Below are 72,089 nucleotides of genomic sequence, written 5' to 3'. Positions count from 1 at the left end.
GTGTCATGTGTGCCACATTATTCCTCTCCCATCTCTCCGGATGCTGCAGTGATCCTCATTTTAGGTATAGCTGTGCCAATAAAATTACACTACTGGTCTCTGGTCCTTAACTCCAGCACCCAGGTGCCATATCATGGTAGAGAGAAACTATTTGTCTTGATTGTTGTCCATATTGTTTCAATTCAGCAAAGAAAGGAAAAAAAACAATTTGATATCGGCAGCGCCTGTGGCTCAGTCAGTAGGGCGCCGGCCCCATATACCAAGGGTGGTGGGTTCAAACCCGGCCCCGGCCGAACTGCAATCAAAAAAATAGCTGGGTGTTGTGGCGGGCACCTGTAGTCCCAGCTACTCGGGAGGCTGAGGCAAGAGAATCGCTTAAGCCCAGGAGTTGGAGGTTGCTGTGAGCCGTGTGACGCCACAGCACTCTACCGAGGGCCATAGAGTGAGACTCTGTCTCTACAAAAAAAAAAACAATTTGATATGATATCTCAGAGGGTCAAAGGATATAATACTTGTCCTATTGACCACAGTTGGAGAAGTTAGCAAACAATTTATGACAAGTATTTTTTATTTCTCACTATTTTGGGTATGTGGTTGGGAGAGTGGAAGGATTGTTCTATGGGTTTTCCCTGGACTCCCTTGTGTGGCTGAATTTAACTAGGTGGTCAGCAAGGGGGTTAAGTTCATCTGGGATTGCTGGGATGACAGGACGTTGCTCTCCAAGTGGTATTTCCTTTTGAAGGAAACAAGACCAGGTGGGACTTCTCACATGGCTTAGTTGTATTATAAACAAGCACTTATCAAATGTAGCGTTTGCTAATGTCCCACTGGCCAAAAAAGTCACATGGCCAAGCCCAGAGTTAATCAATGTGGGAGGGGATTCCTAAGGGCCTGGTTACTGACAGGCATAATTAGCATGACAAGCAAGACTCAAAGGCCTAATGCCTTTCCTAGAATGCACCAAGCTCTTTTCTACTCTTTGGTTTTTGCCTAGTCTTCCCTTTATTCATTCAACAAATATTTAGGCACCCACAAATACTGGACAAAATGCTCTGAGTTCTCATGAATCTTTCCTTCTAAAGGGGAGAAGTACAAAATGAACAAGTGTAAAAATAAATAAGATAATTATAGATGGTTATTAAAGCTCTCAAAAAATAAATAAATCAGGGTAATGGGTGGAAAGTGACTGGCAAAAGTAAAGAGGTTGAATTTAGCGAGGTCAAGATGGCCTTCTGAGGGATGGTGAAAAGGCACAGTTGTGTGATATTATAGAGGAAGGGCATCGTGGACAGAGTAATAGCCGGGGTCGCTGCACCACTGTGTGGCTGGCCTCCCCCCAGTTTCCTCTTTGCAGTGGTCCATTCCTGACCTTGCCACTGGCCACCATCTTTATTCCTTTAGAAAATCCACAACATTTGGAGGTGTTTGCTATGATTCACTTGTTTAGTAGAAGTCCCCACTGAACTATACTACCAATAAAGATAGGGCTGTTTCTATGTGTTTCTTAAATATTTTCCTGAAACTATACTTACTCAACATTCAATAATAATTGCTAAATTAACAAATAAATAAATTCACATAGTTACTGCCACAGGTTGAAAACATGACCACTAATGGTTACAGTGCAAACAGGTGTCCATGTCAAATTCTCCATTATTTTCTCAGGTTGGTATTAAGACCAACCCACTGTGCAGGAATTTCTGCTCTCCAGGAATTTCATTTCAGAGGCTCTTTGGAACTTTCCTGACTCTGAACTCAAATCAGTGCTGCCCTATCTAACCCAATAGGCTTCAATAAGTTTAAGCCCCAGAAAGAAAACCTTGGGATCTTGGTCCTTTTTCCTTTCAAAAGTCTGCTGAGAGTCTTAGAAAATTCCTACCCCTTTCTCCTGCTCCTTTCAAATTTAAAATAATAAAAATTATATATTTTATTCTATTTTAGTAGACACTGCCTCTCGTGAACAATGCTAGCAGCTATCAGTCATATAGTGCTTACCAAGTACTAGCCACTTAGCGTGTATGATCCTTAACCTTCACACAATCCTGCAAGGTAGGATTCTTTTCCTCATTTTTTCAGATAAGAAAATAGAGGTTTATAGAGGTGAAGTAATATCCACAATATTATCTAAGGGGCAAAAGGTACATCAAGTGTGCAACCTACCTGAGTCCAGATCTGATGGTCTTCCTACCACCTACCATATTGCTTTTGTATTGTTCTGTTCAACACAACGGATGAGAATACAACTCCACTGTGTCTTATCTCCAGCCCTGAAATCCAAAAAAAATTTTCTGAAAACTGAAAGGTGTATTGGCAAACACCTGACCTAACTTTATCTGAACTCATCATCTGTGGGCACAATCTGACCTGACGTGACATAAAGCTATTTATAGTTCTATTATTTGTTCCACTTAGTTTGAGTATTCATACATTTTGCTACAAACATAGTAATGTGTTAAATTATAAGGCACTCCCCAGAACCTGCTAATGGCATTCTTATGTAATATTTGCATAGTATTGCTTTCATAAAATCTGGAAAATACTGAATTCTGAAACACATGTGGCCGGAGGGGTGTCTAATGAGAAACTGGGAATCTATTATAAGTTATTATCTGTGAATGGTTTTGTAGCTCATAAAATTTTTATGAGTTGAAGGAATTGGTTTTCCTCTAATGCACAAGGAGGATTTTAGGGGATTTGTATGTGCCTTTTTGTCTTACTTTTTCTATAAAGCAGATTGTTCCCTGGTTTCAGGCTCTTAATTATACTGGATCCCAGTGGAAGTTTTGAGTTATTTGTTCTTGCACAAAGATATTTAATTTTTAAATGAAGTAAAATGAAAAAGGGTTCCCACACTTTTAAGAAGTGTTGATATTTACTTTATTTAAATTAACTTTTAGATTTAAATTTCCTAAAATAATGGCTGAGAATAACAATAACACTAAAACAATGTACTAAAGGGATCCAGCTATTAAAATATATTCTAAAAATAGTGAATAAATATTGGAAAATATTAAAAAATTATGAGTACTTTGCATTTATATATCAATTCACAATTTACAAAATGTTTTTATCTACCTGATTTTACGTACAATAATAGTTATTATCATAGGAAAGTTACCATTTACTGAATGATACCTTTTCACTAGGCTCTTTATATAAACCATTACTGATCCTCACAACTCTATAAGGTTAATATTATTATTTCAGTTTTACAGATAAGGAAATTGAGGCTCAATGAAGCTAAAATATTTGCCTCCAATAGCACAGATAGGGGGTTCAGGTGAATACATAAGGGGATTTGTGAGTGGAAGGTATTTTCCTTCTGGTGTTTTATTCTCACTACCATTATAAGATTCAAAGTATTTTTAACTTTAAGTTCCTGCTTGTGCTGAAAAAAACTCAAGCTGGAGACACAAAAAGTTAGATCAAGTACCAACAGTGCCACTCTCAAGCGTGACTTCAGGCATGAGACAAAATATTATAACCTCAATCTCCTCACTTGTCAAATGATGTCATTATATCCTGTCCTCATGTTGTCATGGGAATTATGTCAAATACTGGAAAGATTAAATATTAGTAAAGGAAGCCAACCAAGTCATGACGTGCCACAGTTCTTGATCTTTCAATAACAGGAAAGAAAAAAAAAATTTCCCTGCAATTTGTTACTGATAAAGAGGGATTGATTCGGACACTAAGTTTAGCTTCAAGTTATATTAAAATAAAATAAAATTCATTTATTATTCTTTAAAATATATATGTATATATGTTTTTAAAAGTAAAAAATGTTAAACTATAAAGAAGTACATAAAGTATCTTAGGTTACTTTTTCACTGAGCTCTAAAGAGTCTTCCTTTACATATTCACCCTTACACTTAAGTTAGAAAAGAATAAACTGGGGAGATGTTTCTCACGTTCAGTGGATCAATCAATCCTTCCTTCACAGCTACAGTTTTCCTCTCTCCAAGTGCCCTGATTTGTTGTGTTCCTTGCTCGTTGAGACTATGCTTGGAGCACTTATTTTCTCTCTTCTTATCAAACAAAAAAAAATTTTTTTTAAGTGTTTTGGAGAGTTATTCATCAGTACTCTTCAGTTATTCATCAGACAGAGTGCTGTCACCCTAATCAGCCCCATAGCCCACAGATCAAAAGGTGATTCATTACCTTGAAAGATCTTTCTTTTCTATCAGAAGTTTTAGTGACTTCCACAGAGACTCTAAATTGCAGCTGCTCTCAATAATGCAAAAGTACTTCTTGTTCCACAAGCACTTTGTTTTCTTTTACTTTAATGTGTATGAGGAAGGAGATAGTCTTAAAAAGAGCCCTAAAAATGGAAAATTATGACAAGAATACTTTTGTCTTAGCACTTTTTCTGGGGGAAGAATGGACTTCTCTGCTAAAAATTCGTATCCTGGGATGTATCTGAAAGATGACTTCGTTTCTGCTCACCTTTCTCATTTAAAAAAACTGCCACCTTCACCTCTCCTTAGATTTGTTTTTCCTCTTGTAACAATGCATATATCATCTTTGCAGGCAGAATGGGGACTAAAGATACCATTCTTGGCAAGGGAAAACACCCCCACAAAAAGAGGAAAATAAAAAAGTAAGCTAAGTGAGGCAGAACAAAGGAAAGTCAGCTAGTTTGTCTTTAAACCAGCTGCTGCTAATTTCTTATCTGAGCAAGATTCCTGCTTTTCCTAGAAGCCTGGCCTGTTGGGGATACAGCTTAATAACACACCTGCTAGGTCTGTAAGCCCTCTGAAGGACTAATGGCCACAGAGGAAGCTGCATGCAAGGCCTAGAAGAAACATTAACTAGGCCACCTCCTGTGCAGTTAACAGTCAAAGCAAATACCCATTGTGGAGATTTGTATTTGGCTGGGGCAGAAATCAAGGGAACAGCTCGAGCCCTGAAATATGGGTAGGAGGGCTTATATCCCTTATCACAGAGAAAGACCCTCTGTGGTGATGATGAGAGGAAAAGTTCTCTTTCCCATGGATTCTTCAGAGGAGATTATTGCCAGTGGCATTTTACTCCATAGCAGAAATTAACACACACACACACACCCAGGAATCTGTGTGTGACCACAGACAGGAGGCTGACCCAAACAAGGCTCAGGTTCCAGATTTCTCAAGACTGCTCAGATCCTTAAAGTTAATGATTATAGAAACAATAGAAGCTTATATGCTTACTCAGAGAAACTGCTAACATCTTTGTTCCCTTCCTCATGTTACCCTCTGGACTAATGAGCAAATAGCCTTCAATAAAAGCTGAGTGGAACTGATACTCAGGGCCACCATCAGAATGCCACAAATGATCAGTGGTCCCCTGTGCTCTCACCTTTCAGAATTCTATTCTGTGTGTCTTGTCTCTTTCTCTCTCATCGTTTCTAACCTTACATTTCTTCAGTTGACCACAGCCAGATCCACAGATCTTAATGGACCCTGCCCCTGAGGCAGGACTCCAGCAACCTTTCCCTTCTTGTCAGGATCATTATTAGAATCTGAGTAAAATGCATGGGAGAGGACTTTGAGAAGACAAAATTGTATACGTTTATAAGATATGTTACCAGATTAATTGCTTTTTATACAGTAGCATTCCTCTCAGTGTCCAAGGAAAGTCATTCATTTCAACATTGTTCATAATGACTATAAATAATTTAAATGCCCATCAGTTGGGTGCTAAATAAACAATTGAAATCCAAGATAATTTGTCAAGAGAGAAAAGTAAGGAGCAAAAAAGTGTATGCAGTATAACGGTGCTTGTATTTTTTGAATAAGCAAAATAATACATGCAGCTATTCCCAAGTGTATGCATCAAATGTCTCTTAAAAGTATAAAATAAATTGATAACTTTGGTTCTCTCAAGACAAAAAAAAGAAGGATTTTTTTTTATTTCATACCCTTATACTTTTTCGAATTGAAAAATCACACCAACCTAGCACCAATTAAGAAAAAATTAAAATTTTAAATAAAAATATCCATGAACAATTTTCATAATGTGTGAGAAACTTAAGATGTAAATGACTCTACAAAAGTGAGCTGAGTTACAAGAACATAGGCTCATGTTAGTCATTAGAGTGGCACACTTGTTTAATAGCTTGTATGCATCTTGCTTTCACTTTTCTCCCATTTAGGCCAGATGTTTTTCTTCAAATTTTTGATCGCTGGAGAACACACAGTGCCCTTTGTTCCTGGCTCAAATCAGCCTGCCCTCTCCCCACTTGTAACTTGGGTCTCTAGATCTAAGCTCCCAGCCTCAGATCCAAGTAGTCACTTGAGCCCGAACCCAACTAGCAGTCAGTATCAGGTCATGGTATAAGATGGGATGAAAGTGTCCTGGGCTGGAAGCTGGGCTGAGATGGGCTGTCAGGAAGGGATGGGCAGTACATCAGCATGCTTCCTGAGACAGGCAGCATCAGAGACTATAATGTGAAACCAACCACAAGTCAAAGGCAAGGTCAACATTCAGATTGGAGACTGAGGCTAAGGGCCAGAGTGCCAAGTTGCTCTGCATGGCATAGGACAGAGCAGAGATCAGGTGTACATGTGTAAGTTTGATATTCAAACTAACCTAACTTCAGTTTCCAAAAAAGACAAGTTCACACATTTCCACTGCAGGATATAACTAAGATATGCCACCTATGCTGGTTTTAAACAATTTTTCTATTATGGACACAGAAGAGAAAGGGGCGGGATTCTGCAAGTAGTGGGAACAAATGTGATTCTCTCCCCTCTCACATTCATTGTCAACCCAAATTATACAACCAAGAAGCCATGGATAAATGAGTTGCGAACAAATTTTCTCCATCCTTTCCCTGGATTGGGTTGAACAGTATGGGTGTAGATCTGATGTTTAAGGACACAGGCCAGTGACTTTAGTGGCAGTGTGTGAGTAGCTATGACTTACAAAATCAAACCATAGATAATATCAACAACCAGAAGTTGTAATGCCAGAAGCAATGCTCAGTTGCCTCGGGACCATTTGTTTTGTTCTTTGTTCATAGTCTGATGAAGGGATTAAGTTGTGCTTGATTTAGCTTAATTTAGATGTCATCATTAAATGTCCTCAGTCAGTAGCTGCATTCTAATCCTACTGAATTTAATAATAGTACTAAAAATCTCTAAGATGCAGCATCATTTGATCACTGATCTTAGCATTGATTCAACAACAGAGATGTTGCTTACAGAGATGTTGCTCTTTGCTTACATGTAGCAAAGAATAAACCTTATCCTTGCCTCTAGGTTCTCTGCAGAGATAATGAAAAGAACTGGATTTTCATGCTCACTTTGGAAGAGGCAAGTAGGAAGGAGAATGAAAGCTAACCATAAACCAGTAAATCAGTTGCTGTAGGCAGGACACCTGCCCTGTCAGTCTTAGCTACATCCAAATGGAAAAGGGGGTGATCTAGGATTACTTTCCGGCAACGCCAATGGCCAAGGAACTAAAAGGTCACATCTATTATTGTTGGCATTTCTCTCCCCACTAAGCTTTTTTTGAGTGGATGTCATACTCATCTCATACAGAAGGCATGTCCATCATGCTAGAACATTGCTGTTAATATTTGATCTAATAAAAGATACCCTATTTTTCTTTTCTGCAAACCAATATATCTAGCTGCTGCTAAAGGATGATTCCTTTTTTCTGACCACTTCAACTTTATGTTTTAGGGACTTGAATCCTTAAGCAAAGTTTCATTTCCTGCCTCTAATTTTAAAGTTAAAATTATTCTTTTAAAAACATTATCTTAACCAAAATAAAATGGCATAGTCAGGCCTATACCCAAAAGTTGTTCTAGGCAAATAGTCAAATGTTCCTTTGGAAGAAGCCACTGGCCTTTACCAACAATATCATGTTCACCAGCAAACAATTTGGCACTACAAGCATAGTGTCAGAGTCAGGGGAAGAACTAGAAACACAGTCTTAACACACAAAAAGAAATTAGGATAGAAAAGTGTAGCAAAAGCTGGCGCCAGCTGCAGGCAACCACACAATAAAATTCTGTCCAGCTTGGCAGGAGACTTCTGAGAACTCTCGGAGCCTGAGACAGGAGCAACAGAAGACAATATTTAAGAACATCAGATGTGCACCCTGGCTAGCTAGTACCCCTAGGAATTACCAACAGGAGGAATTGAGAACACTGCCAGGAATTCATCTTCCCAGATCAAATCACTGCATAAAGTTAATCCTATTGTAAGTTCACACTCCTAAATTTCATTTTAACTGAAACTCGGTTTTAGCCTCAAGGTTCCTTAAGGACATCTTTGGGCTCTGTGGGTCTCCATTTTAAAGGCACTAATTGACATGAACCTGGGAGGTGTTTTTCCTGGAGTTCTTTCTCACCAGACTGGTTACAGCTTCCTCCTGGGTGACGATGGAAAACCAAGGCATTTGCCAGCATATCATCCCCTCATTTTGTAATCCTCAGGCAGTTGCACAAAGGTTATGCGGAACTTTACCAACTAGTTAAGGGCAGAGTCTGGGACAGTTTTAAAGGAATCAGGACTACTATTGCAATGTCCAAGTTTTGCATATTAAGGAACAGAGCCAGATAAACTAGGTACAAGGGGATGCAGCCAGGGGACCTTCACTCAACACCTTTTCACGCATAACCCTGGAGTTCTGAAACCCAGGGCCTTTCAAGTCATGGTTGAGAATTATTGCCTAAACAGTCTCTCCAGAGTTTTCTGATTCCAGAAACTAAAGGGGCCCTAAGAAACCACAGGAGAAACCCCCGTGTACTGTTTCTATGGAAGTTATTGCTGAAGGAAGAGTTACTCTACATCAGGTATCTTTAAGAGTCCTTAAAATTCTTCACTTGTAGCTACATTCATCTTAGAGAGAAGCTTATATTTAGGGCACCCTCGTTTGTCTGGAGCAACTTGAAAAACAATTTAGAGGAGGAGACAAGATGGCTGACTGAACCCAGCTTTCCACAGAGGCTCCCGTCCAGTAGGAGAGTTAAAGGACAAAAATTCAGCAAGTAACCTGGTGGATTTGAGCTGCACTGAGAGAGAAGGTTGAAGAATGCACATCAACCCCACTGAGGTGAGCTGCAACTACAAGGATACAAACAAAAGGTACAAAATCCATCACCAAGCAGATGGGAGTCCCCTCCCCCATAAGAACAGCTCAGAGTGACCCACAAACAACCAGGCAGAGTTCAAAGGTCCTCCCACTACACTCCACAGGAGAGACCCTGTAAAAACTGGACCTACCTCACCTACTAGGGAGGCATGGCGTCCTCCTGCCAGGCATAAAACTGTATAAACTGTATATAGTCTCTACCTGGAATTCTGAGCTCCCAGCACTCCCCTTCACTCACACTGAGGTCTGGAGGCCAGTCCCGGTCGGCGGAGAAGGGACCACACTGGAGGGGTAGTTCCCTGAGGCACAGTGCGACAGCTGTCTTTTGGTGACAATATGGCCAGGCATAAAACTGTGTAAAGCTGTGTGTGCTCTCTGCCCGCAACCCCAGGCTCCCAGCACTCCCCGCACTCCCCTCTGCTCTCGCTCCAAGGTCTGGAGGCCTGTCCCCCAAGGGTCCAAACTCTTGGGCAATTGCTCGAGGGGTGTAGACAGTGCAGACTCTGGGGTGTGGGAGCGGAGAGAGGATGGTTGGCCGGAAGGGAGCTACACCAGAGAGGTGGTTGCCAGAGCCATAAAACAGCAGCCCTCTTTTGCTACCAATGTGGATCACTACTGAATATTCTGAAGCCACACCCCCTGTCTCCTTGGGCAACCAGAGACTCTGAGTATAGGATTTGCCTGAAGTAACTCCAACTTGCAAACCAGGGAAACTCCCAGGGCCAGGATGACCCAGAGGTCTGCTTTACTAAACCTTTTTGAACTGAACCAATCGCCCGAGGACAAATCAGGTGGTGCCCTGGGTGCACGGTGGTAGGAAGGTTTGATTTTTCTTTTCCAATTGTTTGCCAGTGGGGGGTGGGGTGACTTAATTGCTGATATTTCTCCACAGCTGAGACTTCAATCCAGAGTATCTGTTTCACTAGGGTAGAACACAAAGCAGCTGAAAACAAGACAGAACCACTTATCCCCACCACACCAGACAGGGCCCAAGTTTCTCAGGCCACAACAATGTACAGGCCCTCGACAAAGCCCCAGGGGAAAAAAATCAAAGGGAGTAAAACAACCATGGGGAGGAATCAGCAGAAAAACTCTGGTAACATGAATAACCAGAATAGATCACCCGCCCAAGGAAAGATATGGCAGATGTAATTGAAGATACTATTCATAAACAACTGGCTGAGATGTCAGAAATCGAATTCAGAATTTGGATTGCAGACAAGATTAACAAAGTGGAATTAGGAATCCAAGGAGAAATTCAAAAGTTGTCTCAAGAATTTAACGAATTTAAAGACAAAACCACCAAAGACTTAAACACACTGAAGCAAGAATTTGCAGCCCTCAAAGATATGAAAAATACAGTAGAATCTCTCAGCAACAGAATGGAGCAAGCAGAAGAAAGGATTTCTGACATTGAAGATAAAGCCTTTGAACGCTCCCAAACTCTCAAAGAGGAAGAGAAATGGAGAGCAAAAATGGATCATTCCCTCTGAGAGCTCTGGGATAATTCAAAGAAGGCGAATATCCGAATCATTGGAGTTCCAGAAACAGATGAAGTGGCCTCGCTGGGCACAGAGGCCCTTCTGCATGAAATTATGAAAGAGAATTTTCCAGACATGCCTAGAGATTCTGAAATTCAGATAGCGGACAGCTTCAGAACCCCAGCATGACTCAACCCCAATAAGACATCAGCCAGGCATGTCATAATTAACTTCACTAAAGTTAATATGAAGGAGAAAATCCTCAAAGCTGCCAGGAGAAAGAAAACAATTACCTTCAAAGGGAAGAATATTAGAATGACTGTAGATCTCTCTGCTGAAAATTTTCAAGCCACAAGAGGGTAGTCACTGACTTTTAATCTCCTAAAGCAAAATAACTTTCAACCCCAGATCTTGTATCCAGCTAAACTGAGTTTCATTTATGATGGAGAAATTAAATACTTTAATGACATTCATATGTTGAAGAAATTTGCCATAAACAAACCACCTCTTCAGGATATTCTCAGACCTATCCTCCATAATGACCAATCCTATACCACAAAAGGAAACTCACTCAGAAACATTGGATCAAACTCCAATTTCCACACTGGCAAAAGAATTAAAAATGCCCACTGGACTTTTGAAAAACTCGATAACCAAAACTTCACCAGACTTATCAATATTCCTCATTAATGTGAATGGCTTAAACTGGGTCCTCTAAAGAGGCATAGGTTAGCTGACTGGATACAAAAATTCAGGCCAGATATTTGTTGCATACAAGAATCAGAGCTTAACGTAAAAGACAAATATAGACTCAGGGTGAAAGGATAGTCATCCATATTTCAGGCAAATGGTAATCAGAAAAAAGCAGGCGTTGCAATTTTATTTGCAGATACAATAGGATCTAAACCAACAAAAGTAAGGAAGGATAAGAATGGTCACTTCATATTTGTTAAGGGTAATACTCAATATGATGAGATTTCAATTATTAATATCTATGCACCCAACCAGAATGCGCCTCAGTTTATAAGAGAAACTGTAACAGACACGAGCCACTTGATTTCCTCCAGCTCCATAATAGTCGGAGATTTCAACACTCCTTTAGTAGTGTTGGATTGATCCTCCAATAAGAAGCTGAGCAAAGAAATTTTAGATTTAAACCTAACCATCCAACATTTGGATTTAGCAGACATCTACAGAACATTTCATGCCAACAAAACTGAATACACATACTTCTCATCAGCCCATGGAACTTACTCCAAAATCGATCACATCTTAGGTCACAAGTCTAACCTCAGTAAATTTAAAGGAATAGAAATTATTCCATGCATCTTCTCGGATGACCATGGAAGAAAACTTGAGCTGAGTAACAACAGGAATCTGCACACTCATACAAAAACATGGAAGTTAAATAACCTTATGCTGAATGATAGCTGGGTCAGAGATGAGATTAAGAAAGAAATCGCCAATTTTTTGGAACAAAACAACAATGAAGACACAAACTATCAGAACCTCTGGGACACCGCAAAGGCAGTTCTAAGAGGGAAATTTATAGGACTGCAAGCCTTCCTCAATAGAACGGAAAGTGAGGAAGTTAACAACTTAATAGGACATCTCAAGCAACTGGAAAAGGAAGAACATTCCAACCCCAAACCCAGTAGAAGAAAAGAAATACCCAAAATTAGAGCAGAATTAAATGAAATTGAAAACAAAAGAATAATACAACAGATCAGTAAATCAAAAAACTGGTTTTTCGAAAAGTTCAATAAAGTAGATAAACCTTTGGCCAACCTAATCAGGAAAAAAAGAGTAAAATCTCTAATCTCATCAATGAGAAACAACAAAGACAAAATAACAACAGACTCCTCAGAAATCCAAAAAATCCTTAATGAATATTACAAGAAACTGTATTCTCAGAAATATGAAAATCTAAAGGAAATTGGCCAATACTTGGAAGGACGTCACCTTCCAAGACTTAGCCAGAATCAAGTGGAAATGTTGAACAGGCCCATATCAAGTTCGGAAATAGCATCAACCATACAAAACCTCCCTAAAAAGAAAAGCCTGGGGCCAGATGGTTTCACGTCAGAATTCTACCAGACTTTTAAAGGGGAATTAGTACCTATATTACTCAACCTGTTCCAAAAGGTAGAAAAAGAAGGAAGACTACCTAACACGTTCTATGAAGCAAACATCACACTGATCCCAAACCAGGAAAAGACACAACAAGAAAAGAAAATTATACACCGATATCACTAATGAATATAGATGCAAAAATATTCCACAAGATCCTAACAAACAGAATCCAGCAACACATCAAACAAATTATACATCATGACCAAGTCGGTTTTATCCCAGGGTCTCAAGGCTGGTTCAATATACATAAATGTAATCCATCACATAAACAAATTAAAAAACAAAGACCAGATGATTCTCTCAATCGATGCAGAAAAAGCTTTTGATAATACCCAGCATCCCTTCATGATCAGAACACTTAAGAAAATCAGTATAGAAGGGACATTTCTTAAACTGATAGAGACCATGTACAGCAAACCCACAGCCAATATCATATTGAATGGAGTTAAATTGGAATCATTTCCACTCAGATCAGGAAATAGACAAGGCTGTCCATTGTCTCCATTGCTTTTTAACATTGTAATGGAAGTTTTTTAGCCACCGCAATTAGGGAAGGAAAGGTGATCGAGGGTATACATATAGGGTCAGAAGAGATCAAACTTTTGCTCTTCGCAGATGATGTGATTGTATATCTGGAAAACACTAGGGACTCTACTACAAAACTCTTAGAAGTGATCAAGGAATACAGCAGTGTCTCAGGTTACAAAATCAACATTCATAAATTGGTAGCCTTTATATATACCAACGACAGTCAAGTTGCAAAAATAGTTAAGGACTCTATCCCATTCACAGTAGTGCCAAAGAAGATGAAATATTTGGGAATTTATCTAACAAAGGACGTGAAAGATCTCTATAAAGAGAACTATGAAACTCTAAGAAAAGAAATAGCTGAAAATACTAACAAATGGAAAAACTTACCCTGCTCATGGTTGGGAAGAATCAACATTGTTAAAATGTCCATACTACCCAAAGCAATATATAATTTCAATGCAATCCCTATTAAAGCTCCACTGTCATACTTTAAAGATCTTGAAAAAACAATACTTCGTTTTATATGGAATCAGAAAAAACCTCAAACAGCCAAGACATTACTCAGGAATAAAAACAAAGCAGGAGGAATTACACTACCAGACCTCAGACTATACTACAAATCGATAGTGATCAAAACAGTATGGTATTGGCACAAAGAAAGAGAAGTAGATGTCTGGAACAGAATAGAGAACCAAGAGATGAATCCAGCTACTTACCATTATTTAATCTCTGACAAGCCAATTAAAAACATTCAGTGGGGAAAAGATTCCCTATTTAACAAATGGTGCTGTGTCAACTGGCTGGCAACCTGCAGAAGACTGAAACTGGACCCACACCTTTCACCATTAACTAAGATAGTCTCTCACTGTATTAAAGATTTAAACTTAAGACATGAAAATATAAAAATACTAGAGAAGAGTGGAGGGAAAATCCTTGAAGAAATTGGTCTGGGCGAGTATTTTATGAGGAGGACCCCCCGGGCAATTGAAGCAGCTTCAAAAATACACTACTGGGACTTGATCAAACTAAAAGCCTTCTGCACAGCCAAGAACACAGTAAGTAAAGCAAGCAAGCAGCCCTCAGAATGGGAGAAGATATTTACAGGTTATGTCTCCGACAAAGGTTTAATAACCAGAATCCACAGAGAACTCAAACACATTACCAAGAATAGAACAAGGGATCCCATCCAGGCTGGGCAGGGGATTTGAAGAGAAACTTCTCTGAAGAAAACAGGCATGCGGCCTTCAGACATATGAAAAACTGCTCATCATCTTTAATCATCAGAGAAATGCAAATCAAAACTACTTTGAGATACCATCTAACTCCAGTGAGACTAGCCTATATCACAAAATCCCAAGACCAGAGATGTTTGCGCGGATGTGGAGAAAAGGGAACACTTTTGCACTGCTGGTGGGAAAGCAAATTAATACATTCCTTTTGGAAAGAGATATGGAGAACACTTAGAGATCTAAAAATAGTTCTGCCATTCAATCCTGTAATCCCTCTACTGGACATATACCCAGAAGACCAAAAATCACATCATAACAAAGATATTTGACCAGAATGTTTATTGCAGCCCAATTCATAATTGCTAAATCATGGAAGAAGCCCAAGTGCTCATCGATCCACAAATGGATTAATAAATTGTGGTATATGTTCACCATGGAATATTATGCAGCCTTAAATAAAGATGGAAATTTTACCTCTTTCATGTTTACATGGATGGAACTGGAACATATTCTTCTTAGTAAAGTATCTCAAGAATGGAAGAAAAAGTACCCAATGTACTCAGACCTACTATGAAACTAATTTAGGGTTTTCACATGAAAGCTATAACCCAGTTACAACCTAAGAATAGGGGGAGGGGGAAAGGGAGGGGAGGGAGGGAGGAGGTGGGTAGAAGGGAGGGTATTGGTGGGATTACACCAGCGGTGCATCTTACAAGGGTATATGTGAAACTTGGTAAATGGTCTATGAAGCTAGTGAATGATGCCCCATGATTATATCAGTGTATACAGCTATGATTTAATAAAAAAAGAAACAAATAAAATAGTGATAAAAAATTTATTTTAATTATATGTATGGATTATTTAAAATAAAATTAGCTCTTAATTCCTCTGGAATTTTTTACTTTTATGAAGTAGGAAGCTAACTGCATTTTGTTTCCAAAAATATAAATGATTATTCCATATATTGATCAAGACCATATGTTGATTCTTTTAATCCACTGACGTGGAATGCCACTTACACCAATTCTATTATAATAAATTGCCATATATACTTGGAAAAAAAAAAGAAAGAAAAACAATTTATAAAGAAAAACAGAGGACCAACTAAATTAACTGCCCAAGTAATTTTTTCCAAAAAGGAGACAGGTTCAGAACGGATTTTCATTTAAATTGTGCTGTTTTGCCTGTAAGAGGACAGGGATTTTTCTGAAATTTTTTTGTGGAGCTCCTAATAGAAATTTTCTTTTCCACTTCCTATCCTGGAAATAGAAGAGAGGAGGACCTATTCTGTTTCCCTTACCCCAAGGACTGGAAGAAATAAAGTAGATGTTTGTGAACATGTAGAAATGTGCATTCATCAGCTACTGTGGAGCCAGGGGGTTAAATCATGTGTGGCTTGGTTTTTCCACGGATGTAGGAAAGGTAAGCACTGAAAGAGCTTCCACGGAGATGTATGTGCTCTGGGCCTGGGCAGGCTGGCTCTGGTGATATGGAAACCACAGCGTGCATGCCTCCCATTATGTGTCTTTATTCACACTTTTGAGCTTAGTAAAGAGGATCTCTATAATGTACTCTGTGCACTCTGCCCTGGAATAATGAGTCATTCTGCAAACTGCTGGTTCAAATAATGATCTTGCCACTTTTCTTTAATAGACCTACTAGGACAAAGATCAGGTGTAAATTAGAAAGACAATCTCCTGCATGCAACACTGGATTGGATATTTCCACTACTAGAAGGCATTTGATTATTCTATCTATCTTTACTTAGTCACGGTTCTGACTTGAGCATTTAATTCCCAAACCACTGCAGAGCAAGTTATCACCCTGTATTTAGCATGCTTTATTCAATGGTTAAAAGGGTATTGTACATGCAGAAGAAGAAGAAGAAGAGGAGGAGGAGGAGGAGAAGAGAGAGAGAGAGAAAGAACTTCAGAGTTGGATCCTAGTAGAAACATTAAAGAGTTTAAGAAATCTTATGAGGAAAAAAAGACTAATTTAGTAAAACTATTAGTATTATTTATTTATTTATTTAAGACAGAGTTTTAAGCTGTCACCCTGGGTACAGTGCTGTGGCAACACAGCTCACAGCAACCTCAAACTCTTGGGCTTAAGCAATCCTCTTGCCTCAGCCTCCCAGGTAGCTGGGACTACAGGCGCCTGCCACAATACCTGGCTTTTTTTTTTTTGGTTATAGTTGTCATTGTTGTTTGGTGAGCCTGAGCCAGATTCATTGAACCCACCAGCTCCAGTGTATGTGGCTGACACCTTAGCCACTTGAGCTACAGGCACCGAGTCCCATTAGTATCTTTTAAAGCGGTTGCTGAAGTGAATATTAATTTGGTCTGCTTTCTGAAGGAGGAAGCATGTCAGGAATATAGTATTCAGATTCTTTAAATAGTGTTTATAAAAGACATCAAATATGTTTTTAAAAAATATTACCTGGGAATGTTTGTTTAAAACACAGATTCCCAGGTCTTACCAGCCAAAATTTTTATTTAGTAGGTGTATAATTATACATTCTTTTGGTATAAATAACATACATGTATATATAATCTAATATCTGTATGAATGCTTAATAGCATCCTAATAGCTGTTTGTTGTTAAATCAACACCACAAGATTTGTTATTTACTATAAAATAAATTAGAAATAATTTTGTACTCACAAAATTAGTGCTATCGAGAATAGTGTCTGAATAGGAAAAATCTGCTAGACCGATAAGTCCTCTATGAACAGGACAAGCCCAGCACTTGAATGCCATTGATGTAGTTTGTGAGTCTGGCCTCAATGGACTCAGCTGCCAAATCCAACCCAAGTCCTGATGTCACCAGAGCCTTTTGGAGTAAGATTTTTATGCAAGGTGCTGGTGAATGAGCTTCCCTTGCAACCAACCCTCTCGAAACTACAGAAAATTCATGTGACTGTTCTGTGCCCGTTTGCTAATAACATGTGTACAACTGGGGAATTTAGTCAAAGACTTGTTTTCATTGAGCTCTTGGTAGTTATGTTGTGGGGGTGAATTTACATAACCTCCAGGTACCTCTAACAAGGCTACCGGTACTTACTAAAAGCCTTAATATTTGTTGACCATCCACATTGGCTAAGGCCATTTCAATAAAGTAAATAATCAGTTGAGACACATGCACTGCATTTTGATGCCACCTCTGAGGCAGGTGATTTACAAACTATACGTTAAGAAACACAGGATTTGGAAAGGATATATTCACTTGGAAATTCATTTTAGATATCCAGTCTTTGTTGAAAAGAATAAGAGCTAGCAAAGTTATTAGGGGAATCAGCAGAATTTTTTTTAGTCTTAAAATGATTTAGTTAAATAGACTCCCAGAAAAAGTGCATGGAAGGAGTTACACAACAAGGTGCCTGACATGACTGACTTTCACTTCCCCTAACATTTATACTTGAGAACTTATCTCCTTTAATATTTACATGTAGGATTTAGTTCAATCTGTGTCAAGCAGATATTTGTCATGCAATTGTTTGAATTTCAGACCACATGCAATTACTTGAAATATTTTGTTTATATCATCATCTATTTGCCTGAGAATTAAAATCCAAGTCTTTTTTTTAATGAGGCTTAGTGGTCCATTTACATTTGTGCAGTATTTTATGATTTACAATGCACTATGATGTTGTTTTTAGGTGAAAAATATGGCTTAATAATGTCATCTGTGATAGAAGGATTCATTATTTCCCCAACTAGTTATAGAAGATAAGATACAAATTGTATTTTCTCAGTTTTAAGAATAAATTTGAGCATGGTTAATTAAACTGCCCAAGCTACCTGTTCATGAATTAAAAGAGATTCCTAATGATTGGCACAAAATTTGACCATCCTATATTTTCAAAGTATAGACTATATCTTTTTAACTAGTAATTTTAGTAAGCATGATGGTCAACCAGATAAATTTAAAATTTAATGTTTTCAAAAACATGAAATTATAAGATGTCATGAATGCCTCCATGTTGTGGATTGAAATGATTATATATGTAGAGCTGACTTGGTTATTAATAATAAAACTCATTAGCAGATTTAAAATTGCCTTAATAAATAAAATATCCCAAGACAGTAAATGTAAGGTTGAAAATTGTCTTTAATTACATTAATAAAAGTTATTAGAGTTATGGATTTCTTTTAAAATTTGCATTTCAAAAGTTCAAACCATATTTGAAGAGTTAAATTTTGACACTTATGAAGTGTCAGAAAATTTGCCACTTATAAAGACCAGTGTTCTCACTCCCCCAGCAACGAATGACAGACACAGTCTGGCCACTTCATTCCTCCCATTAATAGAACTAAGAGTGAAAAGGCTCTGTTTCTTTAGTCCAAAAATGAATGTGAGTTTACCGTTAGCAAAGTTCATTCACATATCCAAATATACTGTGTCTTACATCCCTGAGTTTAGATCAGGGCATTTGGGAGGCATAATTCCTTGCTAAGCATTCCATCCTTCTAAATTTTCATGAAAATACAACAGTTGAAGTTTAAAACAACCATTTAATCACTCTCTCTACAAGCACTTAATGAGCACCACTATCTTCCAGTATACTATAGATGAGGAGAATGAAGTGGTGAAAAAATGGTCAAGGTTCATTATGTCATAGAGGGGCCTTTTTAGAGACTGTTATAGACATGAAACAAGTAAACAAATAAATTAATTTCAAAATTCAAGCAAAAATTTTTCAGGATGCAACGAATTCTATGAAAGATATAAGACCAAATGATATAATAGAAGGTATGAATGAAGCAAAGATATCCACTGGAAAAAATTAAGCTGGTAACACATCCTTGTTATACAAGTGAAGAGAAAGTGAGAAAGACTAATTTAGAGGAAATGACAGCTGATAAATCCACATAAAACTTCTTGCCACTTAAATTGATTAATTAGAATTTGTAGTATTGATTAATCAGAATTTCTAATGTCTTACTGCAGAAATATCCAGGCTAATTATCACCACTTCTCCATGACTCACTTCCCTCCTGGAAATAAGGCTTATCTTGCCAATAGAAACAGTTCTAAAGGAGCAGAGAATTTAGGGAATAATGCGGGTCAAGCCAAATCTAATAGTCACAGATGATTATTTCCAGAATGCATATTTCCTCATTTTAGGGAAAATATGGATCCCAGAAAAGCCATTTTTCATCACGGAACTCTGAACACTATAAAGCAAATACTATCTTTTGGAATTTGGTCCTACTAAGGTGTACATTTCTCTATTCAATGGCATTTAGCAGATTTCTTCCATAAGTAGGCATGGATGGCACTCTTTGACATTCTTTCGTTTTTCTATACCAAAGAATTATTTTTGAGAACAAATTTAAATTTGAAACTCATCAAAATTTATTTGCTTTTGTAAGTGTTCATGTTTTTAACTTTAAAATAGTGTTCATCTGGGAAAGACTTTACTTCTTCATTTATGAAACTTAGTTTAGCAGGATACAAAATTCTTGCTGGCAGTTCTGTTTAAGAAAACTAAAGATAGAACTCTTACAACCTTCTAGCTCAGTGGTTCTCAACATTCCTAATGCCATGGCCCTTTAATACAGTTCCTGTGGGTTGTGACCCATAAGTTGAGAACCGCTGTAATTCTAGCTGGTAAGTTTTCTGTTGAGAAATGTGCTGTGAGTCTGATGGGTTTTCCTTTGTAAGTTACTTGCTATTTTCAACTCATAACTCCGAAGGACCATTGCAAAATCCTTCCTGTTGACTTTTGCCAGTCTGGTGATGTCTTGGTGATTCCCTTGTTGCAATGAATCTGCCTCCCGAGTGTTCGTTGAGCTTCTTGTATCTGGATGTCTAATTCTCTAGCAAGACTAGGGAAGTTTTCTTCAATTATTCCCTCAAATAGGCTTTTCAAGCTTTGTGCTTTTTCTTCTTCACCCTCAGAGATGCCCCATGTAAGATTATTCTTACATTTGGCCATTTTACATAACCACCTATTTCTCAGTCTTTGTTCATTCCTTTTGATTCTTTTGTTTTTATTTTTGATTGTGTTAATGCAAAAAAGTTGTCTTCAAGCCCCGAAATTCCTTCTTCTGCTTACTCTAGTCTATTCTTAAAACTTTGCAGTTTGTTTTGTATTTCCCTAAATGAACTTTTCATTTCCAGAAATTCTATTTGATCTTTTAAATATATCTCTCTCTTCAGTACATTTTTCATTCATTTCCTGTTTTGTTTTTCTGTTTTCTTGGAGTTGCTTTTCCATTTTCTCTTTGATATCATTGAGCTTGCTTACAATTCATATTTATATTTCTTTATCTGTCATTTCAGTACTTTCATTTGGTTGGATCCATTGCTAGAGAACTATTATGCTCCTTTGGAGGTATCCTTTCACTCTGATTTTTTCATACTGTTGGAGTTCTCAAGGTGATTCCTTTTCATCTGGAGCAGCTGTTGCTTCTTTTTAAATTTTCTTTTGTTTAGATGGGGCTTCCCCCACATATACTCTCTTAAGGATGTATCTGTAGCATATATTGGATAAGGACCTTTGGCTTGGAGTACTACTTAGCCATAGAAAGGAATGAAAGAACATCATTTGCAGAAACATGGATGAACTAAGTGAAGTATTTCAGGAATAGAAAACCAAACACTAAATGTTCTCACCAGTAAGGGAGCTAATAGATGAGTCCAGGTGGGCACAAAGCAATATAAAGGACATGACAAACCAAGAAGGAGGGAGGGTAAATGTGGAATAAAAAATTACCTATTGGGTACAATGAACAATATTCTGGTGATGGGGTTACCAAAATTCCTGACTTAAGCATATACAAGATATCTATGTAACAAAAACACTTAAACCCCCTTAATTAGTATTTTGAAATTAAAAAAAAAAAAAAAAGAATCAGAGAAACAGACAGCCGAACACTATTAGCTCCGTCTGGCTCAGCGGCTCAGTCTGGAGCCCAAGACAATGGCAAAAGTTCTCCGCACTCCTGCTCAAGCTCTCCCCAAGGCAGTTCAACTGCGTGCCAAGTCCAAAAACAACAAAACAATTCACATAAACCAGCAAGTGCGGTCATAAAAAGAGTCACCACCTCTTCCTGAGACTCAGGTCTAAGCTGCAGAGATACTGTGCGCCTTCAGCCAACTCAGAGCTGCTGCCTCTGAAGCTCTGCTCTATAATCGGGTTAGTACAAAAGATGTGTAGTTGTACTGAAGCCAACTTTCCACAGAGGCTCCTGTCCAGAAGGAGAGTTAAAGGACAGAAATTTAGCAAGTAACCTGGTGGATTAGAGCTGAGCCAAGAGAGAAGGTTGAAGAAAGCACATCAACCCTGCTGAGGTGAGCTGCGATCCCAAGGATACAAACAAAAGGTACAAAATCCATCACCAAGTGGATGGGAGTACCCTCCCCCATAAGAATGGCTCGGAGTGCCCCACAAGCAAATGAGCAGAATTCAAAGGTCCTCCCACTACACTCCATGGCAGAGACCCTCTAAAAACTGGATCTACCTCCCTTAGTAGGGTGTCACCACGTTCTCCTGCCAGGCATAAAACTGTACAAAACAGTACATATTCTCTACCTGCAATTCTGAGCTCCCAGTACTCCCCTCTACTCTCACTCTGAGGTCTGGAAGCCTGTCTCCCAGGAGTCCAGATTCATGGATGATTTCCAAGGGGTGTGGACAGGGCCTAAACTGCAGCTGGTCAGTGCTGACTCTGCTGCATGGGAGTGAGGAGAGGATGGTCAACTGAGAGGGAACCACAACAGAGCGGCGGTGCCTGGAGGTGCAGAGCAACAGCCGTCTTTTGGCAACAATAGGGCTCACTCATGGATATTCCGAAGCCACATCCCCTGTCTCCATGGGCAACCAGAGGATGCCAGGCATCTGCTCAGGTGGCAACCACCATGAAACAGATCTGGGACGGAAACACAGGGCCCATGAGTAAAGGGTTTGCCTAAAGCGGTACCGGCCTGGGTGGAGTGCAGGGAGTAGAAATGCACTTGCAGAGCCTGAAAGTTCCCAGGGCGGGGCTGACCCAGAGGACCGCTTTACTAAGGCTAAGATGCACCCGGCCCTCAGGAGATCATCAGCCTATAGAAAAAGGAAGACTAGTGGCTAGAACTTTCAGCTAACTGAATAGAAACCTGCAGGAGCAAAGACAGGGCCTGAGGTGCAGACTCTGGGAACTCAAACAGCTTCTCTTCTGCAGGGTAATTAAGCAGGGACAGAAACAAATTCCCACAAAGTTGTTCTGTCAGTAACATCAATCAGGGGTGGGGCTGGAACTGAGTGAATACACCCCCGTCTCCATCAAGCACCCGAGGTTGTCAGGCCTCACCTCCCCCTGCTAGATAGAGGCATAGCTCAGTGGCCTGGCTGAGCAGAAATAGATTTCCTTGTGATTCAGGCAGGTGCAAACCCCTGGATTATCTGTTCACTACAGGCAACTGGGTCACAGCCCGGCCGGGCTATTAGTGACAGGGTGTGACAGAGGTGCAAGGTGGGGAAGGAGGCATCAACCTTCCCAGACTGATCTATTTGCTGGGTAGGTCCTCCTGACTCCATGGAACACCAGAGCAAGCCATATCTGAATAGTCACCAGACCCCTGCAATCAAGTTTCCAGAGACTTTTTAAACTCTCCCACCTGAGACAGCTGATTTGGACCTTTTCAATTGGACCACAATTGATTTGGACCTTTTCAACTGAGTCAATCACCCGAGGACTATTCAGGTGGTGCCCTGGGTGTGTAGTTGTAAGAATGTTTGATTTTCCTTATCTAATTGTTGCCTGTTGGGGGTGGGGTGACTTAATTGCTGGTATTTCTCCACAGCTGAGACTTCAATCCAGAGTAACTGTTTCACTAGGGTTGAACAGAGACGAGCTGAAAACAAGACAGAACCGCTTAGCCCCACCACACCAAACAGGTCCCCAGTTTCTCAGGCCAGGGGTCTGTACAGGTCCTCGACAAAGCTCCAGGGGAAAAATCAAATGGTGTAAAACAAACATGGGGCAGAATCAGCAGAAAAACTCTGGTAACATGAATAACCAGAATAGATCAAACCCCCCCCCCGCCAAGGAAAGATATGGCAAATGTAACTGAAGATCCCATTCATAAACAGCTGGCCAAGATGTCAGAAATCGAATTCAGATTTTGGATTGCAAACAAGATTAATAGAATGGAGGAAAATTTGAAATTAGAAATTCGAGGAGCAATTCAAAAGTTGGAATTAGAAATTCGAGGAGAGGGGGGGCGGACCAAGATGGCAGCCGAGTAACAGCTTCCTTGCATCTGGGCACCGTGAGTCTGGGGAGATAGGACTCCAGGCATCTCTGGCTGGTGGGAACTGCCTATCATCACTCCTATGAGGATACAGGGAGTCAGCGAGAGACTTCTGGACCCCAAGAGGAGGACTAAAACAGTGGAAAAACGGCAAGTGGTCGCGTGTGTTCAACCCTTCTAAACCCGCCCACAACTGTAAGTTCAGTAGCAGCGAGACTGCAAACCAGAAAGGCCTTACCTGTGAACTCTTTTGATGTCCTTGGACTTGGCACTGAGTTGAACTGCCTTGGGGAAGGCCTGAGTGGGAGTGCGGAGAACTTTGGCCGTTGTCTAGGGCCCCAGTCTGAGCCGCTGAGCCAGACGGAGCTAATAGTGTTTGGCGGTGGGTCACACGGATCCATTGTCAGTGATCTGCCCCGGCAAGCTCCGCCCTCAGGGTCGCAGAGCTAGAAACGGGTGGGAGCTGGTAACCCAGCAACCAAGTAGCCTAAGGGTGGGGTCTGAGCCGCCTTGCAGCCCTAACCCTCAGGGGCAGAGTGAGACCGGTTTTGGCACACTGAGTAAGTGGATAGCCACTTCAGCAGTGATTCCAGCGAGAAAGCTGGGAAAGCTTCTGCTCAGCAAGTTTACAAGTTCAAAGTGCCTTTTAAGTGGGCTGAAGAGAGATTTAGGGTGTCTACCTGCTGGGGTTTGAGAAATCAGCAGCCTCCAGTCGTATCAGAACTGTGACTAACATCTCATACCCCAAAAGACCACGTGTTGCCCAGACAATATTCAACAACATATACAAACTGCTTTGTTTTTGGTTGTGTATTTTTTTTTCTTTTTTTTTTGTTTGGTTGGGTTTTTTTGTTTGTTTATTTTGACGTTGTTGATGTTCTTTTGTTTCTTAATTTCAATCTTTTCCATACAGATCCCTTTTTCTTTCTCAATTTTTCTAGTTTAATTATAATTTCCCATTGCTGCCTTTTTTAATAACTACAACTTCATTTTTGCTAGTGTTTCTACCGCTATCACTTGGTTTTTCACCCAATTTTATCGCCATAAAGTTTTCTGTTTGCTTGTTTTAGTTTGATTTATAGCATTTTTGTCTTTCCTCTCTACTTGGTGGAGGTGGGGTACTGTGTCTGACCAGGTTAGCAAAGAGCTGCTGACCTCAAGGGAACCACCCAACTGGGCACCCAACCCCCAGAAGGTGGGGTTTTTTAAGGTTGTGTCAAAGTACCCTACTGTACACCTATATTGCCCTGTCTCCCTCTTTCTGTGCCTCTCTTCTTTTTGTCAATATTCCTTATCCCTACCCCCTCTCCTTTCTCTATCTTTCTTTTTTTTCTTATCACTCAGTCCTCCTTTCTTTCATCCCTTTTTTGCTCTTCAACCTTCTCACCTTTCTGGTCCTGTAACCCTTAGTCCACAGGCACAAGAACTTAAAGAGCAAGAGGAAGTGAAAGGAAAATTAGGGCAAGGAAACAGATAAAAGAAATCACTCATGAGGAAGAATCAGCAGAAAACTCCAGGCAACATGAAGAACCAGTGCAGAACAACCCCGCCAAGGGACCATGAGGTAGCTACTGCAGAGGATTCCACCTATACAGAAATGTTAGGAATGACAGAAAGGGAATTTAGAATACACATGTTGAAAACAATGAAAGAAATGATGGAAACAATGAAGGAAACTGCTAATAAAGTGGAAAATAACCAAAAGGAAATTCAAAAACAGAATCAAATCAGAGATGAACGATATGAAGAATATAAAAAGGATATAGCAGAGCTGAAGGAAATGAAACAGTCAATCAGGGAACTTAAAGATGCAATGGAAAGTATCAGCAACAGGTTAGAACATGCAGAAGAAAGAATTTCAGAGGTAGAAGACAAAGTTTTTGAGATAACTCAGATAGTAAAAGAGGCAGAAAAGAAGAGAGAGAAAGCAGAACGTTCACTGTCAGAATTATGGGACTTTATGAAACGTTCCAACATACGAGTTATAGGAATTCCAGAAGGGGAAGAAGAATGCCCCAGAGGAATGGAAGCCATACTAGAGAATATTATAAAAGAAAATTTCCCAAACATCACCAAAGATTCTGACACACTGCTTTCAGAGGGCTATCGGACCCCAGGTCGCCTCAACTCTAACCGAGCTTCTCCAAGACACATTGTGATGAACCTGTCCAAAGTCAAGACAAAAGAAAAGATTCTGCAAGCTGCCAGGAGTAAGCGCCAGTTGACCTACAGGGGCAAATCCATCAGAGTGACCTCAGACTTCTCTAATGAAACTTTCCAAGCAAGAAGACAATGGTCATCTACCTTTAATCTACTTAAACAGAACAATTTTCAGCCCAGAATTCTGTACCTGCTAAGCTAAGCTTCAAAATTGATGGAGAAATCAAATCATTTACGGATATACAAACATTGAGGAATTCACCACAACAAGACCAGCTCTACAGGGAATACTTCAACCTGTTCTGCACACTGACCACCACAATGGATCAGGCAGCAAAGTAAGAACTCAGAAATCAAAGGACAGAACCTAAACCTCCACACTGATGCAAAAGATAAAACTAAGCAATGGACTCTCACAAAATAAGACGAATAGAATACTACCACACTTATCAATTATCTCCATAAATGTTAATGGCTTGAATTCCCACTGAAGAGACATAGATGGCTTGACTGGATTAAAAAACACAAGCCATCCATTTGCTGTCTGCAAGAAACACACCTGGCTTCCAAAGACAAATTAAAGCTCCGAGTCAAGGGTTGGAAGACAATTTTTCAGGCAAATGGAATTCAGAAGATAAGAGGAGTTGCAATCTTATTTCAGATACATGTGGATTTAAAGCAACTAAAGTCAAAAAAGACAAAGATGGTCACTTTATATTGGTCAAGGGAAAACTACAACAAGAAGACATTTCAATTCTAAATATCTATGCACCAATTTAAATGCTCCCAGATTCTTGAAACAGACCTTACTCAGTCTGAGCAATATGATATCTGATAATACCATCATAACAGGGGACTTTAACACACCTCTTACAGAGCTGGACAGATCCTCTAAACAGAAATTAAACAAAGATATAAGAGATTTAATGAGACCCTAGAACAATTATGCTTGATAGACGCATATAGAACACTCCACCCCAAAGATAAAGAATATACATTCTTCTCATCACCCCATGGACATTCTCCAAAATTGATCATATCCTGGGACACAAAACAAATATCAACAGAATCAAAAGAATTGAAATTTTACCTTGTAACTTTTCAGACCATAAGGCACTAAAGGTGGAACTCAACTCTAACAAAAATGCTCGACCCCCATCCAAAGGCATGGAAATTAAACAATCTTCTGTTGATAACAGATGGGTGCAGGAAGAAATCAAACAGGAAATCACTAACTTCCTTAAGCATAACAACAATGAAGACACAAGCTACCAAAACCTGTGGGATACTGCAAAAGCAGTTTTGAGAGGAAAATTCATCGCTTTAGATGCCTACATTCGAAAAACAGACAGAGAGCACAATCAACAATCTCACAAGAGATCTTATGGAATTGGAAAAAGAAGAACAATCTAAGCCTAAACTCAGTAGAAGAAAAGAAATCTCCAAAATCAAATCAGAGATCAATGAAATTGAAAACAAAGAATCATTCAGAAAATTAATGAAACAAGGAGTTGGTTTTTTGAAAAATAAATAAAATAGATAAACCATTGGCCAGACTAACTAGAAATAGAAAAGTAAAATCTCTAGTAACCTCAATCAGAAATGATAAAGGGGAAATAACAACTGATCCACAGAGATACAAGAGATCATCTCTGAATACTACCAGAAACTGTATGCCCAGAAATTTGACAATGTGAAGGAAATGGATCAATATTTGGAATCACACCCCTCTCCTAGGACTTGGCCAGGAAGAAATAGACCTCCTGAACAGACCAATTTCAAGCACTGAGATCAAAGAAACAATAAAAAATCTTCCAACTAAAAAATGCCCTGGTCCAGATGGCTTCACTCCAGAATTCTATCAAACCTTCAAGGAAGAGCTTATTCCTGTACTGCAGAAATTATTCCAAAAAATTGAGGAGAAGGAATCTTCCCCAACACATTCTATGAAGCAAACATCACCCTGATACCAAAACCAGGAAAAGACCCAAACAAAAAGGAGAATTTCAGACCAATCTCACTCATGAATATAGATGGAAAAATTCTCAACAAAATCCTAGCCAATAGATTACAGCTTATCATCAAAAAAGTCATTCATCATGATCAAGCAGGCTTCATCCCAGGGATGCAAGGCTGGTTCAACATACGCAAGTCCATAAACGTTATCCACCATATTAACAGAGGCAAAAATAAGGATCACATGATCCTCTCAATAGATGCAGAAAAAGCATTTGATAAAATCCAGCATCCTTTTCTAATTAGAACACTGAAGAGTATAGGCATAGGTGGCACATTTCTAAAACTGATTGAAGCTATCTATGACAAACCCACAGCCAATATTTTACTGAATGGAGTAAAACTGAAAGCTTTTCCTCTTAGAACTGGAACCAGACAAGGTTGTCCTCTGTCACCTTTACTATTCAACATAGTGCTGGAAGTTCTAGCCAATACAATTAGGCAAGACAAGGAAATAAAGGGAATCCAAATGGGAGCAGAGGAGGTCAAACTCTCCCTCTTTGCTGACGACATGATCTTATACTTAGAGAACCCCAAAGACTCAACCACAAGACTCCTAGAAGTCATCAAAAAATACAGTAATGTTTCAGGATATAAAATCAATGTCCACAAGTCAGTAGCCTTTGTATACACCAATAACAGTCAAGATGAGAAGCTAATTAAGGACACAACTCCCTTCACCATAGTTTCAAAGAAAATGAAATACCTAGGAATATACCTAACGAAGGAGGTGAAGGACCTCTATAAAGAAAACTATGAACTCCTCAGAAAGGAAATAGCAGAGGATATTAACAAATGGAAGAACATACCATGCTCATGGATGGGAAGAATCAACATTGTTAAAATGTCTATACTTCCAAAAGCAATCTACCTATTCAATGCCATTCCTATCAAAGTACCTACATCGTACTTTCAAGATTTGGAAAAAATGATTCTGCGTTTTGTATGGAACCGGAAAAAACCCCGTATAGCTAAGGCAGTTCTTAGTAACAAAAATAAAGCTGGGGGCATCAGCATACCAGATTTTAGTCTGTACTACAAAGCCATAGTGCTCAAGACAGCATGGTACTGGCACAAAAACAGAGACATGGACACTTGGAATCGAATTGAACACCAAGAAATGAAACTAACATCTTACAACCACCTAATCTTCGATAAACCAAACAAGAACTTACCTTGGGGGAAAGACTCCCTATTCAATAAATGGTGTTGGGAGAATTGGATGTCTGCGTGTAAAAGACTGAAACTGGACACACACCTTTCCCCACTCACAAAAATTGATTCAAGATGGATAAAGGACTTAAATTTAAGGCACGAAACAATAAAAATCCTCAAAGAAAGCATAGGAAAAACACTGGAAGATATTGGCCTGGGGGAAGACTTCATGAAGAAGACTGCCATGGCAATTGCAACAACAACAAAAATAAACAAATGGGACTTCATTAAACTGAAAAGCTTCTGTACAGCTAAGGTGACGATAACCAAAGCAAAGAGACAACCCACACAATGGGAAAGGATATTTGCATATTTTCAATCAGACAAAAGCTTGATAACCAGGATCTATAGAGAACTCAAATTAATCCACATGAAAAAAGCCAACAATCCCTTATATCAATGGGCAAAAAACATGAATAGAACTTTCTCTAAAGACGACAGACGAATGGCTAACAAACACATGAAAAAATGTTCATCATCTCTATATATTAGAGAAATGCAAATCAAAACATCCCTGAGATATCATCTAACCCCAGAGAGAATGGCCCACATCACAAAATCTCAAAACTGCAGATGCTGGCGTGGATGTGGAGAGAAGGGAACACTTTTACACTGCTGGTGGGACTGCAAACTAATACAACCTTTCTGGAAGGAAGTATGGAGAAACCTCAAAGCACTCAACCTAGACCTCCCATTCGATCCTGCAATCCCATTACTGGGCATCTACCCAGAAGGAAAAAAATCCTTTTATCATAAGGACACTTGTACTAGACTGTTTATTGCAGCTCAATTTACAATCGCCAAAATGTGGAAACAGCCTAAATGCCCACCAACCCAGGAATGGATTAACAAGCTGTGGTATATGTATACCATGGAATACTATTCAGCCATTAAAAAAAATGGAGACTTTACATCCTTCGTATTAACCTGGATGGAAGTGGAAGACATTATTCTTAGTAAAGCATCACAAGAATGGAGAAGCATGAATCCTATGTACTCAATCTTGATATGAGGACAATTAATGACAATTAAGGTTATGGGGGGGGGGAAGCAGAAAGAGAGAGGGAGGCAGTGGGGTGGGGCCTTAGTGTGTGTCACACTTTATGGGGGCAAGACATGATTGCAAGAGGGACTTTACCTAACAATTGCAATCAGTGTAACTGGCTTATTGTACCCTCAATGAATCCCCAACAATAAAAAAAAAAAAAGAAAAAAAAAAGAAATTCGAGGAGAAATTCAAAAGTTATCTCAAGAATTTAATGAATTTAAACAAAAAACCACCAAAGATTTTGACGCCCTGAAGCAAGAATTTGCAGCCTTCAAAGATCGGAAAAATACAGTAGAATCCCTCAGTAACAGAGTGGAGAAAGCAGTAAAAAGGACTTCTGACATTGAAGACAAACCTTTGAATGCTCCCAAACTCTCAAAGAGGAAGCGAAATGGAGAGCAAAAACGGATCATTCTCTCAGAGAGCTCTGGGATAATTCAAAGAAGGCTAATATCTGCCTCATTGGAATCCCTGAAAGTGAAGAAGTTGCCTCACAAGGCACAGAGGCCCTTCAACATGAAATTATGAAAGAGAATTTTCCAGACATGCCAAGAGATTCTGAAATCCAGATAGCAGACAGTTTCAGAACCCCAGCATGACTCAATCTGAACAACACATCCCCCAGGCATATCATAATTAACTTCACTAAAGTTAATATGAAGGAGAAAATTCTGAAAGCAGCCAGGGGTAAGAAACTCATTACCTACAATGGGAAGAATATTAGAATGACTGCAGATCTCTCTTCTGAAACTTTTCAAGCCAGAAGAGGGTGGTCATCGACTTTTAATATCCTAAAGCAAAATAACTTTCAACCCCGGATCCTGTATCCAGCTCAACTGAGTTTCATTTATGATGGAGAAATTAAATACTTTAATGACATTCATATGTTGAAGAAATTTTCCATAATAAAACCAGCTCTTCAGGATATTCTCAGACCTATCCTCCATAACGACCAACCCAATCCTATACCACAAAAGAAAACTCACTCAGAAATTTTTTATCAAACTCCAACTTCCACAGTGGCGAAAGGATTAAAAATGTCCACTGGACTTTGAAAAACTCGATACCCAAAATTTTACCAGAATTATCAATATTCTTCATTACTGTGAGCAGCTTAAACTGTCCTCTAAAGAGGCACAGTTTAGCTGACTGGATACAAAAACTCAGGCCAGATATTTGCTGCATACAAGAGTCACATCTTACCTTAAAAGATAAATATAGACTCAGGGTGAAAGGATGGTCATCCATATTTCAGGCAAATGATAATCAGAAAAAAGCAGATGTTGCAATTCTATTTGCAGAAACAATAGACTTCAAACCAACAAAAGGAAGGAAGGATAAGAATGGTCACTTCATATTTGTTAAGGATAATACTCAATATGATGAGATTTCAATTATTAATATCTATGCATCCAACCAGAATGTGCCTCAATTTATAAGGGAAACTAACAGACATGAGCAACTTGATTTCCTCCAGCTCCATAATAGTTGGAGATTTCAACACTCCTTTGGCGGTGTTGGATCAATCCTCCAATAAGAAGGTGAGCAAAAAAATTTTAGATTTAAACCTAACCATCCAACATTTGGATTTAGCAGACATCTACAGAACATTTCATGCCAATAAAACTGAATACACATACTTCTCATCAGCCCATGGAACATACTCCAAAATTGATCACATCTTAGGTCACAAGTCTAACCTCAGTAAATTTAAAGGAATAGAAATTATTCTTTGCGTATTCTCAGACCACCAGGGAATAAAAGTTGAATTCAGTAACAACAGGAATCTGCATACTTATAAAAAAACATGGAAGTTAAATAACCTCATGATGAATGATAGCTGGGTCAGAGATGAGATTAAGAAGGAAATTGCCAAATTTTTGGAACAAAACGAAAATGAGGACATGAATTATCAGAACCTCTGGGATACCGCAAAGGCCGTCCTAAGAGGAAAATTTATAGCACTATAAGCCTTCCTCAAGAGAATGGAAAGAGAGTAAATTAATAACTTAATGGGACATCTCAATGGGAAAAGGAAAAACATTCCAATCCCAAACCCAGAAGAAGAAAAGAAATAACCAAAATTAGAGCAGAATTAAATGAAATTGAAAACAAAAAATTAGACAACAGATCAATAAATCAAGAAGTTGGTTTTTTGAAAAGGTCAATAAAATAGATAAAACTTGGGTAACCTAACCAGGAAAAAAAGAGTAAAATCTGTAATCTAATCAATCAGAAACGACAAAGACAAAATAACAACACAATCCTCAGAAATTCAAAAAATCCTTAATAACTATTACAAGAAACTTTATTCTCAGAAATATGAAAATCTGAAGGAAATTGACCAATACTTGGAAGCATGTCACCTTCCAAGACTTAGCCAGAATCAAGCGCAAATGTTGAACAGGCCAACATCAAGTTCTGAAATAGCATCAACCATACAAAATCCCCCTATAAAGAAAAGCCCAGTACTAGATGCCTTCACATCAGAATTCTACCAAACCTTTAAAGAGGAATTAGTACATATATAACTCAACTTGTTCCAAAATGTAGAATAAGAAGGAAGACTACCCAACACATTCTATGAAGCAAACATCACCCTGATCTCTAAAGCAGGGAAAGACCCAACAAGAAGATAAAATTATAGACCAATTTCACTAATGAATATAGATGCAAAAATATTCAACAAGATCCTAACAAACAGAATCCTGCAATGCATCAAACAAATTATACATCATGACCAAGTTGGTTTTATCCCAGGGTCTCAAGGCTGGTTCAATATACGTAAATCTATAAGAGTAATTCAGCACATAAACAAATTCAAAACCAAAGACCATATGATTCTCTCAATTGATGCAGAAAAAGCTTCTGATAATATCCAGCATCCCTTAATAATCAGAACACTAAAAAAATTGGTATAGAAGGGACATTTCTTAAACTGATATAGGCCACCTACAGCAAACCCACAGCCAATATTGTATTGAATGGAGTTAAATTGAAGTCATTTCCACTCAGATCAGGAACCAGATGAGGCTGCCCATTGTCTCCACTGCTCTTTAACATTGTAACAGAAGTTTTAGCCACCACAATTAGGGAAGAAAAGGCAATCAAGGGTATCCACATAGGGTCAGAAGAGATCAAACTTTCGCTCTTTGCAGATGATATGATTGTATACCTGAAAAACACTAGGGATTCTACTACAAAACTCTTAGAAGTGATCAAGGAATACAGCAGCGTCTCAGGTTACAAAATCAACATTCATAAATCAGTAGCCTTTATATATACCAACAATAGTCAAGCTGAAAAAACAGTTAAGGACTCTATTCCACTCACAGTAGTGCCAAATAAGATGAAATATTTGGGAGTTTTTCTAACAAAGGACATGAAAGATCTCTATAAAGAGAACTATGGAACTCTAAGAAAAGAAATAGCTGAAAATGTTAACAAATGGAAAAACATACCATGCTCATGACTGAGAAGAATCAACATTGTTAAAATGTCCATACTACCCAAAGCAATATACAATTTTAATGCAATCTCCATTAAAGTTCCACTGTCATACTTTAAAGATCTTGAAAAAATAATACTTCATTTTATATGGAATCAGAAAAAAACTTAAATAGCCAAGACATTACTCAGAAATAAAAACAAAGCAGGAGGAATCACGCTACCAGACCTGAGACTATATTATAAATTGATAGTGATCAAAACAGCATGGTACTGGCACAAAAATAGAGAAGTAGATGTCTGGAACAGAATAGAGAACCAAGAGATGAATCCAACTGCTTACCGTTATTTGATTTTTGACAAGCCAATTAAAACATTCAGTGGGGAAAAGATTCCCTATTTAACAAATGGTGCTGGGTTAATGGGCTGGCAAAGTGTAGAAGACTGAAACTGGACCCACACCTTTCACCATTAACTAAGATAGTCTCTCACTGGATTAAAGATTTAAACTTAAGACATGAAACTATAGAAATACTAGAAGAGAGTGCAGGGAAAACCCTTGAAGAAATCGGTCTGGGCGAGTATTTTATGAGGAGGACCCCCCCGGGCAATCGAAGTAGCTTCAAAAATACACTACTGGGACCTGATCAAACTAAAAAGCTTTTGCACAGCCAAGAACACAGTAAGTAAAGCAAGCAAACAGCCCTCAGAATGGGAGAAGATATTTACAGGTTATGCCTCCGACAAAGGTTTAATAACCAGAATTCAAATGTATAAGCAAGACCTCAAATGTATAAGCAAGAAAAGAACCAGTGATCCCATTGCAGGCTGGGCAAGGGACTTGAAGAGAAACTTCTCTGAAGAAGACAGGCACACGGCCTACACATATATGAAAAAATGCTCATCATCTTTAATCATCAGAGAAATGCAAATCAAAACTACTTTGAAATATCATCTAACTCCAGTAAGATTAGCCCTTATCACAAAATCCCAAGACCAGAGATGTTGGTGTGGATATGGAGAAAAGGGAACACTTCTGCACTTCTGGTGGGAATGCAAATTAATACATTCCTTTTGGAAAGATATTTGGAGAACACTTAGAGACCTAAAAATAGACCTGCCATTTGATCCTACAATTCCTCTCCTAGGTATATATCCAGAAGACCAAAAATCATGTTATAGCAAAGATATTTGTACCAGAATGTTTATTGCAGCCCAATTCGTAATTGCTAAGTCATGGAAAAAGCCCAAGTGCCCATCGATCCACGAATGGATTAATAAATTGTGGTATATGTACACCATGGAATATTATGCAGCCTTAAAGAAAGATGGAGACTTTACCTCTTTCATGTTTACGTGGATGGAGCTGGAACATATTCTCCTTAGTAAAGTATCTCAAGAATGGAAGAAAAAGTATCCAGTGTACTCAGCCCTACTATGAAACTAATTTATGGCTTTCACATGAAAGCTATAACCCAGTTATAACCTAAGAGTAGGGGGAATGGGAAAAGGGAGGGAAGGGACGGGGGAGGTAGGCGGAGGGAGGGTGATTGGTGGGATTATACCTGCAGTGCATCTTACAAGGGTATATGTGAAACTTAGTAAATGTAGAACATAAATGTCTTAACACAATAACTAAGATAATGCCAGGAAGGCTATGTTAACCAGTGTGATTAAAATGTGTCAAACAGTCTATAAAACCAGTGTATGGTGCCCCAGGATCGCATTTATGTACACAGCTATGATTTAATAATAAAAAAAAAAGAATCAGAGAAACATATTCACCTAAGCAACTAGAAGAAGCAAAGTTAAAATAAAAAATTCTACAGCTCTTAAATATAATTTAATATTGGCTTAAATGCATGATTTTTATATCCTATAAAACACTGAGGAAATGCTGCTCTTTGAGAAATAATTTAGGGCACTAAAAAAACTTCAATGGAAGTAGTTGGCATTGTTCAATAAATACATGTAATAAGTTATTAAGTAAATTTAAAACAATTGTTTTTCAGACAACCTGATAAATACAGTTGTGCAATATCATAGAAAAGAGGACACAATCATGGTCTTTGGAGTTAGCCAGAAATAGATTCAAATTCTGGTTGCTCTGTTCCTTAGATTTTCTGAGTCTCAGTTACTTATTCTTTGAAAGTGAGGTGATTTCAACTGAATCCCGAGATCTGCTGTGAAAACTGAATTCAATTCTTCTGTTAAAGAACCCAATAGATGGAAATCACTCAATAAGCAGTAATCTTTTCTAGCCTACCCCACCACCTTCTAGCATGAATACATGAAACCATTCTCCTTAATAATAACAGTAAATTTTAAAATGCTCTTGATACTTCTTTATGTTAACAATTAAGAAATTCTATATCAAATTTTTTTTTATAAACCTTTTACATTACTTTTCTTCAAATACGGATTTTCCATTAGCCGGTTTTAAGTACATACATATTTACTCATAATAGTGAAAATGAATAAGTCTTCTTTAACATACATTGACATATTTGATGGTCTCAGAAAATAAACTGTTCCTTTTGAAGGTCAGAAGTTGTATACATTGAACTCCTCCTGGTATGCAAGAGCAGTCCAAAGATTATCATCCTGGAAAAGTATGCTGGCAGGAGGCTGTAGGTGAAAGTGAAGTTAAGGTAAAATTAAACATCTTGGATTTGGCATAGATATTAACCAAACTTTGTGAGCAGAGAAGGGGGGATAAAGGTAAATGGGATGGGTTTTAGGACTTAAACCATAAGTGCTCGTTAAACTTTATATCCTTTCTCAATGTAATTTTCTGCTGTGGGAGTACACAAACACACCCTGGATACATAATAAAATAAAAGGTCATAATAGTTAGGGTTCAAAGTAATTTTGTGCCTAAAAATGAATTGAATTGTCATCCATATGAATGTTAAAGCATTCGTGTGATGAATCATCATGTAATGAAAAGGGCTTGTATATCTTCAAATATGTTGATTAATATAGTCATCAACTTAACAATTACCTTTACTAAAGTATCCAATATTGGGAGGTAAATTATCTGGCAAAGGAGAGCCTTCTACTATCTCCATGGGCTTCTGACCAATCTCAGACTGTGTCTGGAATGAAGTGAGTCCAAAGATTAAGCCTAACTATTGGTCTACTTGAGCCAGACCAGGCCATATCAACTAATCCAATCCTCCAGAAACCAGAATCAAGTAGATCTCAGTATGCATTTCTTGGCAGCTGAAGGTTAAAAAAGAGCATAAGCTTGGAGTTAAAAAGATCTGGGTTTAAACCCTAGGCTTATGCCATGTAAGCAGCCACTTACAAGCTTTATAACCCCCAAGAAATGTCTTTGCTTCTGCAAGTCTCAATATTTTTAAATACCCAATTTGAGTTTTAATACTCGATTTGGTTACTGTGAAAATTAAGTTAATTAATGCGTGTAAAGATTTTAACATAGCACTTGATACATATTGAGCCTTCAATAAATGGTCCCTTCACAAAAGAGTTCTTTGTTAAGCAATATGTCCTTACGCCTGCAGAAGCCATGGAATGGACGCTTGGGCCTCTCCCCACTGTGCAGGTGCTCGGGATCCAAGGACCACTCTGCACAAGGGGCAGTGTGCTATCCTTAGCCACAAAGCAACAAATGTGTCTCTAGTCAGCCTTGTTAAAAATTGCTCTTCATCCCCTTCTTCCTCTAGGAGTTTCAGGCAGCTAAGGCAGTTCTACAGTGTGAAAGGAGGTATGACTACCATGGCATGAAAAAAGCATTATTATAGAAGCTTATTATTTTTCTGGTTGTATTTCATTTGAGCACATTTAGAGCTTGAACATAAGGACCTAGCCAGTGTCTGATACATTCAAAGTTTTCTTTGCCTCCCTGAAAAGTCCTGTGGACCTTCTTATCACTCAACACTTGTCAATTCTCATCACAGTCCAGGTTTAAATTGGACTTAAGAGAATCGTGGTCATAAAAAGAAAATAAAGGGATTATCCACTTCATAGCTGGCCCAGAGAAGCATTTGACAGAAGTAAAGTGAAGAAAGCACTGGATTTGGAGGCTGATGCCTTGGCTTCTTGCCACTGGTGACAAACTACTTTAACATCTCTCAACTACAAAATACTTGTTCTATAGCATATATGTGTATGTATGTGTGATAGTGAAATAAAATAATATTAAAGTGATTTATAAATTGTATAGAACTATAAAAAAGGCTTTTATTTTGATGCGTAAAATATTTGGCTATATTTAATTTTCATATTAAAACCTTTTCCATTTATGAATTTTCATATTGTTTCAAGAAATATGTGCCTACAAAATGTACAGTATGAATAACATGTATTGGAAATAATTCATGATTTCATTACCTGACTTTAAGTTAACATTGTGATACAAGTTCAGATCAGCCTGTTAACACACAAATTATTCTCCTTATTAAATTATTGTTTCTAGCATTGCTTAAGGATCTACAACAGTAGAACTGGACATCTTAAGTACACAAAGTATTTTTCATTAGGGAATCTAAAGAATTACATATGAAAATATTCATCTATATCTTCTGCTAACATGGGTGAAACAGGACTTAGTTTTATAAAATCTAAGGTTTTAACAATTCTCTTTTACAATATATGAAAATGAAACAGTTGAAACTTACATAATCCTTGTATAATTTTTTTACAACACCTTTTTTTAGATACAGGTTACTTCCTGATAAGTAGAAATGATGAAATAGTGACCTATTAAGGGCAGAGCAGTTTCTATAAAAACACCCCAGTTATGGTTTGAGGTGTCTGCTGCATGCAGTTTCAGCCAGTTATTCAAGATGTTATTTTTGTTTTGAGAAAAAGAAAACTAAGAAGAAGATCATGGCAAGTTTAGACTGGGGATATGATGGCAAAAATGGTAAGAGTTATTCTGTTCACATTGATCAAAATAATTGCTTATTCCTTTCTCCAGTAGAAAAGGCATTAAACATTTAAAATAACCACTATATGTTACTTGAATTGCTGACTTTGAATAAGTACAATATATTTGCTTGCATTCTTAGCAGTTGCCTTGGGCCTTCATTGTCTACAAAATGTGTTTGATTTATAGAGAGAGTGCCAAAAAATTGTATATATATTTTGAGAGATGTTATCTGTATACATAGTATTACTTTTCAAAATTGAATTGATGGTACCATTACTGGTCAGGTGTAATCAAACATGTTCTATACATCCATTTTATCTGCAGTTCATATGCTTTTGACCAATGATTGATTTTACTTCCAACAAAATCTCTTAAAATGAGTATATATATATATATATATATATATATACCCTTCAGTATAGACAGGCATACCTCAGAGATATTGCAGGTTCAGTTCCAGATCACTGTAATAAAATGAATATCACTTAAAGTGAGTCACATAATTTGGGGGGTTTCCCAAATTGTTTATTCTATACTGTTGTCTATTAAGTGTGCAATATCATTATGCTCAAAAATGTGCATAGCTTAATTTATTTTATAATACTTTGCAGCTAAAAGATGCTAACAAGCATCTGAGCCTACAGTGAGTCATATCTTTTATCGGAAGAGAATCTTGCTTCAATATTGATTACTATTGACTGATTATGGTGGGTTCTGCTGAAAGGTGAGGTGACAGTGGCAATTTCTTAAATAAGACAACAAGGAAGTTTACTATATCAGTTAACTCTTCTCTACATGAGACTTCTCTATAGCCTGCAGTACTTGATAGCATCTTACTGAAGTCAATATTATCAAACTCTGTTGCTGCTTTATTAACTAAGTTTGTGTAATATTTTAACTACTTTGTGGTTATGTCAACAATATAACAGAATCTTCACTAGTAGATTCCTTTGCTCATCCATGAGAAGCAATTCCTCATCCCTTAAAGTTTTATCATGAGATTGCAGCAGTTCAGTCACATCTTCAGGTGCCACTTCTAATTCTAGTTCTCTTGCTATTTCCACCTTGTCTTCAGGTACTTCCTGCCCTGAAATTTTAGGTCCAGGAGGGCTGGAACTAGCTTCTTCCAAGCTCCTGATAATGTTGATCATTTGACCTCTTTTCATGAATCACCAGTGATGTTAATGGCATCCAGAAGGCTGAATCTTTTCCAGAAGTTTTTCAACTTACTTTGTCCAGATCTATGAGTGGGATCAATACAGATTTTATAGCAGCTATAAAATCTATTTCCCATGTAATAAGACTTGAAAGAAGAAATTACTCCTCAATCCATTGGCTGCAGAATAGGTGCTGTGTTAGCAGGCAAAGAAACCACATTCATCTCCCTATACATGTCCATCAGAACTCTTGCATGACCAGGTTCATTGTCAATTTATAGTAATATTTTAAAAGGAATCTGTTTTGTGAAAAGTAAGTCTCAACAGTGGAATTAAAATATTCAGGAAACCCTGCTATAAACAGATGTGATATCATCTAGGCTTTGCTGTTCCGTTTATAGAGTATAGGCATAGGAGATTTAGCATTATTTGTATGAGTTCAAAGATTTTAAGAATAGTAAAAATGAGCATCAGCTTCAATTTAAAGTCATCAGCTGTACTAGCCCCTAACAAGAGTGTCAACCTCATCTCTGAAACTTTGAAGCCAGGCATTGACTTCTCCCCCACTAGCTATGAAAGTCCTAACTGGCATCTTCTTCCAAGAGAAGGCTATTTCATCTACACTGAGAATCTGTTGTTTAATGTTTCTGCCTTAATCAGTTATCTAGGCTGTGTCTTCTGGTAACTTATTGCAGCTTCTGTGTCAGCATTTGCTGCTTCACCTTACACTGTTATGTCAAGGAGATGGCTTCTTTCCTTAAATCTCGTGAACTAACCTGTGATACCTTCTAACTTTTCTTCTGCAGCTTCTTTACCTATTTCAGCCTTCCTATAATTAAAGAGAGTTAGGACCTTACTCTAGATTAGGTTTCGGTTTAAGGGAATATTATGGCTAATTTTATCTTCTACATAGCCTCTAAAACTTTCTCCGTATCAGCGGTAAGTCTGTCTTGCTTTCATATAATTCTTATGTTCACTGGCATGTTCACTCTTAATTTCTTTTGAGAACTTTCCTTTGCCTTCATAACTTGGCTAACTGCCCCATGAGGCCTAGTTTGGAGGCTATCACAGCTTGTGACATGCCTTCCTTATTAAATTTAATCATTTCTAGCTTTGATATAAAGTAAGAGAGGTGTGAGTCTTCCTTCACTGGAATACTTGCAGGTTATTATTGGGTTATTAATTGTCCTAATTTCAAAATTTTTGTGTCTCAGGGAACGGGGAGGCCCAACAAGAGGGAAAAAAAATAGCTGTTTAGTGAAGCAGTCAGAACTCACAGAATATGGATTAGTTTGCCACCTTGTATGGGCACAGTTGGTGGTGTCCCAAAATGATTACCTAGCAACATCAAAGATCACCACACAGATATAATGGCAAATACAGTTTGAAATACTGTGGGAATTGCAAAAATGTGACACAGAGACCCAAAGTGAACATGTGCTATTGGAAAAATATTTCCAATAGACTTGCCCAACACAGGATTGTCACAAACCTTCAATTTGTAAAAACCACAGTATCTAGGAAATTAAAAAGTCAAGCAAAAGGGAAGGAGGTATACTTGTATTAGAAATATATTCTTAATAGTAAAACATGGATATTCTGATCCTATAGACAAAGAGTATGGCCTATGTTACTAGTGTTGGCCAAAATGATGTTGCATAGCATGTTACAGGAAGAGGACATTCTCAAACACAGAATTTCCCTTAATCTGAACAGAATGTCATTTAAGGCACCTAAATAAACCCTAGTCTAAAAAACAAACAAACAAAGAAAAAAAAAAAAAACAAGTAGATATTCTCCTAAAACTTGGAATCAACATTTGATAAAATTTCAATTTTATGCATATGTTTGTCCTCTCAGGCCCTGAACAATGGAGAACTCTATATCCCATTGCGGATGGAAATAACCAGTCTCCTATTGACATTAAAACCAGTGAAACCAAACATGACCTCTCTCTGAAGCCTATCAGTGTCTCCTACAAGCCAGCCACAGCCAAGGAGATTATCAATGTGGGACATTCCTTCCATGTAAATTTTGAGGACAATGACAACCAGTCAGGTGAGCCAAAGAATCTTCTGATATATTTTTCTTAGCAGCTACTAATTAAAACAATGAGGCTTAAGAAACACAATACCAATCTTAAGTCTTCTACGCATGTGTGTAACGTTGCTGTAATATGACGAGGCATCTTAGACTTCTAGAAAATGTCCAAGTGTTAAATATGATTTGGGGAACTCCTAGCTCTGTCTTTTTTTCAGTCTTTCTCAGTGCCACCATCCCATAACTTTTCTGGCCATTTCAATATATTTATGTGCATAACACTGTCTCCAGATAAACAGTATTTTTAAAAAAAAGTCTAATGAACCAGTCACTAGGAATATAAAAACTGAACAGGCAGGCCTGGCCCAATGACTCATACCTATAATCCTAGCACTTTAGGAGGCCAATGCAGGATCTCTTGAGGGCAAGAGTTTGTGGCCAGTGTAAGCAAGAGCAAGACCCTGTCTTGCTACGAAAACATTGTAAAAATGATCTAGCCCTGGTAACATTCACCTGTAGTCCTAGCTACTCTGGAGGCTGAGGCAGGTGGATCACTTGATTCCAGGACAAGCTATGATGACACTACGATGATAAGGGTGGATGAGCAGAGCAGACAAGAGAAATAAGGGAGGGACTAAATTATTCTCATATCCCAGAATGTGGGAAATTTATTGCTGCATAGTTAGCTTTTCATAAAGGTTTATTGAATAATTTGTTAAATGACCATCCTATAAATCAGTTTTGCTAACTTAAAAAGCCAAACTTGTTCTAGCACTTCCCTATAAGGTTTTTAGCCTAAATTTTAGGCACTTTGGAGCTATTTGGCATTATTAAAATCATATTAAATATGGTATTATATGTGTTTAATTACTCATAAGATTAGGTCAACTCTCCAAACCACATAATCATTCAATATTAAAATTTTAAAAGTGATCCCACTGCCCCACTGGCACTTTCTTTTGGTCCCTGGCCAGGGATTCTTAACGAATCTATCGAGAAAGAATGTTACGTCTACATCAATTACAAAGCAGGTGATGAGTAATTTGTGAGTCAAAATAAACTACTGAAGATTTTGATGCATACTGCCTATACAGTCTTTGCTGAAAGAATGAATGAATAAACATGCAAATTAAAGGAGAGTCAAAGAAAGTCCTACAATCTTATAATGCATTTACCTTGAAATATGCTTTCTAGGAGCTGGAAATAGATAAAATTACAGCTCATTTGCTTGGAATTGTATGCAAATCATAGACTATCTCATCAACACCATAGTCAATGGTACACCATATGTACGATTGCCAACATCATAGCTGTGAAAGAAAAAGCATGATGAATGTTTTGGCACTAGAGTTTGTGTTCATTTCTACTCAACACAATTTAGTGTTTGCTTACACTATAGGCAAAGATAAGCAGGAACTTATGATCATAAGGCTAACAGTAGGTTTCCTTTTCTTCCAGTGCTGCAAGGTGGTCCTCTCTCTCAAAACTATCGGCTCCATCGGTTCCATTTTCACTGGGGCAGTACAAATGACTATGGTTCTGAGCACACTGTGAATGGAGTCAAATATTCTGGAGAGGTAATGTAATTTAGTGCATGAAAAATAATTACAAGGAAGTGTGGTATCTCCTTTACATCATGACACCATCATATAACTTCAAAAAAGTGAACATTCTGATTTCCCCAGGCTCCATTAAAACCAGATACAGACACACTATGTTCAGCAATAGAAGGAAAATTTTCACATGGAAAGAGGCAGCTGCACTTTGAGCAGAACGCCTGAGGTCAAGTTTCACCCTTGCCTGAGAAAGCCTCAAAAATTGTTACCCTGACATCATGACAGCTTCAAGGAGTGGTACTGCTCTCCTTTATATTTCTCACTCTGAATGGAACATACCAACCTTTTCCTTTTAATTTGAATATTCAAGATTGGGCATACCAGCAACATGAGCATGGACTTGCAGAGAGCAGCATACAACTAGCTGAGGATCTGAGGTTCTGGCCACAGGCCACCTCTCAATCTGTCCTCACATGGAATTTGGTGATCTATGTAGTGTCTGTACGTCCATAGAAAAATTGAACTCATGTGCATCGAACTGTCAACAGAAACTCTGGGAGATTAACAAGGGGGAAATTTTGCTTTTTACTTCATATGTATGAATTATGTAATACACATGCACCCATATATATATATATATATATATATATATATATATATGTTGGCTTTTTAATTTTTACTTTCATAAAATTTTATAATACATATAGTTTTACAACTTGCCTTTTTTTTCACTTACCAATTTATCATGATCATTTTTCCTAGTCAGAAGATCTGATTCCACCTTATTCTTTTACTATCTGTATAATATTTCATTTGGATGAATACAAGACTTGGTGATTAAATTCACAAACTTGTCATAGAAAAAGTGATACTTCATTGCTCACTACCACTATGGTCACCTTCAAAGTGCTCTTCTTGGGAAGCTGTGTGCTGTCGCCAGTGCCTAGCCTACCCTTCAAAGCAATTTTAGAACTCCTTTTCTGGAATGGCCACCAGAGCTGTCACTGTTTGAGGTCAGACATCTAAATTCAAGAACCAATCCTAGAAAAAGTGCCACATACCTCATTGCTGAATATCACTATGGTCAGCTTCTAAGTACTCTCCTTGGTCCTCTGGTGACCACAGTGATATTCATGTGACTTAATTGTCCCACCTCATATATAAGAATTTATGTAACTGGCTCCTATTGATGAGTGATCACCATGTCTTCTGATTTTTGTCTATTGGGACTTTCATTTTTACCAAAAAATTGCTTCAAGGAATACATCTATACCTATACCTTATGCACTAATGAAAGCAGTTATGAAGGACAGATTTTTACAAGATACATTGCTAAGTCTGCACATCTTATTCTGATAGAGGATTTGGGAGTTGTATACAAATATGACTTGCTTTATATTATGTCATAAAGCATGGCTAATACCTTTCAGTTCTACAGAAATCTATTAAATGATTTTTCCCTATTTCTACTCCATAAATTAAAGGTAGACTAAAATCAAATGGGCTAGGAACCTAAATTAGTTTAGCTTTGTGAAAGGATAGTTGGTAGTATCCAAGAAATCTAAATCAGTTGTACTTTCATCCAAATAGAGAAAAATAAAAATAAGGCAGCACAGAGATGAGAGATATTTAGCCACAAAGTTCAACATGTGATTCAAGTCAAGTCAATAAACTTAGCTGGCACATCTGTGACACACTAGGTTTGAGAGGCAGTACAACCTACTGGTTAAAAATACAAGCTCCTCGACTGACTGCCAGCATTTGGATTAAAGCTCTTCCATTTGCTAGCTGTACAACTTTAGAAAAATCACCCTGTGCCCCAATATTTTTATCTGTAGAGTTCAGATAATACTAGTATCTAATACAATTGTTGAGAGAATAAAACGAGTAAACTCATATAAACTCATGCTCAGACTTACAGTAATGTTACTTATTTTTCTGTGAGTAAGACTCAAGCAATCACTCGTCAAACAGGGCAGTTTAGGTACAAGTGAATATGACTGAATAAATACAGTACTAAATGACTTCACAAAGCACCACGGAAATGCAGATGTAAGAATCATTAATTAAGGGACAGAATTTGGACTGGCATAGTCAGAGGAAATTACAATGAGAAGTTATCCCTCCTAATATGTTATTTTCATCATTCCTTTTTCCATTCAAAAATATTCACTGAACATCTACAATATGTCAGACAATGTTTTTAAAAAGTATTTGCTATTAGAACTTGCATTTGATAGGGGAAAGAAAAATTAAAAAAAGGAAGAGAGGAAGGAAGGGAAGGAGAGAGGAACAAAGGAAGGAAAGAAGGAGAGAAGGAAGAAGAGAGATTGGATAAATGATATGAAGAGAACAGATTAGTTGCTTTCTACTGGATAATCAGAAAAGGATTCTTTGAGGAGTGGCATTGAGTTCAGCCCTAATTAAAGGCAAATTCCCACAGTTCAATGGGGAATCAGATTCCAGAGAAAACCAGGAGCTGGCACACAGATTCAAAGGTGTGAACAAGTGAAGAGGTATAATCTATAAGATGAGGATGTTGATGGGTGGGGAAAGTAAGAAATTAATGATAACTGTTGTACTTTTTGATTAAGCAGTTATATGGAGGGTGCTACCTTTTTTTTCCTACGAAGGGAAAATTAAGCAGTTGGCAAGGAGGAAATCTAGGGTTCTATGTTATCCATGTTACATTTGAGACGTCTATTAGACATCCGGGTAGAGATATCAGAAAGATATCAAGAAGGCATGCATATATACTTGTATATACAAGTCTAGAGTTCCACAGAAAAGTTAGGCCTAAGATAATGGTTAGAGTGGTCCCTTGGTCATGACAACCAAGGCCCTAACCCCTCCTCATAAAGTTACTGTGAGTACCTCATATGAGAGAAAATGACCTCCATTTTTTCCCCTAAAATTAGTCAGATTTCCTGATCATTTTATACCAAAAAGAAGTATCTCAAGAATGGAAGAAAAAATATCCAATGTACTCAGTACTATTATGAAACTAAGTTACAATCACTCACACTTTCATATGAAGAATAGATCACAACTATGGCCTAAGATGAAGGAGGGAGGAGGGGGGATGGGAAAGGAAGGAGGAAGTCAGATTGAGGGAGGATAAATGGTGGGATTACACCTATAAGTTAGTGCATAATGCAAGGGTACGTGTCAGATCTATTAGTATAGAGTATAACTGTATTAACATAATAATTAAGTAAACGAGATGAGGTATATATTAACCAGCGTGATGTAAGCATTCCTAATTGTATATGAAATCAGCACATTGTACCCCATAAATGCATTAATGTATATATGATCTAGGTGTTTATGATTTAGTAAAAAAATTTAAAAATTTTAAAAAATAAAAAGGAGCAGTACTGCATACTTAACGCTATTGTAAGAAATGAAATTTTACTTACTACTTCCAGGATTTGCAAATCTACTTTACTCAGTACATAGATAATCCTTCTGAAGAGTGAGAACATAACCCTTCCCATTCAGTGGGTAAAGTTTCATATAAGTTTTATCTCTCTATGCTAAGATACATCTTCATATAGTAACAAGTTAAGTCATAGCTTAGTTTTGTATTTACACTATTATAAATAGGTAATTTCCCATATTCTCATCTTCAGCTTCACATAGTTCACTGGAATTCTGCAAAGTACCCCAGCTTTGCTGAAGCTGCCACCAAGGCTGATGGTTTGGCAATTATTGCTGCTTTGATGAAGGTGAGTTACAAATAGTTACACAACTCTGCTCATACTGTATCTTACCAATCAGACAGCAAAGTACGCTGAGACAAGGTAGCAGAAACGTGAGTCTTTCTTTCTGGGAAGTTTCCAGCCTACTGATGACTACAGGTGAACAAATAGTACCCTAGTACTTTGTTGCTTGGTTTTCTCTCTCTTTTTCCCTCTAAAGAGAGTTTCAGGTGAGAGTGGACTAGGACAGGGTTCATGGGTGGAAAGGGAGTTTTTAATTGTCCAACTCTTCCAAATTCCCTGTTCTCTAAACTTTCTATGACATACATTCAGAAATTTATCTATTTAATATCTCATCAGGAAAGAAATGTTAAAAGGATTTTTTCCCATAAAGAACATTCAGTTGATTTTTTCAAATGGGAGATATTGTTCAAATCATCTATAAAAGAATCCCTGAAAAGTTGTATAAGAAAGTTATTATTGTATTGAATACATTAGAGTAACTAACTTTCTGAATTATGGTTCTAGTTAACCATTATCGAATGCTCATAATACAGCAAAAATTATACTAATTATAACTAATAGAATGGACCAAAAGTAAGAGGTTTTTTTATTGTATCACAGTTTTGCTAAATTTCTAGATTTTGTGTATTATAATTTTACACATCTTGCTCAAATTTAAATCAAGCTTTTTGTTTGTTACTTTATCTGTAGTTACATGGACAATTTATACAGTACAAAGGCCCATAAAGATATACATCTTGCAAAATTTCCTCTTCTAAGGCAGAGAGAAAATACCTCAGCGCTCATCAGTTGTTGAAAAAAATTAAAAACTTACCTAAATAGTGTTTGATTGCAACCTTTATCTCATACTTTTTTTGTTTGTTTGTTTGTTTGTGATCTCCAGGTTGGTCAGGCCAACCCAAAGCTGCAGAAAGTACTTGATGCTCTAAGCGCAGTTAAAACTAAGGTAAGTAAACTAAGTACATTAGTTTAAATCAGAGAACAAAAATTCACTGAAGTATAGAAATCATGTAATGAATATATTTGAAGTAGATAATAGGGAGACTAAAACAGAAGCTACCAATCTAAGTATAAATTACATATTGCCTGCTTCTGAGAAAGTCCCTGACAGCAAGGATTTTTTTGTTTGTTTGTTTGTCATACTGACTGTTTATTTATTTCAGTAAAATACGGCCTGTAGAAAAATAGGTTAAATAGCCAACTGCTTGAAGAACTATATCCAAATGAAATGGGGATTATTTCCCATCTCATGAAGGGCGATGTCTATCTCTTTAGTAGTACAAAATTTCAGGAATTAAGGATAGTCTTTTAAAATATCATTAATGTGCAGTATTTGATAATTATAATTCCTATTTGTCAACTCAAAAAACAGGTGGGTTTTCGGATATATCCAATCCTAGCATTACTGTTATAAAAGAAAATAGTTAAGCCATAAGTCAGAGATTTATAATTTCTGTGCATGGTGTGAAGGACTGTCATATTTTTACATAGAATAAATATGATTGTGCTGATTGTAGAAAAGATTAAATTTCAAATATATATATTAATGACAGGTAAAAATAAGCATTCAACTCAAAAATATAAAAAAAATGTGAAGAGAAATAGAAGAAAATAAGTCAGGAAGATAAAAGCAGAAAATAATAAAATAAGAAAGAAAAGTGATATAAGTCAATGCCCTTTGCTGATGATAAAACAAAATAAAAGAAAATACTCTGAAAACTTTCATAATTTGACAAAGAATTAAAACTTGGATCAAACTTCATAATGAAACATTTGCAGTATTTCCATTTCAATTAGGAACAAAACAAAAGTGGCACTGTGACCATCACAATTAAAAATTATACTAAGAAGAATATGTTCCAGCTCCATTCATGTAAACATATACAATGTACTCAGCCCTACTATGAAACTAATTTATGGATTTCACATGAAAGATATAACCCAGGTATAACCTAAACATATGGGGAAGGGGGAGAGGGAGGATAGGGAGAGGGGAAGTGGGCAGAGGGAGGGTGATTGGTGGGATTACACCTGTGGTGCTACTTACAAGGGTATATGTGAAACTTAGTAAATGTAGAATTTAAATGTCTTAACATAATAACTAAGAAAATGCCAGGAAGGCTATGTTAACCAGTGTGATGAAAATGTGTCAAACAGTCTATAAAACCAGTGTATGGGTGCCCCATGATCACATTAATGTACACAGCTATGATTTAATAAAAAATAAATAAATAAATATAATAAAGATCCTAATTAACACAATAAAATAAAGGAAGAAATAAGAGAATTGGCATAGATACCAGAAAATCAGAAATAAAACTTTTTTTTTTGGCAGTTTTTGGCCAGGGCTGGGTTTGAACCCACCACCTCCGGCATATGGGGCCGGCACCCTACTCCTTTAAGCCACAGGCATTGCCCAATAAAACTATTATTATGTGCAGATGATGTGATTATTAACACCTACCTGAAGAATTTTAAATAATCATCTAAAAAACAGAATCAAGGCCAGGCACTGTGGCTCACACCTGTAATCCCAGCACTCTGGGAAGCCAAGGAGGGTGAACTGCCTGAGCTCATAGGTTCAAGACCAACCTGAGCAAGAAGGAGACCTTGTCTCTAAAAATAGCCAAGTGTTTTGGCGGGCACCTGTAGTCTCAGCTACTCAGGAGGCTAAGACAAGAGAATAGCTTAAACCCAAGAGTTTGAGGTTGCCATGAGCTATGACACCACAGCACTCTACAAAGGATGACAAAGTGAGACTCTGTCTCAAAAAACAATCATAGAGGAGAGATTAAAGATGGCGGCCAAGTAACAGCTTCCCTGCAACTGGTAACAGCGAGTCTGGGGAGACAAGACTCCAGGCATCTCTGGCCAGTGGGATCTGCCTATAATCATCCCTTTGAGGATACAGGGAGCCAGCAAGGGACTTCTGGACCCCAAGAAGAGGACAAAAACAGTGGAAAACTGGCAAGTGGTTGCGTGTGTTCAATCGACCTAATCACGCCGGCAACCGTAAGTACAAGCAGCAGTGAGACTGCAAACCAGAAAGGCCTTACCTGTGAACTGTTTCAGTGTTCTTGGACTTGGCACTCAGTTGAACTGCCTTGCAGAGAGCTTCAGCATGAGTGGGGAGAACTTTGGACATTGTCTGGGGCACCAGACTGAGCCACTGAGCTGGGCGCAGGAAGCCATTATGAAAGAACCGCCCTGGCAAGCTCTGCCCTCAGGGTCTCAGAGCAAGGATTGGGCAGGTCAAAGTAACCTACTGACTGAGCAGCCTAAAGGCAGGGACTGAGCTGCCTTACAGCCTTAATCCTTAGGGGCAGAGTGAGATGGTTTCATCACACTGGAACCTTGGGCTGTTGCCCTGGGTAGAGTGCCATGATGTCACAGCTCATAGCAACCTCAAACTCCTGGGCTTGGCTCTGCCCAGACCTCCATAAGAGCTGTCCAGCAACCCCCTACCGATGACCCACACCCACTGGGCCTCCACGTTCCCTGACCAGGAACTGAGGGAGCCAGACAACCCTGCGTCCTCCCTCCTGTGTCCTCCCAGCTTCCACATTAGCCCGTTCATCTGGACAGGGACTCTGGTAGCTGCGTGCCCTTTGGAGCCCTCCCTGCCTCTGCGAATTGCTCTTCTCCTGGCCAATGACAGCTGGAGCCTTGGGCTCTCTGTGCCAAAGTCACTGGGCGCCTGGCAATTCCAGAACCACATGCACCACCCCCAGCCCTGTTGCTGGATCCAGGTGTGTCACAAACCAGAGCTGCTTCCACAACCAGAACTGCCTAGCTAGAGCAGCCCCAGAGGAACTACACAGGGTCACTCCCTACAAAGATCCAGCAACAATAGAGTGATCCCACTGGGGTCTAATCTTGGAGAGACACCTCACCAACTCTGAGGACAGCCAGAGGCAATGGTAAAAAACAATCATGAGGCAAAATCAACAGAAAAACTCTGGCAATATGAATAATCAGAGTAGATCAACTCCCCCAAGGATCAATGGGGCAGAAACAGCACAAGACCCCATGCACAAACAAATAGCTGAGATGTCAGAAATTGAATTCAGGATCTGGATAGCAAATAAGATCAAATTAGAATTCCAAAAGTTATTTCAAGAATTCAACGGATTCAAAGACCAAATGACCAACGATTTCGACACATTGAGACAAGAAGTTGCATCCCTCAAAGATCTGAGAAACACAGTAGAATCCCTCAGTAACAGAATGGAGCAAGCAGAAGAAAGGATTTCAGACATTGAAGACAAAGCTTTCAAATGTTCCCAAACCCTCAAAGAAGAAGAGAAATGGAGAGCAAAAACAGATCACTCTCTCAGAGAGCTCTCGGATAATTTGAAGAAAACCAATATTCGTCTTATAGGGATCCCCGAAAGTGATGAAGTGGCTTCACAAGGCACAGAGTCTCTTCTCCATGAGACTATGAAGGAGAACTTTCCAGACATGCCAAGAGATTCCGAAATTCAGATAGCAGACAGTTTCAGAACTCCAGCACGACACAATCCAAATAAGACATCCCCCAGACACATCATAATCAATTTCACTAAAGTTAATATGAAGGAGAAAATTCTGAAAGCTGCCAGACGAAAGAAAACCATTACCTACAAGGGGAAGAATATCAGAATAACTGCAGATCTCTCTGCTGAAACCTTTCAAGCTAGAAGAGGATGGTTATCGACTTTTAATCTCCTAAAACAAAATAACTTTCAACTCAGGATCCTGTACCCAGCTAAACTGAGCTTCATTTATGGCGGAGAAATTAAATACTTCAACGACATTCACATGTTGAAGAAATTTGCCACAACTAAACCAGCTCTCCAGGACATTCTTAGACCTATCCTCCATAAAGACCAGTGTAATTCTCCATCACAAAAGTAAACCCACTCAAAAAATTCTTTGTTAAATTCCAACTTCCACAGTCACAAAAGGATTAAAAATGTCCACCAGTCTCTCGAAAGGCTTATCAATATTCTCAATTAATGTGAATGGTTGAAATTGTCCTCTAACGAGGAACAGGTTAGCCGACTGGATACAAAAACTCAAGCCAGATATCTGCTGAATCCAAGAATTGCATCTTACATTAAAAGACAGATATAGACTCAAGGTGAAGGGATGGTCATCTATATTCCAGGCAAATGCAAAGCAGAAAAAAGCAGGCATTGCAATCCTGTTTGCAGATGCAATAGGCTTTAAACCAACCAAAATAATTAAGGATAAGGATGGACACTTCATATTTGTTAAAGGTAATACTCAATATGATGAGATCTCAATTATAAACATTTATGCACCCAACCACAACGCACTTCAATTTAGAAGAGAAACACTAACAGACATGAGCAACTCGATTTCCTCCACTTCCATAGTAGTTGGAGATTTTAACACCCCTTTAGCAGTCCTGGATAGATCCTCCAAAAAGAAGCTAAACAAAGAAATTTTAGATTTAAACTCCACCATTCAACATATGGACTTAACAGACATCTACAGACCATTTCATCCCCAAAACACTGAATACACATTCTTCTCATCAGCCCACGGAACATACTCAAAAATCGATCACATCCTAGGCCACAAATCTAACCTTAGCAAATTTAAAAAAATAGAAATTATTCCTTGCATCTTCTCAGACCATCATGGAATAAAAGTTGAACTCATTAACAACAGGAACCTGCATACCCATACAAAAACATGGAAGCTAAACAACCTTATGCTGAAGGATACACGGGTTATAGATGAGATTAAGAAGGAAATCACCATATTTTTGGGACAAAACAACAATCAAGACATGAATTACCAGAACCTCTGGGATCCTGCAAAGGCAGTCCTAAGAGGGAAATTTATAGCACTGCAAGCCTTCCTCAAGAAAACAGAAAGAGAGGAAGTCAATAACTTAATGGAACATCTCAAGCAACTGGAGAAAGAAGAACACTTTAACCCCAAACGCAACAGAAGAAAAGAAATAACCAAAATCAGAGCAGAATTAAATGAAATTGAAAACAAAAGAATCATGCAACAGATCAATAAATCCAAAAGCTGGTTTTTTGAAAAGATCAACAAAACAGGGAGGCAGAGCAAGGTGGCAGCTGAGTAATAGCTTCCTTGCATCTGGGCACCGTGAGTCTGGGGAGATAGGACTCCAGGCATCTCTGGCTGGTGGGATCTGCCTATCATCACCCCTGTGAAGATACAGAGAGTCAGCGAGAGACTTCTGGACGCCAAGACGAGGACTAAAACAGTGGAAAACCGGCAAGTGGTCACGTGTGTTCAATCTGTCTAAACCCGCCCGCAACTGTAAGTTCAGTAGCAGCGAGACTGCAAACCAGAAAGGCCTTACCAGTGAACTGTTTTGGTGTCTTTGGACTTGGCACTCAGTTGAACTGCCATGGGGAGAGCCTGAGCGGGAGTGTGGAGAACTTTGGCCGTTGTCTAGGGCCCCAGTCTGAGCCGCTGAGCCAGACGGAGTTAATAGTGTTTGGCTCTGGGTCACAGGCAGCCATTGTGAGCGATCTGCCCCGGCAAGCTCCGCCCTCAGGGTCGCAGAGCTAGAATTGGGTGGGAGCTGGTAACCCAGTGACCAAGTAGCCTAAGGGCGGGGTCTGAGCCGCCTTGCAGCCCTAACCCTCGGGGGCAGAGGGAGACCAGTTTTGGCACACAGGGTAAGTGGATAGCCACTTCAGCAGTGATTCCAGCGACAAGCACTTCCCTGGGAAAGCTTCTGCTCAGCAAGTGAACAAGTTCAAAGTGCCTTTTAAGTGGGCTGAAGAGAGATTTAGGGTGTCTACCTGCTGGGGTTTGAGAAACTAGCAGCCTCCAGTTGTATCAGAACTGTGATTAACATCTCATACCCCAGAAGACCACGTGTTGCCCAGACAATATTCAATAACATATACATACTGCTTTGTTTTTGGTTGTGTTTTTGTTTTTGTTTTTGGTTTGGTTGTTTTTTTAGTTTATTTTGATGTTGTTGATTGTCGTTTTGTTTTTTAAGTTCAACCTTTTCCATACAGATCCTTTTTCTTTCTCAATTTTTCTAGTTTACTTATAATTTCCCATTACTGCCTATTTCAAAAATTAGAACTTCATTTTTGTTAGTGTTTCTACCGCTATTATTTGGTTTTTCCAGCCAATTTTATCCCGTAAAGTTTTCTGTTTCCTTGTTTTGGTTTGATTTACAGCATTTTTTGTCTTTCCTCTCTACTTGGTGGAGGTGGGGTACTGTGTCTGATCAGGTTAGCAAAGAGCTGCTGACCTCAAGGGAACCACCCAACTGGGCACACCCAGAAGGTGTTTTTTTTTTTTTTTAAGGTTGTATCAAAGTACCCTACTGGACACCTATATTGCTCTGTCTCCCTCTTTCTGGGCCTCTCTTCTTTTTGTCAATATTCCTTTTACCCACCCCCTCTCCTTTCTCTAATTTTCTTTTTTTTTTTTCTTATCACTTGGTCCTCCTTTCTTTCATCCCTTTTTTGCTCTTCAACCTTCTCACCCTTCTGGTCCTGTAACCCTTAGTCCGCAGGCACGAGAACTTAAAGAGCAAGAGGAAGTGAAAGGAAAAGTAGGGCAAGGAAACAGATAAAAGAAATCACTCATGCGGAAGAATCAGCAGAAAACTCCAGGAAACATGAAGAACCAGTCCAGAACAACCCGGCCAGGGGACCATGAGGTAACTACTGCAGAGGATTCCACCTATAAAGAAATGTTAGGAATGACAGAAAGGGAATTTAGAATACACATGTTGAAAACAATGAAAGAAATGATGGAAACAATGAAGGAAACTGCTAATAAAGTGGAAAATAACCAAAAGGAAATCCAAAAACAGAATCAAATAAGAGATGAACGATATGAAGAATATAAAAAAGATATAGCAGAGCTGAAGGAACTGAAACAGTCAATTAGGGAACTTAAAGATGCAATGGAAAGTATCAGCAACAGGTTAGACCATGAAGAAGAAAGAATTTCAGAGGTAGAAGACAAAATTTTTGAGATAACTCAGATAGTAAAAGAGGCAGAAAAGAAGAGAGAGAAAGCAGAACGTTCACTGTCAGAATTATGGGACTTTATGAAGCGTTCCAACATACGAGTTATAGGAATTCCAGAAGGGGAAGAAGAATGCCCCAGAGGAATGGAAGTCATACTAGAGAATATTATAAAAGAAAATTTCCCAAATATCAGCAAAGATTCTGACACACTGCTTTCAGAGGGATATCGGACCCCAGGTCGCCTCAATTCTAACCGAGCTTCTCCAAGACACATTGTGATGAACCTGTCCAAAGTCAAGACAAAAGAAAAGATTCTGCAAGTTGCCAGGAGTAAGCGCCAGTTGACCTACAGGGGCAAATCCATCAGAGTGACCGCAGACTTCTCTAATGAAACTTTCCAAGCAAGAAGACAATGGTCATCTACCTTTAATCTACTTAAACAAAACAATTTCCAGCGTAGAATTCTGTACCCTGATAAGCTAAGCTTCAAAATTGACGGAGAAAGCAAATCATTTATGGATATACAAACATTGAGGAAATTCGCCACAACAAGACCAGCTCTAAAAGAAATACTTCAACCTGTTCTGCACACTGACCACCACAATGGATCAGCAGCAAAGTAAGAACTCAGAAATTAAAGGACAGAACCTAACCTCCACACTGATGCAAAAGATAAAACTAAGCAATGGACTCTCACAAAATAAGACGAATAGAATACTACCACACTTATTAATTATCTCAATAAATGTTAATGGCTTGAATTCCCCACTGAAGAGACATAGATTGGTTGACTGGATTAAAAAACACAAGCAATCTATTTGCTGTCTGCAAGAAACACACCTGGCTTCAAAAGACAAATTAAAGCTCCGAGTCAAGGGTTGGAAGACAATTTTTCAGGCAAATGGAATTCAGAAGAAAAGAGGAGTTGCAATCTTATTTTCAGATACATGTGGATTTAAAGCAACTAAAGTCAAAAAAGACAAAGATGGTCACTTTATATTGGTCAAGGGAAAAATACAACAAGAAGACATTTCAATTCTAAATATCTATGCACCCAATTTAAATGCTCCCAGATTCTTGAAACAGACCTTACTCCGTCTGAGCAATATGATATCTGATAATACCATCATAACAGGGGACCTTAACACTCCTCTTACAGAGCTGGACAGATCTTCTAAACAGAAATTAAACAAGGATATAAGAGATTTAAATGAGACCCTAGAACAACTGTGCTTGATAGACGCATATAGAACACTCCATCCCAAAGATAAAGAATATACATTCTTCTCATCACCCCATGGAACATTCTCCAAAATTGATCATATCCTGGAACACAAAACAAATATCAACAGAATCAAAAGAATTGAAATTTTACCATGTATCTACTCAGACCATAAGGCACTAAAGGTGGAACTCAACTCTAACAAAAATGCTCGACCCCACCCAAAGGCATGGAAATTAAACAATCTTCTGTTGAATAACAGATGGGTGCAGGAAGAAATAAAACAGGAAATCATTAACTTCCTTGAGCATAACAAGAATGAAGACACAAGCTACCAAAACCTGTGGGATACTGCAAAAGCAGTTTTGAGAGGAAAATTCATCGCTTTAGATGCCTACATTCGAAAAACAGAAAGAGAGCACATCAACAATCGCACAAGAGATCTTACGAAATTGGAAAAAGAAGAACAATCTAAGCCTAAACTCAGTAGAAGAAAAGAAATATCCAAAATCAAATCAGAGATCAATGAAATTGAAAACAAAAGAATCATTCAGAAAATTAATGAAACAAGGAGTTGGTTTTTTGAAAAAATAAATAAAATAGATAAACCATTGGCCAGACTAACGAGGAATAGAAAAGTAAAATCTCTAGTAACCTCAATCAGAAATGATAAAGGGGAAATAACAACTGATCACACAGAGATACAAGAGATCATCTCTGAATACTACCAGAAACTCTATGCTCATAAATTTGACAATGTGAAAGAAATGGATCAATATTTGGAATCACACCCTCTTCCTAGACTCAGCCAGGAAGAAATAGAGCTCCTGAACAGACCAATTTCAAGCACTGAGATCAAAGAAACAATAAAAAAAACTCCCAACCAAAAAATGCCCTGGTGCAGATGGCTTCACTCCAGAATTCTATCAAACCTTCAAGGAAGAGCTTATTCCTGTACTGCAGAAATTATTCCAAAAAATTAAGGAAGGAATCTTCCCCAACACATTCTATGAAGCAAACATCACCTTGATACCAAAACCAGGAAAAGACCCAAACAAAGAGTAGAATTTCAGACCAATCTCACTCATGACTATAGACGCAAAAATTCTCAACAAAATCCTAGCCAATAGATTACAGCTTATCATCAAAAAAGTCATTCATCATGATCAAGTAGGCTTCCCAGGGATGCAAGGCTGGTTTAACATACGCAAGTCTATAAACATTATCCACCATATTAACAGAGGCAAAAATAAAGATCACATGATCCTCTTAATAGATGCAGAAAAAGAATTTGATAAAATCCAGCATCCTTTTCTAATTAGAACACTGAAGAGTATAGGCATAGGTGGCACATTTCTAAAACTGATTGAAGCTATCTATGACAAACCCACAGCCAATATTTTACTGAATGGAGTAAAACTGAAAGCTTTTCCTCTTAGAACTGGAACCAGACAAGGCTGTCCTTTGTCACCTTTACTATTCAATGTAGTGCTGGCAGTTCTAGCCAATACAATTAGGCAAGACAAGGAAATAAAGGGAATCCAAATGGGAGCAGAGGAGGTCAAACTCTCCCTCTTTGCTGATGACATGATCTTATACTTTGAGAACCCCAAAGACTCAACCACAAGACTCCTAGAAGTCATCAAAAAATACAGTAATGTTTCAGGATATAAAATCAATGTCCAACAAGTCAGTAGTCTTTGTGTGCACCAATAACAATCCTCCAAGAAAGCATAGGAAAAACACTGGAAGATACTGGCCTGGGGAAAGACTTCATGAAGAAGACTGCCATGGCAATGGCAACAACAACAAAAATAAACAAATGGGACTTCATTAAACTGAAAAGCTTCTGTACAGCTAAGGAGACAATAACCAAAGCAAATTGACAACCTACACAATGGGAAAGGATATTTGCATATTTTCAATCAGACAAAAGCTTGATAACTAGGATCTATAGAGAACTCAAATTAATCCACATGAAAAAAGCCAACAATCCCTTATATCAATGGGCAAGAGACATGAATAGAACTTTCTCTAAAGATGACAGACGAATGGCTAACAAACACATGAAAAAATGTTCATCATCTCTATATATTAGAGAAATGCAAATCAAAACAACCCTGAGATATCATCTAACCCCAGTGAGAATGGCCCACATCACAAAATCTCAAAACTGCAGATGCTGGCGTGGATGTGGAGAGAAGGGAACACTTTTACACTGCTGGTGGGACTGCAAACTAGTACAACCTTTCTGGAAGGAAGTATGGAGAAACCTCAAAGCACTCAAGCTAGACCTCCCATTTGATCCTGCAATCCCATTACTGGGCATCTACCCAGAAGGAAAGAAATCCTTTTATCATAAGGACACTTGTACTAGACTGTTTATTGCAGCTCAATTTACAATCGCCAAAATGTGGAAACAGCCTAATACCCACCAACCCAGGAATGGATTAACAAGCTGTGGTATATGTATACCATGGAATACTATTCAGCCATTAAAAAAAATGGAGACTTTACATCCTTCGTATTAACCTGGATGGATGTGGAAGACATTATTCTTAGTAAAGCATCACAATAATGGAGAAGCATGAATCCTATGTACTCAATTTTGATATGAGGACAATTAATGACAATTATGGTTATGGGGGGGGAACAGAAAGAGGGAAGGAGGGAGGGGGGTGGGGCCTTGGTGTGTGTCACCCTTTATGGGGGCAAGACATGATTGCAAGAGGGACTTTACCTAACAATTGCAATCAGTGTAACCTGGCTTATTGTACCCTCTATGAAACCCCAACAATAAAAAAAAAAAAAAAGATCAACAAAACAGATAAACCTTTGGCCAACCTAACCAGGAAAAAAAGAGTAAAATCTCTAATTTCATCAATCAGAAATGGTAATGATGAAATAACAACAGACCCCTCAGAAATTCAAAAAATCCTTAACAAATACTACAAAAAACTCTACTCTCACAAATATGAAAATCTGAAAGAAATCGACCAATACCTGGAAGCACACCACCTACCTAGACTTAGCCAGAACAAAGTGGAAATGTTGAACAGGCCTATATCAAGTTCTGAAATAGCATCAACTATACAAAATCGCCCTAAAAAGAAAAGTCCAGGACCAGATGGCTTTACGTCAGAATTCTACCAAACATTTAAAGAAGAACTAGTACCTATACTACTAAACCTCTTCCAAAATATAGAAAAAGAAGGAGTATTACCCAGCACATTCTACGATGCAAAAATCACCTTGATTCCCAAACCAGGGAAAGACCCAACAAGAAAAGAAAATTATAGACCAATATCACTAATGAATATAGATGCTAAAATACTCAATAAGATCCTAACAAACAGAATCCAATAACACATCAAAAAAACTATACACCATGACCAAGTCGGATTTATCCCAGGGTCTCAAGGCTGGTTCAATATACGTAAATCTATAAATGTAATTCAACACATAAACGAACTTAAAAATAAAGACCATATGATTCTTTCAATTGATGCAGAAAAAGCTTTTGATAATATCCAGCATCCCTTCATGATCAGAGCACTTAAGAAAACTGGTATAGAAGGGACATTTCTTAAACTAATAGAGGCCATCTTCAGCAAACCCACAGCCAATATCGTATTGAATGGAGTTAAATTGAAATCATTTCCACTTAGATCAGGAACCAGGCAAGGTTGCCCATTGTCTCCATTGCTCCTTAACATTGTAATGGAAGTTTTAGCCATTGCAATTAGGGAAGAAAAGGCGATCAAGGGTATCCACATAGGGTCAGAAGAGATCAAACTTTCACTCTTCACAGATGATATGATCGTATATCTGGAAAACACTAGGGATTCTACTACAAAACTTTTAGAAGTGATCAAGGAATATAGCAATGTCTCAGGCTACAAAATCAACACCCATAAATCTGTAGCCTTTATATATACCAACAATAACCAAGCCGAACAAACAGTCAAGGACTCTATTCCTTTCACAGTAGTGCCAAAGAAGATGAAATATTTGGGAGTATACCTAACAAAGGATGTGAAAGATCTCTACAAAGAGAACTATGAAACTCTAAGAAAAGAAATAGCCTAAGATGTAAACAGATGGAAAAACATATCATGCTCATAGCTGGGAAGAATCAACATTGTTAAAATGTCCATACTGCCCAAAGCAATATATAATTTTAATGCAATTCCTATTAAAGCTCCATTGTCATACTTTAAAGATCTTGAAAAAATAATACTTTGTTTTATATGGAATCAGAAAAAAACTCGAATAGCCAAAACATTACTCAGCAATAAAAACAAAGCAGGAGGAATCACGCTACCAGACCTGAGACTGTACTATAAAACATAGTGATCAAAACAGCATGGTACTGGCACAAAAGCAGAGAAGTAGATGTCTGGAACAGAATAGAGAACCAAGAGATGGATCCAGCTATTTACTGTTATTTGATCTTTGACAAGCCAATTAAAAACCTTCAGTGGTTAAAAGATTCCCTATTTAACAAATGGTGCTGGGTAAACTGGCTGGCAACCTGTAGAAGATTGAAACTGGACCCACACCTTTCACTAAGATAGACTCTCACTGGATAAAAGATTTAAACTTAAGACATGAAACTATAAAAATACTTGAAGAAAATGCAGGGAAAACTCTTGAAGGAATCGGCCTGAGTGAATATTTTATGAGGCGGACTCCCCGGGCAATTGAAGCAGTATCAAAAATACACTAGTGGGACATGATCAAACTAAAAAGCTTCTGCACAGCCAAGAACATTGTAAGTAAAACAAGCAGACAGCCCTCAGAATGGAAGAAAATATTTGCAGGTTATACCTCCGATTAATGTCTAATAACCAGAATCCACAGAGAACTCAAATTTATTAGCAAGAAAAGAACACGTGACCCCATTTCAGGGTGGGCAAGGGACTTAAAGAGAAACTTCTCTAAAGAAGACCAACGCAAAATCTACAAACACATGAAAAAAAGCTCATCATCCTTAATCATCAGAGAAATGCAAATCAAAACTACTCTGAGATATCATCTAACCCCAGTAAGAGTAGCCCACATAACAAAATTCCAAACCCAGAAATGTTGGCGTGGATGTGGAGGAAAGGGCACACTTCTACACTGCTGGTGGGAATGCCCACTAATACGTTCCTTCTGGAAGGATGTTTGGAGAATACTTAGAGACCTAAAAATAGACCTGCCATTCGATCCTATAATTCCTTTACTAGGTTTATACCCAGAAGACCAAAAGTCACAATATAACAAAGACATCTGTACCAGAATGTTTATTGCAGCCCAATTCATAATTGCTAAGTCATGGAAGAAGCCCAAGTGTCCATCAACCCACGAATGGACTAGCAAACTGTGGTACATGTATACCATGGAATACTATGCAGCCTTAAAGAAAGATGGAGACTTTACCTCTTTCATGTTTACATGGATGGAGCTGGAACATATTCTTCTCAGCAAAGTATCTCAGGAATGGAAGAAAAAGTATCCAATGTACTCAGCTCTACTATGAAGCTAAATTATAGCTTTCACATGAAGGCTATAACCCAACTATAGCACAAGACTATGGGGAAAGGGCCAACGAAGGGGAAGGGAAGGGGGAGGGTTTGGTGGGGGGAGAGTAATGGGTTGGGCCACATCTATGATGCATCTTAGAATGGGTACAGGCTATTGCACTAATGTACACAGCTATGATTTAACAATAAAAAAATTAAAAAATAAAAAAACAATCATAATAATAAAATTAAAAAAAGAAGTCATCATCTTCTTAAAAAATAAAACATAAAATAAAAACAGAATCAATACAAAAGTCTGGTAAAGTTGATTGCATAAAAGATGACCATACAAATATACAAATACCAGTACATTTTCTGTACAAATAATCATCCATCAGAATAGATAATGGGAATAAATAGTATAAAACCAAAATGTAGCCAATATCCTTGTTAATAAATATCTTTGCCATTAAAACAGAATCTGGCATCACTTCTAAAGAAACAATAAATGCTTTATATTGAAAATTAAATATTTTAAGGAACATAGATTATACAAATTTGTTTGAAGCTTTTCTTAACTTCAACCAAATGAAAAAGGAAGAAGGTTTCTTGGTCAAAACTTACATGTAGCACATTTTTCTTTCTTTTTTTTTTTATGAGTAAAAAAGCATTTTTATTTTTAACTTAGATACCCTTTTATATCAATTTTTTTCAAATCTGCATTTTTATTTTATTTTATTTTTTATTGTTAAATCATAGCTGTGTACATTAGTGCAATCAAGGGGTACAATGTGCTGGTTTCATATACAATCTGAAATATTCTCATCAAACTGTTCAATGTAATCTTCATGGAATTTTCTTAGTTATTGTATGTAGACATTTGTATTCTGCCTTTAGTAAGTTTCACCTGTACCCATTCTAAGATGCACCGTAGGTGTGGCCCCACCCATTACCTAACCTCCCCCCCACCTTCCCCTTCCTTGGCCCTGGTCATAGTCTTGTGTAGCACATTTTTCATCTTGTCTCTTTTGTTGCTTTTACTTTGTCCACAAACACACCAGTCATGTGATGCCAAATAGTTGTTTTTAAAAATAATAAAATTTTGGCTAAACTCTCTAGATAATATATAACAAGATAAAGTAACATTTATATCACATTAATAGAAGATGATATATTTTATGTCTTAATATAATAATAGATACTTTTTCTTCCAGGGCAAACGAGCCCCATTCACAAATTTTGACCCCTCTATACTCCTTCCTTCATCCCTGGATTACTGGACCTACCCTGGCTCTCTGACTCACCCTCCTCTTCATGAGAGTGTAACCTGGATCATCTGTAAAGAGCCCATCAGCGTAGGCTCAGAACAGGTAGAGTATCAAAGGCAAATGAGGGGAAACTGGAAATGCAAAGCAGGAATATCACTTCAACTGATAGTTATCAGTAAGGGAGATTATTATTTCAGTTATGTCTGTGAGAAGTTTATTTTCCCTTCCAATAAAAAATGATTAATTTCTGGCATAGTTCTATTGAATTATCCAAAAAGGTACATTACCATACTATATATTTTTTTTTACTTTATGGAGAAAAAAATATGAGATTTGGAATTCTCACCATTCTTTCCTCATCACTACATTAAAGTCCAACTTTGCCAAATATCTCATCTTATTCAGAAACAAAAGAAAAACTGACTGGAAGTTCTGCTAAGACTTTGCGGGACTGCAGCTCTCAACCAGCATAACTTGATAGTTGGCAAAATGTTTTGTTCTTTTTTTCAAGGTCAGGAGAGGGCTAAGCTTTTAAATATCCTACAAAGTATCTCATTAATTTCTATGTGTAACAATGATGGCAATAATTATCATTGACTAAGCAACTACTTTCACAGGTGTCTTGTGTTTGTCAGTCAACTGTCATAACAAACCTATATAGAACAGTAGCCTATTGCTACCTGAAATTTATCGAACAATGCCATACACATATCATTCCAAGTACTTTACATGCATTAACCCATTTCATCTTCACAACACAATAAAGAAGGTGCTATATGGAAACTGAGACATTAAGATGATAAGTCACTTGCCCATGGGACCCCAGCTGAAGGGAGAAAATTGGTATCCTAACTCAGTCAGTCCTCAATGATTTAAGCAAAATGCCTAGATCAAAGGAATGTGAAGGATCTGGGGCTTCCTCCCTTTCCATTGGTGAAACCTCAGTTTTCTAAATATCAGTGTGTCAATAATACTAGAAATAAATTACTTCCTATAACTTGAATAACTTTTGATTATTTAAATATTTCATCCTTCTAGCTGGCACAGTTCCGCAGCATTCTATCAAATGCTGAAGGTGACAATGCTGTCCCCATACAGTACAACAACAGATCGCCCCAGCCCCTGAAGGGCAGGACAGTGAAAGCTTCATTCTCATGAGCCCAAGAAGGAACTTACCTTCATGAACACATCCCTGCTTCTAACATAATCCAGTAAAATACTAATTTTTATGAAAAATTTATTTCAATGCTACCAAGATAACATACCTGAAAATTTAATCTGTAGAATGAAAAACTTTAATTTTAGTTATTAATGCTTATACTCAAATAATTTGTAAGCTTGCAAATTATCTGTAATCTGTAATCATAAGTTTATGCTTAAATTCAACTTTATTTTGTGGAATTCTTCTCAGTTACAAACTACTAAGTGATTTGAATCTTTTCCTATTGTAGATCTAAAAAACTGCAATTTTGGTTCTTAATTCTTATGCTCAAATAATAAATAATCTGCAAGCTTGCAAATAGTAATCTGTAAGCGTAAGTTTATACTTAAATTCAAGTAGAATTCTTCATAATTATGAACAACTAAGTGATTTGTATCTCTTCCTATTTTGTTCAGTTTAGTTGGATCAATAAAATAATTTTATTCCTTTCTTTTTTATCAATTGTGCACTTTATTTTTAAAAAGTAAGTTTCTACTCCATTTACGTTTAAAAATCTTAAATATCTTACTTACAAGAGAATTTTGTAATATACTGACCTAAGATCAACTTGAGACGAAATATTGAGAAATTCATTTGCTTACTCTTGAAGGCAAATATATAGCTAAGATGACAGTTGGATCTAATATCATTATGCTGGCCCAACATTTCTATCATTTATGTTCTCTCTGATAAAAGTGATATCTTTTGGCTGGGCACTGTAGCTCACACCTGTAATCCTAACACTCTGGGAGGCCAAGGCAGGTAGATTGCCTTAATTGACAGGTTCCAGACCAGCCTGAGCAAGACCGAGACCTCAGTCTTTAAAATGGCTGGGCGTTGTGAAAGGTGCCTGTAGTCCCAGTTCCTAGGGAGGCTGAGGCAAGAGAATGGCTTGAGCCCAAGAGTTTGAGGTTGCTATGAGCTATGAGCCACTGCACTATACAGAGGGCACCAAGTGAGATTCTATCAAAAAAAAAAAAAAGAAAGAAAGAAAGAAAAAATAATAACTCTAAATAATTAAACCAAAGTTTAAAAGACAAAGAAATTTCTTTATTCCTCTGAGGGAGACATAAAAAAGCTGTGTTTATTTTACACCTAATAACCATACTAAGGGATTTCTTTTGAAGTATTTGATTTGGGGCCCAGAACTTAAGTAAATCTTTATTAAAATGTAATGCAAGCGAGCAGGAGGAGGCACTGGGACATGGGTTTCTTTTCTACATAAAGTTAGAAAAGTAAAAAGAAATAAATTGCTTTAAAAAATACAATAGGCCCAAATAACTCATTAGCTCTGCTTCCATAAGCATTCTATAAATACGTTCTTTCCCAAGGTAAACTGACAATGTATTGTACTTTGTATTTGCAAAATATTGAAAACGCTAAAACAGTTACCCCTTTCCTATGATCCTATTATTTCAATGAGTCATATTGATAGTATTTTAATTCTAAAGTTATCAAAGGTCATCATTGTGACAGGGGAAGAAAGAAGGATTTGGGTTTAATTTTGGGAATACTTCTGGAAAACAGTGCTTGGGACCTCTAATACTTTTAAAAAAATTTTTTTCTGAAAAGAAATTAAACCACTTAGAAATAAATTTCACAGGAAGGACCTGAAAAATAATTGACCTAAAGACCTATATATTTTTAAAGCAGGTTAAAATGGACTCCAGGATTCATATTTAAGTCTGTAACTTTTATGAAAGGGCAAAGATACAACAGGAAAAATAGTTTGGTCATCAATGGTTATCAAACTTTATCCCTAAGTCAAATGCCAAGTGGGAGCATGTTCCCCCTCACTGCCTCTGGCAGAGTTGGCAGAATTCATGAGGTGCATTACAGATTTCTTGGAGGCAGCTGATAGAAGCAGCTGTTGAGAGAAGATGTGTGGACTGGGCAGTGGGTCATCTTGGAAATCAACTCCTACATTCCACTGACTTGCCTCCTGCTGTATGCCCACTGCTCTCGCATCATGGGTAAAGGACTTGAATGTTCTGCAAGGGGTCTCTGGTTTTTTTCATGATGTTTGGCAGCTTATCCATCTTATCCCAAATCTATTGGGCATCTAAGTGCACAGAATGACAATGTGGCTGAAGGGGCCCTGGGTAAGCTCAAGAGTAGAGGGTGTTTCTACAACCTGCTGTCCTCTGCCTTCACACTGGCCACTCAGAAATGCCATTCTGAACACTCGTGGTGGCCATCTACTGATTTTATGAATCCAAGTAGCTCAAAACATTTTCTACATTAATTTAGATTTAATTTATCTAAACAAATTAAATCTGTTAATTTCTGGAAGTTTTAGTAAAATAACTCTAAAAACATTAAATTCATCATAGAGGGAATTAGGACAAAGAAAAGAAAGGAAAAATATCTTTTTTAAATTTCCTTACATGACTCAAAAAAGCATATGTCTATTTATTATTATATAACTCTAGGAACTCCATATCTGTGCTTCTTTGCCATTTTGTGGTCACAGATGCCTACAAATATGTAACTGAAGCTATGAAACCTCTCCCCCCACCACCACCCAAATTTACAAAATCAGATACAGACAGTATTTTGCATTGAGTTTTAGAGTGTTTAGAAACTCTGCCTTTTCTTCCCTTCCTTTTCTATCACAAAATCATTCCTGGACCTCAGGGAAAGACCCTTGCTCTCAACTATAAAAAATGGGCTACAATGAACTCCATGTCTCTCTTGAGCTAACATTAATTTTTGCTTTTGTCCTTCAGCCTTTATACTAAGTGCCTGGGGAGGGAATGACTATGTATTTCTTGTATAGTTCATAGGCTGTCTTCTTGTTATTTTTCCCCTTTCCAAAGATTATTTTAAATTGATATAAGTTTGTATTGTAAAAGAGAGATAAAATGCTTTTAAAAAGAAAGAGAATTCAAACCTTAGTGAACTATTTATTAGTAGGTAAATTAATAAAGGATTATACATGAAAGTAAAAAGGGGCATACAAAAATTTTGATTGGGGAAAATATCGTCAGATTAATAATAGGCTAAAATCACTTCTAAAGCCATCAGCATTCTCTGTATCCAAGATCATGAAAGCATAAGGAAATACTTATTTTACGAACATTATCCTCATGATTATCTATAATCCCCAAATGTTTATTTACACACTGTTCCTGTGAGACACTGTATGGGGATTTCCTTATCTCTCTTACGAGATTTGGTTATTTTAACTCTCAGTAGATTAACAAAAACAGGTAGACAGTCATAGGTACTGCATAAATGAATAAATAATTGCATTTATTCCAGACTGCTCTATTTTGGCAAAAAAAAAAAAAAAAAAAAGAACAAAAACAACCTATGGCTATGGTATTTTGATATTTCACCTATTACAAAAAGATAGCTCATTTGTGTTTCTGCACTTAAAGCTAAGGAAAACTTGCATAAATAAAATATTTTAATAGAAACATAACATGCTTGAAATAAATTAGAAGTGGCCATATGTGTTCTTGTTTACAAATCTTGCTTTTAGTAGAAAACCACTCATAAAGAGCAACTTAGGATCCTAAACATATGTGCATGCTCTCGTCTTGTACCAAAAGAGTGAATTAGTCAACAAAAGAGTCTCATTTGAAGATGTTAAAATACTCAGATCACAAGTGTACTTACTAGAGATTTTTCAATGAAATCCAGCATGCTAATCACCTTACTTTGAGAAGCCACTATGTCAGAAAGGAATCCAGTTTGAGTGGCTATATTTTTCCCCTCAAAAGACTATAGAGGATACCTTTACCAACTCATCAATAAATATTTTAATCCCCTTTAGAAGCAGATGTATATTAAGCTATTTAGATATATCATTTTCTGTTTTAGATTATTTAAATTGACAACAGGAATAAATATATGTAATAGAATCATACTGTGCTAGAATAATGTTTTTTGTTTTTTGGTTTTTTTGCAGTTTTTGGTGGCTGGGTTTGAAGCTGCCACCTCCAGCATATGGGGTCAGTGCCCTACTCCTTTGAGCCATAGGTGCTGCTCTAGAATAATGTTTAACCACTTTAAAAAATAGTTAGAGCCTCATCTCATCAGCATACCACAATAAAGCCACGATGGTTTAAATTTCCAATGAAATCATTAATATATTAGAAAATAGGTAAAGATTTAAATAACATCTAATTGAAGAGAACTTTACCCAAAATCACCAAAGGAAAAAACCAGGAAAAAACAAAATAATTGAAACATGAAAAATTTAAATATATAGATAAAAGAAACACCACTAATAATGAAAAAAATCACAACTGGGGAAATTTTTTCAATAGAAGTGGCACACACAAAGACCCATGTTCTCACTATATAAGATGCTTTCACAAACTATTAACATAAAAATTGAATTTCCAAGAGAAAATAGACAATTCAATAAGGAAGAAATTCAAATAAGTAATAAGTCCCTTTTAAAGTACTTGAGGAACCACAGATCAAAACAATGTTTCATCATTCTGTACATATAAAATTAGCAAAGATCTTTTAGATAATATATGACACTGTCAATGATGCAAAGAAGTAACAATGGTCATACATTTCTGGGAAAAGCATTAAACTGTTCATCAGCAATGCAAAAGTTGTGTTCCAGAAGAAATCTTATCAAAAATCATGAAGTAAAAATACTGTAGGTTCACTGTAAGGAGAATTAAAGATAGAATTTTGTAACAAGGTCAGCTTATCCATTACCCTGGCTGCAAAGGCTATGTAACCTCTATTTGTGCTTAGGATCCCCAAATTTATATTTTCATTCAAGATCAAGCTTCAAATGCCTATAGCCAATGCCTATTGGGCGTCTCCGCTTAGATTTCACAAGGACATCCGGAACTATTAAAAACACAAATTGTGATGCCCACCCAAAGCTGGTTCCTGCCAGTCCCAGGATGCACAGAGATGGCAGGGTGAGAGGCGTTGTAGCTCTGGGGATGCTTGGCAGGATGGAAACTGATAAAACATGACCCTAACTGATGCCAACATCATCAGTTATTGAAGTGATTCTTTTCTTCTAATTTATCAAACATAACTTTTTCCTTATCACTCTATTCCTCTTTTTTCTGTTATCAAGAGCAAAATGTTCTCAGACTAGACTTCCAGTAATAACATGTTACTTATCTCATTTTCCTTTACAGAAATGATGATACATGCCACAAGTTGTGGTCCCAGTTTCACATTAGTAGGGAAAGGACCCCAGCTGGCTTGCATGGAGCCCAGCCCTGGTCCTATCTGCTATAAGTGGGGATCTTCTTACATTCACTGGTTTCCAGGAACACTGGCTATAGGCTCCAGGAGCAGGTACAGTTTAGAAAGTCATTGTGAGACAAATGAAAATATCAAAATGTGTTAACACTTCCTCGAACATAAGAATAATAAAAAAAAAGAAATGTTTAGAGTAGCAATAAAGTCAGGGATTCAGGAGAAGTTTAAAACTTGCCACATTTTAGAAAAACATTTCCAATTCTGAAATCCAAATTTTCCCTAAAATTTGTAATGATAGAACCCTAACATATCAATTGGGTATAAAAAGCAGCAGTTTTCTTCTACCCAACATGTAAACTGAATAACAGGTCAGGTAATCATTTTTATTTTGTAAATGGTAGCTCTAATCATTAAGCTATGTGCAGGAAAATAAGTCCCTATATAAATCAGACAAGAAACTCAAAGGGAAATCTAAGCTTTCAGGTGGAACATAAACAGGGGCAATTGTTAGTTCCAGAGAAATTAGGATTCTAGCTCTCAGTGTGTCTTCACATGAAAAAGAAAGAGAAAGAGACAGAGAGGAAGGGAGGGAGGGAGAAAGGAAGGAAGCAAGGAAGGAAGGAAGGAGGGAGGGAGGGAGAGAGGGAGGGAGGGAGGGAGGAAGGGAGGAAGGGAAAGGAAGGAATTAGATGAATTAGAAGAAGCCCCAGGATAATATGCTGCAGCTTAAATAACAAGGAAAATAATTTGAAGTCCCTGGTAATATCTATTGCTTTCTTAGATAGCTAAGACTCATGAACCATAAGAGAGAAGTTGTCTCTAGAGAGATATTTCAGAACCTAGTGTTAGTTCAGGCATTGTTTTTCTTTGGTAAATTGGGGAGTTGTTTTTTGTTTTTTGTATTCTTATACATCAGCAAAGTACAGAGTGGTTTGTAAACTTTTAATTCCTCATTCCAGCAAGAACACTGTTTTCTGTTCTATCAAAGGAGAGGTTAATGAGGACTCAATTTCAGAGACCACAGTCCCAAGCCAAGCTTGAACAATGGCATCAATTTTCATTAAAAACTGGGCAGACCCACGGTTCTGTTAAAAGGACACTTTTCTTCTTGTTTATGCATTTTTTGCTTTACTTTCTAACCCTTTTCTTGCAGTATTCTTTCTTTACCAAGCAAACAGAAACAGAAGTATGTCCATCTCTTCCTTGACTCTGGTCCCTATTTCAAGTTGTCATTACTTTATCCTAAATTACTTTCAAACCTTTAACTTATCTGAGTCCCTGAGGACTTAGCTAAAATTTTACTTCCTCAGTGTGTTCTCCCCTAACCTGAGGTGTTAGGCCCCTCATTATATGTTCTCATTGCACCCTGTACTCCTCCTTGACCTACTTAGCACAGTTATAAAATTTATGTAATTACTCATTTAGCATTTGCTAACCTTGCTAGGCTGTAAACTCTGAGACCGGTCAGAGTGCCTATTGGTTACTTTCTATATTTCCAGAGATTCACACAATGTCTGATATATAGTAAGTACTTGATAGATTTTTTTTTTTCATGACAGAGTCTACCTCTTTTGCCCAGGCTAAAATGCTGTGGCATCAAGCCTAGTTCTTAGCAGCCTCAAATTCATGGATTCAGGCAATCCTCTTACCTCAGCTCCCTGAGTACTTGGGACTACAGGGCCCAGCTAATTTTTCTATTTTTAGCAGAGATGAGGTATCATGCTTGCTCAGGCTGGTCTTGGAATCAATAGACTTTTGATGAATGGATAAATTTTCTGTCCAGTAGCCAATAACCCACAAGTGATCTGCAAACATAAGAAATAAAAATTATATGACAAATTATATGATAAATTTGGGGATTTTCTTAAGTATAGTTTTTCAAGTCACTTTGATGTTCTTATTTTACAAATCTAAGCTGATTTGACATCTTTTTCAAAGTTCCTCAAGCTATTATAATGACTCACTAAGGTTGGGAGTCTCTGTCTATCTCTTTCTGTATATGTATGTATATGTTTACACACATGTATATATATGTGTGTGTGTGTATGTATATGTATGCATATATATGTATGTATATATATGTATATACACACACACATATAAACACACATGCACACATACCAGAGGTCTGACAGTTAAGTCTGGAAGTTCATCCTAGAAAAAGTGCTACATATCTCATTGCTGAATGTCACTAAAATCACCTTCAAAGTATTCCCTTTGGGAAGCTATGCACCAATGCCAGAGCCTACTCCACCCTTCAAAGCAATTTGGGAACTCTTTTTTTTGGAATTGCCATCAGAGCTGTCATGGTATTTACCCTTAATGTCCTGAATATCATCAACATGTCTTCCTTTCAGTATTTCCTTTATGTTCAGGTAAAGAGTGATTGGGGGCCAGGTCAGGTGAGCAGAGAGGGTGCTCTAATACAGCTATTTGTTTGTTGGCTAAAAGCTCCCTCATAGACAGTGCTGTGGGAGCTGGTGCATTGTTGTGATGCAAGAGCCATGAGTTGTTGACCGTTAAGATTTTCCTGTTTTGGATTCTGGGAAGATGGCTGACTGGTAGCAACCCTCATCAGAGGCTCCTTAGTAGAGGAAGAAAAACTGGATAGAATCAGACTCTAGGAAGCCAAAGATAGGGATCTGAGCCAAGAAAGAAGTTCAGCAAGCTGTAACTCCAAGGAAGGGCATTCAAGAAAACAAATTACAGGTACAAAGCCTACTGACTATAGGACAGGAGAC

At 37.8% G+C, this 72,089-nt stretch overlaps 1 protein-coding gene across 1 annotated transcript; it reads left to right on the top strand.

The window, feature by feature from the left end:
* The first annotated feature begins 38,442 nt into the window (after window positions 1-38,442).
* Window positions 38,443-64,112, top strand: CA1 (carbonic anhydrase 1). Its single transcript, XM_053558664.1, has 7 exons — window positions 38,443-38,479; window positions 41,503-41,700; window positions 43,141-43,259; window positions 46,871-46,966; window positions 47,847-47,909; window positions 62,901-63,056; window positions 63,993-64,112. Exons 1-7 carry the CDS (start codon window positions 38,443-38,445, stop codon window positions 64,110-64,112), a joined length of 789 nt encoding a protein of 262 aa, XP_053414639.1.
* The last annotated feature ends 7,977 nt before the right edge of the window (window positions 64,113-72,089 follow it).

This window comes from Nycticebus coucang, chromosome 13, assembly GCF_027406575.1.
Source record: "Nycticebus coucang isolate mNycCou1 chromosome 13, mNycCou1.pri, whole genome shotgun sequence".
Lineage (NCBI taxonomy): Eukaryota > Metazoa > Chordata > Mammalia > Primates > Lorisidae > Nycticebus > Nycticebus coucang.
Note: the sequence above shows the minus strand (reverse complement) of the source record. Positions and strands in the feature narration are given on the sequence as shown.

Bases quoted from the DNA above. Each gene is read 5' to 3' on its own strand.
- CA1 (XM_053558664.1), top strand. From the start codon at position 38,443: ATGGCAAGTTTAGACTGGGGATATGATGGCAAAAATG. The intron at 38,480-41,502 runs GTAAGAGTTATT...TTGTCCTCTCAG, and splicing joins GGGATATGATGGCAAAAATG to GCCCTGAACAATGGAGAACT. The intron at 41,701-43,140 runs GTGAGCCAAAGA...CTTTTCTTCCAG, and splicing joins GGACAATGACAACCAGTCAG to TGCTGCAAGGTGGTCCTCTC.